The 72,089-nt window shown below is 43.6% G+C and overlaps 1 protein-coding gene and 1 long non-coding RNA gene across 3 annotated transcripts; both read left to right on the top strand.

Annotated features, from left to right (window-relative positions):
- The first annotated feature begins 31,499 nt into the window (after positions 1-31,499).
- Positions 31,500-37,860, top strand: LOC127342433 (vacuolar lysine transporter YPQ1). 2 transcript variants are annotated; one of them, XM_051368391.2, is made up of 14 exons: positions 31,500-31,652; positions 32,533-32,796; positions 32,921-32,963; positions 33,510-33,536; positions 33,623-33,718; positions 34,161-34,348; positions 34,647-34,821; positions 34,898-35,017; positions 35,146-35,244; positions 35,618-35,638; positions 36,254-36,312; positions 36,621-36,711; positions 37,038-37,154; positions 37,547-37,860. In XM_051368391.2, the coding sequence occupies exons 2-13, from the start codon at positions 32,558-32,560 to the stop codon at positions 37,113-37,115; spliced, it is 1,236 nt and encodes a 411-aa protein (XP_051224351.1). In that variant the 5' UTR covers positions 31,500-31,652; positions 32,533-32,557; the 3' UTR covers positions 37,116-37,154; positions 37,547-37,860. The 2 variants fall into 2 exon arrangements, with proteins under 2 accessions (XP_051224351.1, XP_051224352.1); XM_051368392.2 differs by lacking the exon at positions 31,500-31,652 and adding an exon at positions 31,659-31,811.
- An 899-nt stretch (positions 37,861-38,759) lies between these two features.
- LOC127338401 (uncharacterized) lies at positions 38,760-40,990 on the top strand. Its single transcript, XR_007874350.2, has 3 exons — positions 38,760-39,156; positions 40,534-40,636; positions 40,722-40,990. It is a non-coding gene; the product is annotated as an uncharacterized lncRNA (long non-coding RNA).
- Positions 40,991-72,089: the final 31,099 nt, after the last annotated feature.

Raw genomic sequence — 72,089 nt, 5'->3', positions numbered from 1 at the left:
TTGGTTTCAGAAATCCTAGTAAGGAAATATTCTCGGAATTGGACGAAATCAAAGCCCAGGGGCCTATTTTTCCACGGAGCTTCCAGAAGACCGAAGAACACACGAAGTGGGGCCACGAGGTGGCGACACCACGTGGCGGCGCGGCCCAGGGGGGGCCCGCGCCGCCCTATGGTGTGGCCCCCTCGTCTGGCCCCCGACTCTGCCCTTCCGCCTACAAATAGCCTCCGTGACGAAACCCCGCACCGAGAACCACGATACGGAAAACCTTCCAGAGACGCCGCCGCCGCCGATCCCATCTCGGGGGATCCAGGAGATCGCCTCCGGCACCCTGCCGGAGAGGGGAATCATCTCCCGGAGGACTCTACGCCGCCATGGTCGCCTCCGGTGTGATGTGTGAGTAGTCTACCCCTGGACTATGGGTCCATAGCAGTAGCTAGATGGTTGTCTTCTCCCCATTGTGCTATCATTGTCGGATCTTGTGAGCTGCCTAACATGATCAAGATCATCTATCTGTAATTCTATATGTTGCGTTTGTTGGGATCCGATGAATAGAGAATACTTGTTATGTTGATTATCAAAGTTATGCTTATGTGTTGTTTATGATCTTGCATGCTCTCCGTTACTAGTAGATGCTCTGGCCAAGTAGATGCTTGTAACTCCAAGAGGGAGTACTTATGCTCGATAGTGGGTTCATGCCTGCATTGACACCTGGGACAGTGACAGAAAGTTCTAAGGTTGTGTTGTGCCGTTGCCACTAGGGATAAAACATTGATGCTATGTCTAAGGATGTAGTTGTTGATTACATTACGCACCATACTTAATGCAATTGTCTGTTGCTTGCAACTTAATACTGGAGGGGGTTCGGATGATAACCTGAAGGTGGACTTTTTAGGCATAGATGCAGTTGGATGGCGGTCTATGTACTTTGTCGTAATGCCCAATTAAATCTCACTATACTCATCATGATATGTATGTGCATTGTCATGCTCTCTTTATTTGTCAATTGCCCAACTGTAATTTGTTCACCCAACATGCTGTTCGTCTTATGGGAGAGACACCTCTAGTGAACTGTGGACCCCGGTCCAATTCTCTTTACTGAAATACAATCTACTGCAATACTTGTTCTACTGTTTTCTGCAAACAATCATCTTCCACACAATACGGTTAACTCTTTGTTACAGCAAGCCGGTGAGATTGACAACCTCACTGTTTCGTTGGGGCAAAGTACTTTGGTTGTGTTGTGCAGGTTCCACGTTGGCGCCGGAATCCCTGGTGTTGCGCCGCACTACATCTCGCCGCCATCAACCTTCAACGTGCTTCTTGGCTCCTCCTGGTTCGATAAACCTTGGTTTCTTTCTGAGGGAAAACTTGCTGCTGTGCGCATCATACCTTCCTCTTGGGGTTGCCCAACGAACGTGTGAAATACACGCCATCAAGCTCTTTTTCTGGCGCCGTTGCCGGGGAGATCAAGACACGCTGCAAGGGGAGTCTCCACTTCTCAATCTCTTTACTTTGTTTTTGTCTTGCTTAGTTTTATTTACTACTTTGTTTGCTGCACTAAATCAAAATACAAAAAAATTAGTTGCTAGTTTTACTTTATTTGCTATCTTGTTTGCTATATCAAAAACACAAAAAAATTAGTTACTTGTTTTACTTTACTTAATATCATGCATGTTTTTATTTCACTAGTTAAGCATAATGGAAAACAACAAAAATATGAGAGATCTTTATGAACTTTATCTTGAATTAGGACATGATGTGTTTGAAGAGAGAATTAAAAAACCCATGGAACTTTATATGCATGCTAATGGGAATGTTATTACTATGGATGCTTTGAACACCATTGTTGCAAATGCTATGGAAAATTCTAAGCTTGGGGAAGCTGGCTCTGATGAGCATGATCTTTTTAGTCCCCCAAGCATTGAGGAGAAAATTTTCTTTTATGATTACAATATGCCTCCTATATATGATGATAGCCACTTTGTTGAATTTGCTCCCACTACAACTAATAAAATTGATTTTGCTTACGTGGAGAGTAATAATTTTATGCATGAGACTCATGATAAGAATGCTTTATGTGATAGTTACATTGTTAAGTTTGCTCATGATGCTACTGAAAATTATTATGAGAGAGGAAAATATGGTTGTAGAAATTTTCATGTTACTAAAACACCTCTCTATGTGCTGAAGTTTTTGAAGCTACACTTGTTTTATCTTTCTACGGTTGTTGCATTATGCTTCTTGAACTTGTTTATTTACAAGATTCATCTTCATAGGAAGCATGTTAGGTTTAAATTTGTTTTGAATTTGCCTCTTGACGCTCTCTTTTGCTTCAAATACTATTTCTTGCGAGTGCATCATTAAAACTGCTGAGCCCATCTTAATGGCTATAAAGAAAGAACTTCTTGGGAGATAACCCATGTGTTATTTTGCTACAGTACTTTGTTTCTATTTTGTGTCTTGGAAGTTGTTTACTACTGTAGCAACCTCTCCTTATCTTAGTTTTGTGTTTTGTTGTGCCAAGTAAAGTCTTTGATAGAAAAGTAAGTACTAGATTTGGATTACTGCACAGTTCCAGATTTCTTTGCTGTCACGAATCTGGGTCCACCTCCCGGTAGGTAACTCAGAAAATTAAGCCAATTTACGTGCATGATCCTCAGATATGTATGCAACTTTCATTCAATTTGAGCATTTTCATTTGAGCAAGTCTGGTGCCATTTTAAAATTCGTCAATACGAACTGTTCTGTTTTGACAGATTCTGCCTTTTATTTCGCATTGCCTCTTTCGCTATGTTGGATGAATTTCTTTGATCCACTAATGTCCAGTAGCATTATGCAATGTCCAGAAGTGTTAAGAATGATTGTGTCACCTCTGAATATGTCAATTTATAATGTGCACTAACCCTCTAATGAGTTGTTTCGAGTTTGGTGTGGAGGAAGTTTTCAAGGATCAAGAGAGGAGTATGATGCAACATGATCAAGGAGAGTGAAAGCTCTAAGCTTGGGGATGCACCCGGTGGTTCACCCCTGCATATATCAAGAAGACTCAAGCGTCTAAGCTTGGGGATGCCCAAGGCATCCCCTTCTTCATCGACAACATTATCAGGTTCCTCCCCTGAAACTATATTTTTATTCCATCACATCTTATGTGCTTTTTCTTGGAGCGTCGGTTTGTTTTTATTTTTGTTTTGTTTGAATAAAATGGATCCTAGCATTCACTTTATGGGAGAGAGACACGCTCCGCTGTAGCATATGGACAAGTATGTCCTTGGTTTCTACTCATAGTATTCATGGCGAAGTTTCTCCTTCGTTAAATTGTTATATGGTTGGAATTGGAAAATGATACATGTAGTAATTGCTATAAATGTCTTGGGTAATGTGATACTTGGCAATTGTTGTGCTCATGTTTAAGCTCTTGCATCATATGCTTTGCACCCATTAATGAAGAAATACATAGAGCATGCTAAAATTTGGTTTGCATATTTGGTTTCTCTAAGGTCTAGATAATTTCTAGTATTGAGTTTGAACAACAAGGAAGACGGTGTAGAGTCTTATAATGTTTTCAATATGTCTTTTATGTGAGTTTTGCTGCACCGGTTCATCCTTGAGTTTGTTTCAAATAAGCCTTGCTAGCCTAAACCTTGTATCGAGAGGGAATACTTCTCATGCATCCAAAATACTTGAGCCAACCACTATGCCATTTGTGTCCACCATACCTACCTACTACATGGTATTTTCCAGCCATTCCAAAGTAAATTGCTTGAGTGCTACCTTTAAAATTCCATCATTCACCTTTGCAATATATAGCTCATGGGACAAATAGCTTAAAAACTATTGTGGTATTGAATATGTAATTATGCACTTTATCTCTTATTAAGTTGCTTGTTGTGCGATAACCATGTTTACCGGGGAACGCCATCAACTCATTGTTGAATTTCATGTGAGTTGCTATGCATGTTCGTCTTGTCTGAAGTAAGGGCGATCTACTCTGAGTTGAATGGTTTGAGCATGCATATTGTGAGAGAAGAACATTGGGCCGCTAACTAAAGCCATGTTCCATGGTGGAAGTTTCAGTTTTGGACAAACATCCTCAAATCTCTAATGAGAAAAGAATTAATTGTTGTTGAATGCTTTAAGCATTAAAAGAGGAGTCCATTATCTCGTTGTCTATGTTGTCCCGGTATGGATGTCTAAGTTGAGAATAATCAAAAGCGAGAAATCCAAATGCGAGCTTTCTCCTTAGACCTTTGTACAGGCGGCATAGAGGTACCCCTTTGTGATACTTGGTTAAAGCATATGTATTGCGGTGATAATCCAGGTAGTCCAAGCTAATTAGGACAAGGTGCGGGCACTATTAGTACACTATGCATGAGGCTTGCAACTTATAAGATATAATTTACATGATGCATATGCTTTATTACTACCGTTGACAAAATTGTTTCATGTTTTCAAAATCAAAGCTCTAGCACAAATATAGCAATCGATGCTTTTCCTCTATGAGGACCATTCTTTTACTTTCAATGTTGAGTCAGTTCACCTATTTCTCTCCACCTCAAAGAAGCAAACACTTGTGTGAACTGTGCATTGATTCCTACATACTTGCTTATTGCACTTATTATATTACTCTATGTTGACAATATCCATGAGATATACATGTTACAAGTTGAAAGCAACCGCTGAAACTTAATCTTCTTTTGTGTTGCTTCAATGCCTTTACTTTGAATTATTGCTTTATGAGTTAACTCTTATGCAAGACTTATTGATGCTTGTCTTGAAGTGCTATTCATGAAAAGTCTTTGCTATATGATTCACTTGTTTACTCATGTCATACACATTGTTTTGATCGCTGCATTCACTACATATGCTTTACAAATAGTATGATCAAGATTATGATGGCATGTCACTCCGTAAATTATCTCGTGTTATCGTTTTACCTGCTCGGGACGAGCAGAACTAAGCTTGGGGATGCTGATACGTCTCCGACGTATCGATAATTTCTTATGTTCCATGCCACATTATTGATGTTATCTACATGTTTTATGCACACTTTATGTCATATTCGTGCATTTTATGGAACTAACCTATTAACAAGATGCCGAAGTGCCGATTCTTTGTTTTCTGCTGTTTTTGGTTTCAGAAATCCTAGTAAGGAAATATTCTCGGAATTGGACGAAATCAAAGCCCAGGGGCCTATTTTTCCACGGAGCTTCCAGAAGACCGAAGAACACACGAAGTGGGGCCACGAGGTGGCGACACCACGTGGCGGCGCGGCCCAGGGGGGGCCCGCGCCGCCCTATGGTGTGGCCCCCTCGTCTGGCCCCCGACTCTGCCCTTCCGCCTACAAATAGCCTCCGTGACGAAAACCCCAGTACCGAGAACCACGATACGGAAAACCTTCCAGAGACGCCGCCGCCGCCGATCCCATCTCGGGGGATCCAGGAGATCGCCTCCGGCACCCTGCCGGAGAGGGGAATCATCTCCCGGAGGACTCTACGCCGCCATGGTCGCCTCCGGTGTGATGTGTGAGTAGTCTACCCCTGGACTATGGGTCCATAGCAGTAGCTAGATGGTTGTCTTCTCCCCATTGTGCTATCATTGTCGGATCTTGTGAGCTGCCTAACATGATCAAGATCATCTATCTGTAATTCTATATGTTGCGTTTGTTGGGATCCGATGAATAGAGAATACTTGTTATGTTGATTATCAAAGTTATGCTTATGTGTTGTTTATGATCTTGCATGCTCTCCGTTACTAGTAGATGCTCTGGCCAAGTAGATGCTTGTAACTCCAAGAGGGAGTACTTATGCTCGATAGTGGGTTCATGCCTGCATTGACACAGGACGAAGTGATGAAAGTTCTAAGGTTGTGTTGTGCTTTGTTGCCACTAGGGATAAAACATTGATGCTATGTCTAAGGATGTAGTTGTGGATTACATTACGCACCCTACTTAATGCAAGTGTCTGGTGCTTGCAACTTAATACTGGAGGGGGTTCGGATGATAACCTGAAGGTGGACTTTTTAGGCATAGATGCAGTTGGATGGCGGTCTATGTACTTTGTCGTAATGCCCAATTAAATCTCACTATACTCATCATGATATGTATGTGCATTGTCATGCTCTCTTTATTTGTCAATTGCCCAACTGTAATTTGTTCACCCAACATGCTGTTCGTCTTATGGGAGAGACACCTCTAGTGAACTGTGGACCCCGGTCCAATTCTCTTTACTGAAATACAATCTACTGCAATACTTGTTCTCTTGTTTTTTACGCAAACAATCATCTTCCACACAATACGGTTAACTCTTTGTTACAGCAAGCCGGTGAGATTGACAACCTCACTGTTTCGTTGGGGCAAAGTACTTTGGTTGTGTTGTGCAGGTTCCACGTTGGCGCCGGAATCCCTGGTGTTGCGCCGCACTACATCTCGCCGCCATCAACCTTCAACGTGCTTCTTGGCTCCTCCTGGTTCGATAAACCTTGGTTTCTTTCTGAGGGAAAACTTGCTGCTGTGCGCATCATACCTTCCTCTTGGGGTTGCCCAACGAACGTGTGAAATACACGCCATCATCGAGCTATTGCAGCCAAGGTTTTTCGGGCAGGATTTTACTGGTTGACAGCAATCGAGGATGCGAAAGAGATAGTAAGAACCTGCGACGCGTGCCAGAGATTTGCCGCAAAACCTCACTATCCGGCGGCAGAACTGATGCCAATACCATTGTCATGGCCCTTTGCCCAATGGGTACTCGATATGGTGGGCAAATTACACAAAGCCTCGCCAGGAGGTTATGAGTACTTGTTGGTTGCTGTCGACAAATTCACCAAGTGGGTAGAAGCGAAGCCAATAAATTCGCCAGACGCAGCATTGGCAATAAAGTTTGTGAAGGGCCTCGTTTTTCGGTTCGGAGTGCCTCATAGCATTGTCACAGACAACGGTACAAATTTTACATCCAAGGAATTCAAGGAGTACTGCGCAGAAGTAGGCATTAAATTGCACTTTGCATCAGTTGGGCACCCGCAAACCAATGGCCAAGTCGAGAAAGCCAATGGCATCATCTGCAATGGTATCAAAAAGCTCTTGCTAGGACCGCTTGAAAAGGCTCGACATACCTGGCCAGAAGAGTTGCCAAGTGTTTTATGGAGTATCCGAACAACACCAAATATGGCGACACAAGAAACTCCGTTCTTCCTCGTCCACGGAGCTGAGGCAGTACTACCAATTGAGATAGAGCATGATTCTCCAAGAGTAACAGAGTATGACGAGGAAACATCACGAAAAGCTCGGGAGGATGATATGGACGCACTCGATGAAGCTCGAGATGAAGTACTTTCACGAGTCACCAAATACCAGCAGGACCTCAAAAACTACCACAGTCGACGGTTAAGGCCAAGATCTTTCCAGGTCGGAGATTTGGTCTTACGGTTAAATCAAAAAAGTACTGAAAAGCTCGAATCACCATGGCTAGGCCCTTACGTCGTCACGGAAGTCATCGACGGAGGAGCATACAGGATCAAGGACAAGAAGACGGGGGCTCCCGAGAAAAATCCCTGGAACGTGGCGCAGCTCAGACGTTTTTACGCCTAGAGTCGAAATATAGTCCTCCTTTGTAAAAATACAATGTACTGAAACGCCCACGAGTTTTCAGACGCACTCTTTTCCTTTTCGGGGCACCGAGTGGGGCCGGAAAGGTTTTTAATGAGGCGGGCTCGTGGTGCTGCAATATAATAAAGATAGTGGAGATATAGTTCTTATTCTTCGACACGCTCGGGGGCTCAACACCTTCAAGTTACAAAATATATACAATATAGATAAACTAGACTTACCGAAATATTTCGCCTTGGTACAATAATACCTCGCCAAATAAAACATCGGAAGCTAACAACCATAAATACAGTATACTCGTCAAAATCTTATTGCTTTGGTCTGAAAACCTCGCAACAAAAATATAGAACTTCGCCATCAAGACACTCGGGGGCTCGTAACCCATTGATGAAAAAATAAATATATCTTCTTGCAACAAGAAGAAGAATCTTTGAGATAGCAAAACAGTATAAACTCTAGCCAGAGGCTCGGGGGCTCCAACAATATAAGTTGCTTTACAATAAACAAATTCTTCGGAATCAAAGAGATCGATAAGATATAGACATAATTTCTCGCAATATAGTACAGTTCAGTTCAGTCCTAATATACTATCTATGGATAAACCTCTGGTTGTTTTGTGATCAGCATAGGTTCCTTTGATGAAGAATTCTGAATCCATCCGAAGAAGTTCATCCATCATCGCCTCAGCCACAGGAGTAACCATCTCATTGATTGAGTCGATGTTATTTTTCCGCCGCGATTTCTTGGCCAAGCAATCAGCAACAATCTTCGTCAGGTCCAACTTGGGATGGCAAATGTGTATCATAATCATGGCAAACCTTGCGCCAGCAGTCAATTGAGCTCACACAAAGTTATGAATATGAGGAGCATCTCTAAATTTCTCCATCAGTCCAAGAAGAGTTTCGGGAGCCTCATCTCGAGGAAATAAAGTCTTGTAAACAAGGGTTAAGGTTCTCGTGCGGAAATTGAGAAATTCGCGCACCTGACAAGCGCGATCTTGGAACCTGACAATTTGCTGGGTTCGCTCAGGAGTGGCCCAGAAAAGACAGCCATGGTTAAGAGAAAGAATGACGAGGAGATTCGTCCTGACATTCACTCTTTCGTCTTCAGCAGCAGCATCGAGAACCGAGCCTATTAAGCGACAAAGCAAGAAATCTAAGGGGAGGCACAGCAACAAAAAGAAAGAAGCAGTGTGAGGTTGGAAAAACATACCTAGCATATCCGCGCTAGCTTCAATCATTAGCTCGAGCATGCTATTTTCTCGAGTAGTGGCTTTCTCAGCTTCCGACACAGCAGCATCCTTGGCAGCTATGGCCTCTTTGGCTTGTTGAAGAGCGATTTTCTCTTTCTCGGATGCTTTTCGAGATTGTTCCATCATTGCCAGAGTTTGTTTTTTCATGGATTGAAGTTGCTGTCGAAGTTCTTGCAAATCTTGCGACAAATGTCTGCTTGAAGAACCTTCGATGAGATTATCATCGACTAGTGTTTTCTTCGAGAAGGAGGAAGCAGGAGAAGTATCGGCAGCACGAGGACTGGCAGAGTAGTTATCAAAAATCAACTGGAAAAGAAAATTTCAATATCAAATGATCGCGCAAGACAGAATTCCATTGATCTTCAGGAAATTTACATAGATATTACAGAAGAAGTTCTTCAAAAGGACTACTAAGGTAATTGTCGCCAAAGCTAATATGGCGACAATAGCTAAAGAAACAGAAAAATAAAAAGAAGAGGCATTCAACTAGACCTCCGGCCTTGATGAGCTAGGAGTTGCAGATGGCTTGATCCCGAGATAGGCCAAGATTTTCTTCGTGTTGGGCTTGGCTACCTTGATCAAAGATCGCCATTTTGTTTGCTCTATCTGGTCTGTGTCGCCTACTTTCGCCCAGTCGATAGTTTGTTGGCTATCGGCGACCAAGGCAACAGTGCTTTCGACAGCAATCTTCATGTTCTCCTGGCGCATCTTCAGTCCAAGATCTTCTGGTGGATTGAAGTCCTTGGTAAGAGCAGGGAAAGTCTTGGGCTCCTCTTTCTTCGGGAAGAAGTAGGGGAACAACCTTGATAATCCTGTGTCAGCATGCTCCATGCCTTTGCGAACTTCGGTTCCATGAAACTCCAGGAAAGATAGTGCGTCAAGGAGAGGATCATTGTCGGGATCTTCAAGTTCAAATTCTTGGTTTGTTTTACCTGCCGCAGAAAATATATGTTGGTCGACAGCAGGCAAGGAAAAACAAGTCTGAGAAAGATAGAAGGGATCGACAAAATTACCAAGGAAGCGCCAATTCTGCGTGTTCAAGCGCTTGATGATAGCCTGTTCACGAGTAGCCTGTGCGGCCTTGTGCTCGTTCAAAGCAGTTTCGGCATCATCAAGTCTTTTTTGCAGATCTTCGACACCAGCAGCTTTTGCCTTGGCCTTATCAGCCTCTGCTCTAGCTTGGCTAGCGTCAAGTTCAGCTTTCTTGCGAGCCGTTTCACTTTGCTCCAGTTTTTGAGCAAGAGTGTCGACAAGCTTGTTGGCTTCTGCAAGTTTCTCTGCCAAAATAGTAAAGAATCATCAAAATTGCGACAAAACAAGAGCAAGAAGTTGTGAACAAGGGTCATCAAAAAGTTATTACCTTCAGTTTTGCTGGCATATTCACGGTTCCCAATGAATTGGGCACCGATACGAACAAGCTCTTTGATCATAGGCTGTCAAAGAAGAACAAAGAAAGAAAACATCGGTATGGGAAAAATATGAAGGTATAAAGAAGCAAACAGAGGACATAAAGATAGTGACAAGCAAATTAAGAACTTACATCATCCAAGAGAGGATTGGAGGAGCTACCCACTTGGAGGGTAGGCTCCACGATCGTTTCCACCCTTGTCCTTTTTGGTGAAGGGACAAGAGGGCTTGAAGGAGGAGTGGGAGCGCCAACGTTTTGTTGAGGAGGCGAGGATTCCTCTCCTTCAACGGGCGTCTCCGAAACAATTAAAGTATGTGACGTACTCGTTCGAGCAGCCACATCAAGAGTTGGTACTTCTTCCTCATCATCACTGCGATTAAAAGTCGACAACATAAAAAGCAAGATAGACAAAAATCTTCGAGTACAAAAATAAGGGGAAATAAAAGTGACTTACGAGCTGATGAGGGATTCAAGATATGGATCATAAGTTGCCTTCTGACGTGAAGGACCAACTTCTTCGGCTTTGGAGGTGCCGGAATCTTTGGCATCATTCCTCTTCCTCTTGTTCCTTGGAGAAACAGCAGGAGGAGGAGATTGTGCAGATGCAGTGCCTTCAGAGGCAGCCTCCTTTTCAGAAGATCCCGCAGATTTTAGAGAATCCACGGGTTCATTCACAAAAGAGGGAGCATCTTGGTTGTCGTCGGTAACAACGGCCCTTTCCTCGACTTCTCCACCTTCGGGAAGGGGAGGAAGCGAGATAAGATTTGGGTGGTTCTGCAAAAAAAAACAGGGGAAGATGTCAATAAAGGAATTACAACAAACAAGGAGATAACAAAGCAATAACAAATCAAGCGGAAAAGTTTACCTTGGGAAGTGGATTGGTGGCGCTGAATGGTTTTACACGGCAAGAAGAAGGGACAGGATCTTTTTTGCTGAGAGACGAGATTTTTCGGACAAGCTTCTCTAAGTCCTTGACCTCTAAATCCGTCGACAACCGATCTACGTCCTTGTCGCCAGCATACGTCCAGAGAGGGTATTTGCGAGCTTGAAGAGGTTGCACCCTAGTTCTAAGAAAATACGCTGTGATCTGAATACCTGACAGCTCCTTGCCGCGAGTATTTTGCAACTCATGGATGCGAGTCATCAGAGCCTCTGTCAATATCTTTTCTTCTTCCGTAGTTTCTGCGTCCCGGGAGCGGCGGCGAAGGATTTTTTCGGCGCCATCGAAAGGAGGGATGTTGTCTTCAGCACATCCATGGTTCTCCTCCTGAATGTACAACCAATTCTTGCGCCACCCTTGAACTGGGTCAGGGAGTTTGACGTCAAAGTAATCGACGGTGGGGCGAACGGAAATTACAATGCCGCCTATATTATAGGCGACATTGGGAGAGCCATTACGGCGACAGAAGAAAATGTGCTTCCATAGCGCCCAGTTAGGCTGGACGCCAAGGAATTCTTCGCAGAGGGTGATGAAAATGGAGATGTGGAGGATAGAATTTGGCGTGAGGTGGTGAAGTTGCAGACCATAAACGAAAAGCAGTCCGCGGAGGAAAGGATGAATGGGGGCGGAGAGACCGCGGATGAGGTGGTCGACAAAACTTACCCGATACCCCATTGGAGGGGTTGGGTAGCTTTCTTCACTAGGGAAGCACAGCGCCTTGGGCTTCTTGCTGATCCCCAGCTTCTTCAGGAGATTGATGTCCTGGGTGGAAATCTTGGACCTTTCCCACTCCGCGGCTCCCAGATCCACGACAGCCATTGATGATTCCGGCGTGCTGTGCCTGATCAACCGACGCGGTGGCATCAACAATGGCGTGGGAGTGCAGCTTGGAGAAGATGAGCTTAGGGAATTGTGGAGCGCAGGAGGAGATTTTGCAGAGGAGAGCAGGAGAACGGTGCGAGCGGAAGTGCTCGAGGAAGAAGAAGGAGATCTTATATAGAGGTGCGGCGAAGCGGCGGACCGTTGGATTGGAAAAGTGTGCGGCAGATGATAGCCACGTGGAAACAAGGGTAAAAAAGTATTTTAACATTGGAGAAGTTACGGTACGTGCGCCAGAAAAAGCGAAGGACGTGTGTCCCCCACTTGCACGACGTGTCAAGATAGTGGATAAATTGGGCCCGCAAAGCAGCGGGAGAAGATTTGTCGTGATTTTCGGATTTGCAGTCGTGGCTATCGTCAGCAATAGCGTCACCTTGGCGGAAGAAAAAATTCGCCTCAACAGCTTCATAAAAGGCGACATGGAAAATATTTGTGAGCCTTTGATCAAACACAAGTTTTTGATCAAATGCTCGGGGGCTACTTTGAAAAAATGAAAAGATCAAGAAAGACAAAATAGAAATGGTGTGAGCCTATGATCAAATACCAATATTTGTTCATAGCCTCGGGGGCTACTCCCATCGGGAGCGCTGTTTGCGCACCCGAGAAAATTGTAAAACTTCGGGAGAGAAAGAAAATATAGCGGCATAAGACGTGGAGCCTACACCCAAGCACAAATCCTTGGCTGTAGCCTCGGGGGCTACTCCCATCGGGAACGCTGTTCGCGTGCCCGATGAAATTATAAAAAAGAAAGAAAGAAAAAGAAAAAGAAAGATAGCAGAGCAAAAGAGTATATTTCGAGTTATAAATAACTCTGTATATACTCCCATCGGGAGAGCAATATTAGTCATCTTTGACTCAATAAAATGTGCCATTCCAACAGCCGAATAAGCACTCGACAATATATTCTCAGAACGCCAAAGTTGCGATCAATTTCTGAATGCCGCAAAACTTTGCGAAGGTAAGACCCCAGATCCGTTCTGTGAGGCGTGGCGCCGTCTCTGACGTCGGTTTGCTACTTTTATCCGTATCAACAGATGCGAAGAAAAATCCTAACGGACGCGTTAGGTACCCGATAAATTTGACTGGGACTCGACAGGATAGTAAGACCTTAAGCGGCACCTGTCGAAGTTTACACCAGTATCCCGAGATCATGTCCAGGGACGTGATCTTGAAGTAGGTTTTTGCGGATTGCCACTAGAGCAGTTAACTAGTACCTGATCCGTCAGATGAACTAGCCCCAACTACCATTATCCCCGTAAAATATAGAAATTTATGTGAAGAAATATAGAAAAGTTAAAGTTGTCGAGTAAAAATAAACAGTGGAGATTTTCCCTGACTCTACGATTCAAGCAAAATCTCGGGGGCTACTGACATAGGCATCCCAAATGGGCCTGCCGAAGATGGTACCCGGGGTTTACTGAAGGCCCACTACCCGAAGAATAAGAAGATTCGGAAGCCCAAGATATTATTAAGGAAAGCTAGAGTTGTAATAGGAAGCATTATTTGTAATCTTGCGGGATGAATTAGAAACCGTCCCGGACTCTGTAACTTGTACAACACGAATCCCTCGGCTCCGCCTCCTATATAAGGGGGAGTCGAGGGACGAAGAAATGATCGAATCATTGTCTCTCAAACCCTAGTTTTCATAATCGTCGAGTACTTTTCGGCTGAAACCTTCGAGATCTACTTGCCCTCTACTTCCAACTAAACCCTAGTCTACAACCCGTAGGCATTGACAAGTTAATACCTTGTCATATATCCTTGGTTCTTCTTAAGTACTCAAGAATATTCTTACTGTTTTTCAATGATCATCACATGAATCATTCTGGTACATGCTCATAACACTTTTAGAGCATAGGACATTTGATTTTGTACATATTATTCGTGATCTATAATCACTCATGTGTTTTTACTCATTGAGTGTCAATTACACTCAAGTCTTGTTAAACCTTTGCATGAAAAGAACATTTTCTTAATATTTCTATATTGAACTATTTCAATATCCATTCTATGTACTTTGACTTAAACTTATTATGTGTTTCAATCTATCTTCATAGATCTTGATACTAAATTTGTTTCAGTCCATATCCTTTCATTGAAGTTAGTTTCTCAATGAAACCTTTTAATCAAGTATATAATTACATCATTTATAACCAACTATATGTCATCTACATAAGTATTATAAATATGTCTCAGCGCTCCCACTTAATTTCTTGCAAATGCAAGCATCTTCATCGTTTCTGATGAAATCAAAAACTTTTGACTATTTCATCCGGTGAAGATTCCAACTCCGTGATACTCACTTCATCCAATTGAAGTTCGTATACCTATCTAGTATTCCACGGACTAGCAAAACAGTGGGTTGTATCTTGTATACACCTTTAATACACACTTCTGTTAAGTAATGTATTTTGCCATCCTACTAGCATATCTCATAAAAGAAATATGTAGCGATTACTAGAATAATCCACATAGACTATAAGCATAGCTACGGAAGATCTAATCTTATCGTAGTCAACTCTTTGAACTTTGTCGTAAACAACTTTTTGACAAGTCAAGCTTCTTCAAGGATATTCCATCCAAGTCCATCAATTTTATAGATCCATTTACTTTCAAAAATTATTCATCTATCTTGGATTTCATGGCGTATAGCCATTTTAACGGAGTCAGGGCCCATCATAACTTCTTTGTAGTTGGTTTATCATTGTTCAAAATCAATCCTTTGTCCTCAAATCATTTATTTGATTACAAAGTAAACCATACCTACAGGGTTCAATATGTACTTCGATCTACATGGCTAAAACACTTTGTAGTCATGGGAGCCATGATCGTCGTGGCCGCTTCCGGAACCAATTCCAATGCTGCGCTATTATGATCATTTTGCTCAGGTTCATAAACCTTATCAAGTTCTATTGTCCTCCCACTCAAAATACTTCGCTAGAAAACAATTTCTTGGAAATAAGCAAGTAACATTAACAAACACTTTTGTCTTTTACTTCATAGTGGAAAGAATTCCCAATCAATTCTTTGGGATAACCAACAAAGACATTCATCCGATTTTGGTTGTAAACTCTTAGACCAAAATTTTAAAGAAAGGACTATTAGGGTTTATACCCATGCCATAACTCGTATGGTGTCATTTCAACGGATCATGATGATGCTCTATTTAGTGTAAAGGCGGTAGTCACTAAAGCATAATCCACAAAAATATAATGGCATCATAATATTTTATCTCATCATTAATCCAACAAGGTTTGGATACATCTCTCGGATACTATATCATCACTATGATACTCCAAGAAATGTGAGTTGTAGAACAATTCATAACTCTCTTAGATGTTCGCTAAAACTCGTAATTCAAATATTTTCCCAATGATCCAATCATAGATATTTGACTTTTCTATTACGATGATTTCCACTTCATGCTGAAATTTATTTGAATCTATTCAAATGTTTCAAACTTCTTCCTTATCGAATATATCCTCATATATATACTCAAATCATTGTTGGAAGTTTTCATGAAGTAGAAGAATCTCCCGCACACAACTATGCCCAGTGAACCACATACATCATCATGTATTTTTCCACTAAGTTAGTTGCCCGTTCAACTCTTGGCCTATGAACGGTATTTTAGTCATTCTCTTTAGAAAAGATTTGCAAGCGCCAAACGATTCAAAAAATCAAATGACTCCAAAAAATCCATTTACATGGAGTTCCTTCATGCGTTCCTTTCTAACATGACCTAAATGGCGGTTCCACAAATAAGTGGAATTCAAATCATTTGCCTTGTGGCATTTTAGCGTCAGTATTATGTATGTGTGGTTCACCATTAAGATTTATAATAACTTATCCATCGTACATGGAGTAATGTTATAATTTAAACAACTCATTGTTTTCATTTGACCAGAGCAAAAGATAACAATTATTAAGTTCTTTATTATAAATTCTAAGGGCTAGGTAGAATGCCAACGACAAACATGATAACACTTTATTATGTTCCAGATGTGCATTATTACCATATTCCTTATTAGTCACTTAGGCCATTGTATTCTTGTATTGCGTTGTTTTGTATGACACTTCATACCAACCAATATGGTACAAATACCCAAGAATTTCATTGTGTGACCAAACGAGGAATACATCCATAACATGTATACCATTTATATACACATGAGCTAGACTTTCTAGTCTTTTCTTTTATTTCTGCCAAAATATCTTTTGTAATTTCTCTTTTAGCTTTTCTCATTATTTAGAAAACACTTCATCTTTAATAACTTCTAGGTTTGTTGGTCAAGTACCAATAACCTTGAGGTTCTTACTTTGAAGTTGATCATCATATGACAAGTGTTCTAGATTTCACTATTAGTAACTTTGTAATATGATGAACAATTTCACTCATAATTTTATCCATTGTATCATGATGACTTTCCGAGACCATTTATGTACATGCTAGGCTCGTAAAGTTTTAACCTCAGTATTCGCATGTGCAAAACTGGCTTGCACCCGTTGTATGCACACGTAGAATCTATAACACCCGATCATCACGTGATGCTTCGATACGATGAGTCTTAGCAACGGTGCATACTAAGGATGATCACTTCATGGATATGCGAATATTGTTAGTGCCCCAATAGTTGGAGGATTGGGACGCCATGCGTCTTCAACCTTCGTACAATCCCATAAAACTTATGAGTTTATGTAGTCTCACCAAATTATATTCTATCATCTTGCAATAAGGTCTTAGATATCACATATATTTCATACCTTGATTATTTCTGAAAACTAAATTTTCAGCTCCTTACTTTTCAAACAAATTTGAACTTCAAGTTTCACGGAGACAAGATAACTTTAGGTACTAATTGAAACCATAGCTCTTTGAATCAACAATGTGAGGTTTACTAAAAGTTTGCAATAGGACTTAAACAATTCTTGATTTTTTTTAACAATACGGCACCAGTCCGTAAAGTTTCTTGTCAGATTTTAACAGTATTTCTATCTCAATTACAAGACTAGCGCATGGTAGAAAACGGATGCCTATACTACAAAATTAATTCAAAATACTACTCAGACTATATTTATGATAATTAGTTCATGTTTTAATCTAATTACTAATGAACTCCCACTTAATACAACATCCCTCATAGTTGTTAAGTGGTACACGATCCACATCCACTACACCAAAACCGATCATCACGTGAGATGATGTAGCTTCAATGGTGAACATCAACATGTTGATCATATCATCCATATGACTCGTGTTCAACCTTTCGGTTTCCGTTGTCCCGAGGCCATGTCTGTACATGCTAGGCTCGTCAAGCAAACCCAAGTATTCCGCGTGTGCAACATGGCTTACACCCGTTGTATGTGAACGTTGAGTCTATCACATCCGATCATCACGAGATGCTTTGAAATGACGAACTATATCAACGGTGCATACGAGGGGAGAACACTTTATTATCTTGATATTAATGTGAGGGATCATCTTATAATGCTACCGTCGCGTTCTAAGCAAAATAAGATGCATAAAGGATTAACATCACATGCAATTCATATGTGATATGATATGGCCCTTTAGTCTTTGCGCCTTTGATCTTCATCTCCAAAGCACGGACATGATCTCCATCATCAACGGGCATGATCTCCATCATCGTTGGCGTAGCGTCAAGGTCCATGGCGCCGTCTTCATGGTTGTTCACCTCATGTAGCAACTATTACAACTACTTTGAAATACTACTCAACATGAAATTTAAAGACAACCATAAGGCTCCTGCCTGTTGCCACAATACAATAATGATCATCTCATACATATTCATCATCACATTATGGCCATATCACATCACCAAACCCTGCAAAATCAAGTTAGACGTCTCTAATTTGGTTTGCATATTTTACGTGGTTTAGGGTTTTCGAGAGAGAGATCTAATCTACCTACGAACATGAACCACAACGGTGATACTAATGTTATCAATAGAAGAGTAAATTGAATCTTCACTATAGTAGGAGAGACAGACACCCGCAAAGCCTCTTATGCAATACAAGTTGCATGTCGAACGAGGAGCAAGTCTCATGAACGTGGTCATGTAAAGTTAGCCCAAACCGCTTCATCCCACTAGGCCACAAAGATGCAAAGTACTCAAACTAAAGACAACATAAGCATCAACGCCCACAAACCATTGTGTTCTACTCGTGCAACCATCTATGCATAGACACGGCTCTGATACCACTGATGGGATTCGTTGCATAGAAAACAAAAAAATTCCTACCGCGAGAACGCAATCCAAGCCAAGATGCAATATAGAAGACGGGGGCAACGAGGGGATGATCGAGACTCACCCTTGAAGATTTCCAAAGCCTATAAGAGTAGGCTCTTATTGCTACGGTAGACGATCACTTGCCGCTTGCAAAAGCGCGTAGAAGATCTTGATCACAGTGCCACGATCGGGCAGCACCTCCGTACTCGGTCACACGTTCGGTGTTGATGAAGACGACGTCCTTCTCCCCGTTCCAACGGGCAGCGGAAGTAGTAGATCCTCCTCAGAATCCCGGCAGCACGACGGCTTGGTGGCGGTGGTGGTGGAGATCTCCGACAGAGCTTCACCTAAGCTATGTGGGAGAGAGAGGTAGGAGGGAACCCCTAGGGTTTGGGAGAGGGGGCGCCGGCTAGGGCATCCTTGAGGGGGTGCGGCCATGGTGGAGGCTTGAGTGGCCTGCCACCCTCCCCTTGTCCCTCATTATATAGGTGGAATCCCCAAGAGTTGTAGTCCAAGTCTTCGAATAAGACCCCAACACCAAAACTTCCCAAAGGTGGGAAACCTACTCAAGGGGGGAGTCCTACTCAAGGTGGGACTCCCACCTTTCCTTGAGGTGGGGCTGGCCAGCCACCAAGGTGGAGCCCACCTGGGACTCCTTCCCCTTAGGGTTTGGCCGTCCATGCTAGTGGAGTCCCTCCGGGACTCCACCTTCCATAGTGCCTTTCTTCCGGACATTTCTAGAACCTTCTAGAACCTGCCATAAATGCACCGGATCATTTCCAAACTTGGAATATGACTTCCTATATATGAATCTTATTCTTCGGACCATTCCGGAACTCCTCGTGATGTCCTGGATCCCATCCGAGACTCCGAACAAAACTTCGAACTCCATTCTATATTTCATATCTACTTAAACGACATCAAACCTTAAGTGTGTCATGATGACCCACAAGTATAGGGGGTGTATCGTAGTATCTTCGATAAGTAAGAATGTCGATCCCAACGAGGAGCAGAAGGTGTTGACAAGCAGTTTCGATGAAGGATTCACTGTAAATGCTCACAGACAAGTATTCAGGGGGTTTTGATATAGCAGATGAATAAAGTACGAGTAAGTAAAGTGCGAGAGTAACAATTGCAGCGAGTGGCCCAATCCTTTTTAGCACAAAGGACAAGCCGGTTTGTTTACTTATAATGACCAAACGTTCTTGAGGACACACGGGATTTTAGTCTAGTGCTTTCGCTACATACGGCTAATTAATCTTCATTGTTTTGATAAGTGTTGTGTGGGTGAACCTGTGCTAATGTACCGCCCTTCCTAGGACTAATACATACTTGTGATTGTACCCCTTGCAAGCATCCGCAACTACAAGAAAGTAATTAAGATAAATCTAACCACAGCCTTAAACTCTGAGATCCTGCTATCCCTCCTGCATCGATATACCAACGGGGGCTTAGGTTTCTGTCACTCCGGCAACCCCGCAATTGGCAAACGAGTACAAGATGCATTCCCCTAGGCCCATAAAGGTGAAGTGTCATGTAGTCGACGTTCACACGACACCACTAGAAGAATAACACCACAACTTAAATATCATAACATTGAATATTACTCAACCATACTTCACTACTAACATTTAGACTTCACCCATGTCCTCAAGAACTAAACGAACTACTCACGAGACATCATATGGAACATGATCAGAGGTGATATGATGATGAATAACAATCTGAACATAAACCTTGGTTCAACGGTTTCACTCAATAGCATCAATAACAAGTAGAAATCAATACCGGGAGAGTTTCCCCTATCAAACAATCAAGATCAAACCCAAATTGCTACAGCGGTGACGATGTGCAGCGGTGGAGACGGCGGTGATGATGATGAAGATGATGATGATGGTGATGGAGATGATGTCCAAATTAATGGCTGTGACGATGGCGTCGATTTCCCCCTCCGGGAGGGAATTTCCCCGGCGGATCTCAGCCCGCCGGAGAGCTCTTTTCTCTCTGGTGTTCTCCGCCCCGCAGAGGCGGCTGTAACTCTTCGCGAGGTACCCTCTGGAGCTTAGGTTTCCGGGACGAAGGCGTACGCGAAGAAAAAGAGGCGAGAGGGGGCTGTGGGCCCCCTCCTCATAGGGCGGCGCGGCCAGGCCTTGGGCCGCGCCGGCCTATGGGCTGGGCCCACCTCGGGTCCCCTCAGCTCCCCCTTCTGGCTCACTTCATCATCTGGAAAAATAGGATTTTTGATATAATTTCCATCAACTGTTGATCTTCCGAAATATTGCATTCTGACGGCGCCTTTTCCAGCATAATCCTGGCTCCAGTGCTCGATCCTCCAATAATCATGAAACATGCAAAATAGATGAAATAACATAAGTATTGTGTTCAAATATGAAATATATCAATGAATAACAGCAAATTATGATATAAAATAGTGATGCAAATTGGATGTATCAACTCCCCCAAGCTTAGACTTCGCTTGTCCCCAAGCGAAACTGAACTTGGTAAACAGGACCACATGTTTATGGAGTGAAGAGTCGATAAATAAAATACGGACAAGAAGCATCATATTCATTCACACAAGACATTCTAGTAAGCAACTTCCTCATATAACTCAACTTGAAACAAGTATAAGGTAATCACAAATAAAGGTGCATAAGAAATCATAGTTGGTGATGGCAAACTTCGTTCTTGGTCAAAGAACAATTAACAGATTATACTTATCTTATTGAGCAGCACTCTCATGTTAAAGTTTATATGGCACAACTTGCATACTCAATCATAATGGTCTCCTCATGATCATTGATAACTTGCAAAGCTATATTCATTTAGATAAAACTTGTACTAAACAAGGAAGAGTAAAAAACATGATGAAACAAATCACAATATAATGGTTTGATCACAACAACTCGAATGCTTGCTTAAGATGGAGGGAAATAGGTTTACTGACTCAACATAAAGTAAAAGACAGGCCCTTCGCAGAGGGAAGCAGGGATTAAATCATGTGCTAGAGCTTTTTCAGTTTTGAAATCATATAAAGAGAATGAAAGTAACATTTTGAGAGGTGTTTGTTGTTGTCAACGACTGGTAGCGGGCACTCTAACCCCCTTGCCAGACAAACCTTCAAAGAGCGGCTCCCATTTTATTTTTGTGTGGCACTCCTTCCAACCTTTCTTTCACAAACCATGGCTAACCGAATCCTCGGGTGCCTGCCAACAATCTCATACCATGAAGGAGTGCCTTTTTACTTTAGTTTTATTATGATGACACTCCCCCCCAACCTTTGCTTACACAAGCCATGGCTAACCGAATCCTTCGGGTGCCGTCCATCAATCACATACCATGGAGGAGTGTCTATTTAGATTAGTTAATTTGGGACTGGGAATCCCATTGCCAGCTCTTTTTGCAAAATTATTGGATAAGCGAATGAAGCCACTAGTCCATTGGTGAAAGTTGCCCAACAAGATTGAAAGATAAAACACCACATACTTCCTCATGAGCTATAAAACATTGACACAAATAAGAGATAGTAAATTTTGAATTGTTTAAAGGTAGCACACAAAGTATTTACTTGGAATGGCAGAAAATACCATGTAGTAGGTAGATATGGTGGACACAACTGACATAGGTTTGGGTTTAGGTTTGGATGCACGAGAAGTATTCCCTCTCAGTACAGGTCTTTGGCTAGCAAGGTTAATTAGCAAGCATAAGAGTCGAGGGAAACAAACAAATATACATGTGATAGAAACAATCATGCATCTTCCTTATAAGCACAAACAGTTTTAATTTCAGAATAATAAGCTATGAGCTAACAAGAAAGAAAGATAATGAAACAACTACATGTACTTCTCTTTTCTACTTAAACCTCAAAGTGTTGTTGCTATTGACCAATGCTAAGTTTGCCAAAACCAAATAGATTTATTCAATGCTCCCAAAGTGGTACCAATACTAATAACAAGATCAATCATATAATAAGGATTGCAAACTAAAATAAGATGTGCAACATGTAAATGATAAGACTTCTCATTAATATTCCATAACGATAACTCACACCAAGGGATACATAGACAATCAACTAAAGGAGAGATACTTCTACACTGCAACCCATCTTATATGATAACTTCCCTACTCATGATATGACACTACTTGACAGTAAAAAGTAAAAGGTAGTGATGATGTGATACCGCGGCACTCCCCCAAGCTTGGAACAAACCAAGGGGATGCCAATACTGATGATGAATTACTCCTTCGGCGATGGTGGTGATGAATTCCCGTCATCAGACTTCCAAGGAAGAGGCTCTCCATTCAACAAACGACATCTTGGTCTCGGGAATCCTGAAACTAGCAGCATGGCTTATGTGTTTAAACCTGTTTTCATACTCACAGTTCTGATTCTGAACGTCATAGAGTTGAGCCTGGAGTTTGTTGGTGGTGTCGTGAAGTGAGAGGATGTCGCCCCATAGCTTTGTAGTTTCCTTCTCGTGTTCAGCAATGAGTTCAGACACAATCTTGTGGAAGATATCCACCTGACGCTCAGCCATCTTCTTGTATTTGAAGACCCCCTGTTCTAGCTTCTCCATCCTGTCCTCCAAGCTTCCTTCTCCTTTAGGACCCTGGACATCCTTGATCTGCAGTTCTCCCTCAACGAGCAGCAACTCCTTGGGGTGCATCCTCAACTCCTCCATGTACAAGTTGTCAACGTCCTTGCAGGAGCTGTCCTTTGGAGTTTCCGACGAAGACATGATGGCTCTAGATCCGAAGCAAATCCTGGCAGAAACAGCTCGAAACAAAACACGTCGAGAAAACGATATACGGACCTCCAGGGGTCCGGGGGATTATATAGCAAAAATTTTCACGACAAAAGGAAAGTACCAGGTCGAACCAGAGTCGGAAAGAGGCGACGAGGCGGCCAGCTCATAGGGCGGCGCGGGCCAAGGCCAGGCCGCGCCGGCCTATGGGGGCACGCCCTCGTGCGTCTCCTCCACTCCGTTTCGATCTCGTAATTTTTCATATTTTCCAAAAACAGCGAAAACATTGTTCGTAAAGTAAATTGCGAACTTTTTATTACCAGTACTGTTACCTATTCAAAGTCGAGTTCTGGCGGACTGTCAATTTGTCCTTTGATGAAAGCCTCCGGTGTTTCCACTCGAATAACATCAACATCTACATTGTAAGAATCACCTGAGATATAATGCTTGAGTCTTTGTCCATTCACCACTTGCGTGGCATTGCCTTGGAGAGAGCTAATTTTAATTGCTCCTGAACGATACACCTCCTCAACAACATATGGTCCTTCCCACTTCGAGAGTAATTTCCCTGCAAAGAATCTGAGACGAGACCGATACAATAGGACTTTATCCCCAATATTAAATTCTCTTTTGATAATCCTTCTATCATGCCATTTTTTAACTTTCTCTTTAAAGAGTTTAGCATTTTCATAAGCTTCACTTCTCCATTCATATAGAGAACTCAATTGTAGCAACCTCTTATTACCGGCAAGTTTAGGATCTTTATTTAATTCTCTAACTGCCCAATAAGCTTTGTGCTCTAGTTCTAAAGGTAAATGACAAGCTTTCCCATAAACCATTTTATAAGGTGACATTCCCATGGGGTTTTTATAAGCAGTTCTATAAGCCCATAGTGCATCCTTCAATTTACTAGCCCAATTCTTTCTAGTTTTATTAACAGTCTTTTGCAAGATAGATTTAATTTCTCTATTTGATAGTTCTACTTGCCCACTAGTTTGAGGATGATAAGCGGAAGCAATTCTATGATTAATACCATATTTAGCAAGAGTTTTTCTAAAACCACCATGAATAAAATGAGAACCTCCATCAGTCATAATATATCTAGGAACTCCAAATCTAGGAAAAATAATATCTAAAAGCATTCTTAAAGAGGTCTCACCATCAGCACTTTTTGTAGGTATGGCTTCCACCCATTTAGTAACATAATCAACAGCAACAAGTATATGAGTGTTACCTTCTGAAGAGGGAAAAGGTCCCATGAAGTCAAATCCCCAACAATCGAACGGTTCAATAACAAGAGTATAATTCATAGGCATTTCATTGCGTCTAGAGATATTACCAACCCTTTGACATTCATCACAAGATAAAATAAACTTCCTTGCATCTTTGAAGAGAGTTGGCCAATAAAAACCTGATTGTAGAACCTTTTGCGCGGTTCTATCTCCGGCGTGATGTCCTCCATAAGCACTACCATGACATTTACTCAATATCTCTTGTTGTTCATATTCGGGAACACATCTTCGCAGAATACCATCCACTCCTTCTTTATATAAGTGTGGGTCATCCCAGAAATAATGCCTCAAGTCATAAAAGAATTTCCTCCTCTGCTGAGATGAAAAGGTTGGAGGCAAGTACTTGGAAACAATAAAGTTAGCATAATCAACATACCAAGGACTGTCTCGCGAACTCACCTTTATTACAGCCAATTGTTCATTTGGAAAACTATCATTAACAGGAACAGGATCATAAGCAATATTTTCCAATCTAGACAAATTATCAGCAACAGGATTATCAGCACCTTTCCTGTCTACAATATGTAAATCAAATTCTTGCAACAGAAGTACCCATCTAATAAGCCTTGGCTTAGCATCTTTCTTTTGCATAAGGTATCTGATTGCAGCATGATCAGTATGTATAGTAACTTTTGAATCAACAATATAAGATCTAAACTTATCACAAGCAAAGACTACAGCTAACAATTCCTTTTCAGTAGTAGCATAATTTCTTTGAGCAGTATCAAGAGTTTTACTAGCATAATGAATAACATTCAATTTCTTATTTACTCGCTGTCCAAGAACAGCGCCTACAACAAAATCACTAGCATCACACATAATTTCAAATGGTAAGTTCCAATCAGGAGGTTCAACTATAGGAGCAGTTGTTAAGGCTTTCTTTAGAGTTTCAAAAGCTTCCTTACAATCATCATCAAAAACAAAAGGTACATCTTTTTGAAGAAGATTAGTAAGAGGCTTTGAAATCTTGGAGAAATCTTTAATAAACCTCCTATAAAACCCAGCATGACCAAGAACACTACGAATACCTTTAACATCCCTAGGATAGGGCATCTTCTCAATTGTTTCAACTTTAGCTCTATCAACTTCAATACCTCTCTCGGAGATTTTATGTCCCAGTACAATTCCTTCATTAACCATAAAGTGGCATTTCTCCCAATTAAGAACAAGGTTAGTTTCTTCACATCTCTGCAAAACTTTATCGAGGTTCCGCAAGCAATTATCAAAAGAGTTCCCATAGACAGAAAAATCGTCCATGAATACCTCTACAATACTCTCGCAAAAGCCATGAAAAATAGCAGACATGCATCTTTGAAAAGTAGCAGGAGCATTACATAAACCAAAAGGCATACGTCTATAAGCATAAGTTCCATAGGGACAAGTGAAAGTGGTTTTCTCTTGATCCTTAGTTTTAACAGCAATTTGTGAAAACCCAGAATAACCATCAAGAAAGCAAAAATGAGTATTTTTAGATAACCTTTCTAACATTTGATCAATAAAAAGCAAAGGGTAATGATCTTTTTTAGTAACCTTATTAACTTTACGATAATCAATGCACATTCTATACCCTACAACTACTCTTTGAGGTATGAGCTCATCATTATCATTAGGCACAACAGTCATTCCTCCTTTCTTAGGAACACAATGCACAGGACTAACCCATCTACTATCAGCAATAGGATATATAATACCAGCTTCAAGAAGTCTTAATACCTCATTTCTTACCACATCCTTCATCTTAGGAATTAGACGACGCTGAGGTTCAACAACAGGCTTCGCATCATCTTCCATATTAATGGCGTGTTGGCAAATAGAGGGAGAAATCCCCTTCAAGTCATCAAGAGTGTAGCCAATAGCTCCTCGGTGTTTCTTCAATATTTCCAATAGCCTTTCTTCTTCAAACTCTGAAAGCTTAGAACTAATAATAACAGGATATATTTTCTTATCATCAATATGAGCATATTTAAGATTATCAGGCAATGGTTTTAAATCAAAGACAGGATCTTCCTTTGGTGGCGGTGTTGTACCCAGATCTTCCACCGGTAAATCATGCTTAAGAATAGGTTGACGAAGGAAAATTTCATCAAGCTCATCTCTTTCTTCCCTAAAAACTTCACTCTCGCTATTCTCCAAATGTTGCTGCAAGGGATTATTAGGAGCAAGAACAATAGATGCACATTGTTCAACTTTAAAATCATTATTAGGCAAATCAGCTTTATAAGGAGTTTTGGTAAATTTAGAGAAGTTAAACTCATAAGATTCACCAGCAAATTTAGTCAAAATTTTCTATTTCTTGCAATCTATAATAGCTCCACATGTATTTAGAAAAGGTCTACCAAAAATGATAGGACAATATTTACTAGCAGCAGAACCAAGTACCAAAAAGTCAGCAGGATATTTAATCTTACCGCATAGAACTTCCACATCTCGAACAATACCAATTGGAGAAATAGTTTCTCTATTAGCCAGCCGAATAACCACATCAATATCTTCAAGTTCACAAGAACCAATTTCGTGCATAATCTCCGTGTAAAGCTCATAAGGAATAGCACTAATACTTGCACCAATATCACATAAACCATAATAACAATGATCTCCAATTCGAACAGATAGCATAGGAACACTAGCTTTCTTAGACTTATTAGGATGTGAAACAATATTAGAAGCATCTTCACAGAAAATAATATGACCATCCTCCACATTTTCAGTCACAAGATCTTTAACTATTGCAACAGCAGGTTCAACTTTTATTTGTTCTTCAGGTTCTATAGGTTTCTTTTCACTTTTATGAACCGCACTATTTATAACAGAGTACTCCTTCATTTTAGCAGGGAAAGGAGTTTTTTCAATATAAGCTTCAGGAATAACATGGTCAACAGTTTCAACTACAATACATTTATTAATAGATGAATCAATTTTATCTTTATACGGTTCATGATACTTATCAAAATTCTTCTTAGGCAATTCATAATGAGAGGCAAAAGCTTTATAAAGATTTGCAGCAACTTGAGGATCAAGACCATAAGTAGCACTCATATTACGAAATTTATCAGTATCCATAAAAGCTTCAATGCATTTATAATCATAATTTATACCTGATTCTCTATCTTTGTCGTTCTCCCATCCTTCAGTATTTTCCTGGATCCGATTGAGAAGGTCCCTTTTAAACTCTTCTTTGTTGCGCGTGAATGATCCAAAACAAGAAGTATCCAGCAAGGTCTTGTCTTCAAAAGAAAGTCTTGCATAGAAATTATCAATAATAATATTACCAGGAAGCTCATGAATGGGGCATTTGAGCATTAAAGACTTCAATCTCCCCCAAGCTTGGGCAATACTCTCTCCATCATGAGGCCAAAAATTATATATGCGGTTCCGATCCTTGTGAATTTCACTTGGAGGATAGAACTTAGAATAAAACCGGGGCACAATATCATTCCATTCAAGAGAATTCCCATTATCCAGTAATTTATACCAATGCGCCGCTTTAGCAGACATCGATATAGAGAATAATTTCTTCCTCACTTCATCCATATCAATACCCGCACACTTGAATAAACCGCATAATTCATGTAAGAACAGTAAATGATCTCCAGGGTGGACAGTTCCATCCCCTGTATAACGGTTATCCACTACACGTTCAATAATTTTCATAGGTATTTTGTATGGTATCTCTTCCTCATCTGGCGCCTCATCCACTACCTTTGCAGTAGTAGCAGATTTCCCAAATAAACATTCAAAAGGAGATCTCTCCATAATGAATTATGGCGACGAGCGAGAAATAAAATCAGCACAAACAGTAGAAGTTTCCCTTACCAATTCCACTTACCAATAGCGCTTCACTCCCCGGCAACGGCGCCAGAAAATAGTCTTGATGACCCACAAATATAGGGGGTGTATCGTAGTATCTTCGATAAGTAAGAATGTCGATCCCAACGAGGAGCAGAAGGTGTTGACAAGCAGTTTCGATGAAGGATTCACTGTAAATGCTCACAGACAAGTATTCAGGGGGTTTTGATATAGCAGATGAATAAAGTACGAGTAAGTAAAGTGCGAGAGTAACAATTGCAGCGAGTGGCCCAATCCTTTTTAGCACAAAGGACAAGCCGGTTTGTTTACTTATAATGACCAAACGTTCTTGAGGACACACGGGATTTTAGTCTAGTGCTTTCGCTACATACGGCTAATTAATCTTCATTGTTTTGATAAGTGTTGTGTGGGTGAACCTGTGCTAATGTACCGCCCTTCCTAGGACTAATACATACTTGTGATTATACCCCTTGCAAGCATCCGCAACTACAAGAAAGTAATTAAGATAAATCTAACCACAGCCTTAAACTCTGAGATCCTGCTATCCCTCCTGCATCGATATACCAACGGGGACTTAGGTTTCTGTCACTCCGGCAACCCCGCAATTGGCAAACGAGTACAAGATGCATTCCCCTAGGCCCATAAAGGTGAAGTGTCGTGTAGTCGACGTTCACACGACACCACTAGAAGAATAACACCACAACTTAAATATCATAACATTGAATATTACTCAACCATACTTCACTACTAACATTTAGACTTCACCCATGTCCTCAAGAACTAAACGAACTACTCACGAGACATCATATGGAACATGATCAGAGGTGATATGATGATGAATAACAATCTGAACATAAACCTTGGTTCAACGGTTTCACTCAATAGCATCAATAACAAGTAGAAATCAATACCGGGAGAGTTTCCCCTATCAAACAATCAAGATCAAACCCAAATTGCTACAGCGGTGACGATGTGCAGCGGTGGAGACGGCGGTGATGATGATGAAGATGATGATGATGGTGATGGAGATGATGTCCAACTTGATGGCGGTGACGATGGCGTCGATTTCCCCCTCGGGAGGAATTTCCGGCGGATCTCAGCCTGCCGGAGAGCTCTTTTCTCTCTGGTGTTCTCCGCCCCGCGAGAGGCGGTCAGAACTCTTCGCGAGGTACCCTCTGGAGCTTAGGTTTTCGGGACGAAGGCGTACGCGAAGAAAAAGAGGCGAGAGGGGGCTGTGGGCCCCCTCCTCATAGGGCGGCGCGGCCAGGCCTTGGGCCGCGCCGGCCTATGGGCTGGGCCCACCTCGGGTCCCCTCAGCTCCCCCTTCTGGCTCAGTTCGTCATCTGGAAAAATAGGATTTTTGATATAATTTCCATCAACTGTTGATCTTCCGAAATATTGCATTCTGACGACGCCTTTTCCAGCAGAATCCTGGCTCCGGTGCTCGATCCTCCAATAATCATGAAACATGCAAAATAGATGAAATAACATAAGTATTGTGTTCAAATATGAAATATATCAATGAATAACAGCAAATTATGATATAAAATAGTGATGCAAATTGGACGTATCATGTCACCCTACGGTTCGCGAACTATGTAGACATGGTTGAGACTTCTCTCCGACCAATAACCAATAGCGGGATCTGGAGATCCATAATGGCTCCCACATATTCAACGATGACTTAGTGATCGAATGAACCATTCACATACAATACCAATTCCCTTTGTCACGCGATATTTTACCTGTCCGAGGTTTGATCATCGGTATCACTATATACCTTGTTCAACCTCATCTCCTGACAATGATCTGGTTGGCATGGTGTTTAATAAAATGCCCAGGAGAGAACGCGGTTGCAAGAGGATGAGCGGGGCGGCACTGCTTGGACGTGAGGTTCGGCTATGGGACGCAAGGGCACGCTCCTCGCCCTCCTAGAGAGGCCAGCTTTGCGGCGGCGGAAATCACGACGCTGCAACTACAACACATGTGTCTTGCTTTTTTCCTGGAGAAGATATGAGGCACACGGCTTGCTGCAGACGGTGTTCATGGGAGCTGCACATGGGCCAATACAAAGACATCTATCAAAATACGGGAATAATGGAGTTTTGGACCTTACGTGTACGTGCACATATAGAGTGAGTTTAGAGATCATATTGGTGCATTTTCTGAGTTTAAGGATGGTTTTGGACATGCCCAACAAGTTGGAGGACCATGGATGCATTTCACTCGTAGAAAGTTTAAAAAAATATCTTGTCTCAGCGGCTCTCTTTACAAAATTGGGTAAAACATGGTGGATGCTTGGCCAATGCATGGTAGATGTTTCTTTATTGCAGATGTGAATTTTACTTTGATCGGTACCTCGAGATCTTTTGAACCTTGTGGAGACATGATGGCAGTGCCTCTAGTGGACAATTTTTTCGGCCGCACCTGTAGTATTGACCTAGTAGATGTTACTCGATGCAGCTGTTTATGGTCTAGCTGATGGGTCCCTGATGTCAGCCTCTCTGGACAAGAAATTTGTGTTATGTTGGATTGTTTGTTACTCATGATTGCGGGCTATTTTGATTTTTTATTTTCCAATCTGATCGTTAAATTCTATGTTGTTAACATGGAGGGGGCAGTGTAGACGAGTGGGTTCTCGATGTCATCCTCATTGTACAAGAAAGGTTTGCTATGTTGGACTATTTGTTACGGAGTACCATCATTGCATGCTACTTGATCTTAAAATTTACCTTGACCTCGGTTGCACACTTGACAGTTGGAAAAGTTTCTAAGAAGATACTCCCTCCATTCCAAATATTTTGAATATTTTAATGCAGATGATATAGGCATTGAAATGAGTGGAATATTTACAATTTAGAATGGATTAATAGTATGGAACACATTGAAATATTCACCTTTTGTCCATAACATTGGTCAAATTAAAAGAGATTGACTTTTAACTAAATTTGTACGGCTTATTTTTTTAGAACAAAGGAAATATGAGAGACATAATACTTCATCCGATTCATATATTTGTTGCTACAGTAGTATAAATATATGTAGATACATTTATATTAGAGATAATTAATACGTATAACTTTGTGTAGTAACTAATTTTGGAGAAACAGCGTACACATGTTATTCTACGGTTCATAGGTGTGGACGTACCGGTCACGAAACCGAAAAATAGGTGCGGACGTACGGCTGACGAGTCACGGACTCACGGGCTCCCCCGTCCAGGTACGCCCGCGCGTCCACGTCCAGGGTACCAGGGCAGGAGCAGCTAGCGGCACACGAGCCGGAGCGAGCGGTGCCACGTGGCCGACGCCAAAAGAGGCAATCTGGTCTCGCCACCCACACCACAGCTAACAAGTAGCGGCGCCGGCGAGGTCCCAGGCCGATAAAATCGCGACCGGACTCTCCCGGTTTCGATTCCAATCCTCCCCTCACCTCCGCCCACCTTCCTCTCTCCAACACTTCCACAAGACCAACTCCGGTACGAACTCCCTTCCCACCCCCCGGCCCCCGCGGCCGGCGCTTTTCTTTCTCTCTTGCCGCCTCGTGAACGAACGCCCCACATTGCCGGGTTCCAGCTCGTGGCGGCGCGTCCATTGCCATCGATTTAACCCGTCGCCGTTCGATCCTTTCTTTTAAGGTTCGTTTTAAAGGTTTCTTTTGATTGAGGGATTGTTTTTTAGATTCACCTTTTGAGGGATTCTTGTTCTTGGGGGTGGCTCGTTGCCGCCTTTAGCCTGCAAGATTAGAAAGACGGGATTCGCTGGGCAGTCGATTCAAATACCAGACGCGAGCTGTAACGGTGTCTCGATTTAGGCAGGTAGGTCTTTACTCCTCCTTCGCCGATTTAGGTAGGTCTTCACTCGACGCGCGCGGTGGCTGGAATCCGTGCCGATGGATCCGTATCGTGTTTTTGTGGAGCGCAAGGGAAGGGAACAACACATGAACTGAGGGGTGGAAAACGAAAGAACGGAGAGGTCGATTGTGTTCCGTGTTAGGCGGCTACTTTAGTAGGTGGTTCGTATGAGAAGAGAATATCGGCCACTTGCATATTCAGTCCTTATCAATACGAGTTTCTAAACTCTGTCCAATTTTGTAGTATTAAAAAAAATCGAGTCAGGTCTGTACAGTAATGTTGCGTTTTTTCTTTCGCACAACAATCTGCATCTCGCGAGTCTTCTCCCCGATCTTTTCATACACCCTGTTCCTTTTTTCTCTCGAGTAATCTTTTCATACACTTTTCGTCTACCTGGTATATTCTGTGTTGATCCTGTTTATTATTCCTTACTCACCCCCACCCACCAATGTTTTAGCTGAAAACCCCAGATAGCTATTCAATTTTGCCATAATTTGATCCCCAGGTCTGGAGCACACACGCATATTCAAATGGGTATCTTCAGAGGAACGCCGCCTCCGAGCTGCCCCTCGTCCCGGCATTGCGCGGAATGGGCTCGGACCTACCTCAAGTACTGCCTGTGCAGCACCAAGGATGGTGTTGCCCTGGGTCTTGGACTGGCCAGTGTCCTCAGCTGGGGCGTCGCCGAGGTGCCGCAGATCATAACAAATTACAAACAGAAGTCAACAGAAGGGCTTTCCATTGCCTTTCTAATGACTTGGATAGTTGGGTATGTTGCCTCATATTTCCCACCTCCCTCTTAAGTTGATGGTATCACCGTTATTGTACTTGCAGGTTCATATCGCACAATGCTCTAATTAATGTTCTGCTATGTTTCTTCTGCAATCATGCAGGGATTTGTTTAACCTTGCCGGCTGCTTCCTGGAGCCTGCTACTGTAAGATTCAACCCTCTCTTTTTATTTAACTCAAATTCTTGAACCTAATCTTAGGCAACATACTTTTGCGAGGCACATGCACCGGTTACTCAGTTAGGCATGTTCGTATGCTAGGACACTAGTAGTTTTCTTTCTGATTTAGCGAATTTTCTGGCTGATATTATCTGGACAGTGTGAGGACGTGTTATTTGCCAAATCTTTTCTGTCAGCCTGCATTCTTTCCTCACCAGCGAAAGCTAGTATAATTATGTGGGATTCACACAAATTATCTGCAGGCGGAAAATAATTGAACATGGACATTTATATGTTATTTCCAACATAGTATTTCAAAAAGGGAGAAATCCAGATAGATCTAGATAAGTTATGTAATGATCTACATCTGGGGCAGATAAATCTGAATATGCTTAACCAATATATTACACTTACATTTTTGCATATAACTTCATCATGATCAAGTGTGACATAGGATGTACGCATGGGACTAAGTGAGCACCTTTTATTCTATATATTTCAAATCTAACATTTTCCGTTCTGTTTGTAATGCAGTTGCCGACACAGTTTTACATGGCATTGGTAAGAACATCATTTCCTGGACTTTTGCTGTTTCAACCCATTTCAGCAGTTTCTGTCATCTCAGAACTTAGTTTTTTGCAATGCAGCTATATACCATCACAACTATGATTCTCACTGGACAGACAATATACTATAGCCACATCTACCGTCTTAAAGTAAAGAAAACCGGGACAATTATCAAGGTGATTGCTTGAAAACATTGCAGATTGTAATCATGTTTGCATGAAGTGTTTTTGCACGATCATAGCTATGTGAACACTTGTAGGCAAACACTGTCTACGAATATTACTTGCTCCAGATTAATGAACTTATGAACTATATTGTTCACTTCTTTGCCAAGTATAGTATTCATTCATTCAGTGTGAACACTTGGTAAACTAACACTGTATATACTAAAAATACTTGTTCTGGATTCATGAACTTAAGAAGTATATTGCTATATTCTTTGCTAAGTAGTTTGGTATTCTTCATACGATGTGCATAGTGTTATGATACTATTTATCATAAGTCATGGTTTGACCACTGACCACAAGCAAGATACACTTAAATTTTTTCACCTTTAACTCCTACCATCTTCCTAAAGTATTCTCTTACTTCTGTTGGGACAATAATGTACGTTTTCAGCCTCAGAAGCATCAGCGTGGGGATGCTTCGTTGCGTCAAAAGCTTTTGGGGCACAGGGATGATGCATACAAAAACAACATTCAGTCAGGTGTGACAATTCCTGTTCCAAGCTCACCAATCCAGCTGAACACAGAAGTATTATGGCAACGTCATGGTTCAAACAGCCCCAGCTCAGACTACTACTATGTGTAATGTTCTTGAGCTTGTTATTGTTTCCACATATTTCATTCCTTAAAGTTGGTCTAAAAAAAATTCATTCCTTAAAGTTGATCTATTTTTTTATTCCTTAAAGCATATATTTGTCCTTGGTTCGGATAAAGCATTAAATATTGTGAATTGGCTTTATTTAAATGGACTGATACTGCAAATTGGAGTGCACTCTTGACAATTACTTCTGGATGTTGTAGTTTTATTCTTACCTGCTGACAGCACTGTTGCAATCACATAGAAGTTCAGGAGCATCTAACTCACTGTTTGACTTTACAGGTCAGCAAGATCTCTATCAAGTAGCCCAGTGCCTATTGCAGGTACATGGTTGGGCAATAATCGCCAGGCAACAAGAGCGTCTCCACAAATGAACGGCCAAGATGGATCTTTAGTTGGTGAGTTTGCTCCAGCACAGTCTGCACCAGCTGCTATAACAAAAAATTCCCTCTCAGTGGTATGTTACCCTTAACCCCGTTGCTACTTTGTATACTGAGGTTGGGACTACAAAAGCATTTATTGATTGAATTCAGGTACCATGGGTTTCTGTTCTCTTGGGTATGTGTGTATTGCATATATTGGTTGGATCCGCACACAGGGATGCTCCCAATGAAATTATCATACCTGTTGGAAGAAAGCTTTTAGCATTAGCGGTAAGCTGTAGTTGCTTTCAATTTTTATATCTTCGCCAGGGCATCGGTTTGCTATGGAATTTGCATGAACAAGAATAGACTATGTTTCTTCTTGCGTAGTGATCTAATTAGTTTCTTCTCCACCATAGGATGGCTATGGAGAAAGTGGAAGTGAAATTGGAAGCTTTCTTGGTTGGGCGATGGCAGTAATCTATATGGGCGGTCGTCTTCCCCAGATTTACTTAAATGTAAGGCTGAGAACAAATGGATTTTTTTTCTTACCTTGTGCTACCAAAAACACTTCTCCGATACTAAATTTTGGTGCTGGGTATAGTACAAATATCATTTAATGGAATGTGTCATGATTTGTGGAATCTAGAAGTGGTGTTCTTAAGATGCAGGGCAGAAAAAGAAATACCCATAAGATTTTTACTGCTTTTCCTACTCTTCTTCAAGTTACTGGCTTACTGCTGTTCCTACTCTGCTAGTTTCTACTGTAAATGCTTATCTGATAATGCTGAATAATATGATCCTTGTTAACCTCGAGAAACTCTTTACAGCACTATATTGCAAAATACATCATATTTTTGGTATATCTAACATCTCTCTACCACTCTGCAGATGCAAAGAGGCCATGCCGAGGCAAGTTTATCTTTCTCCGGTCTTCTTTTACAGCAGGAAGCATTTTCATAGTTTTGTCAACATTTTTTGAATTATTTGAGAAGATAGATGAATGGGCAACTTGGCCCTAAGAGGAATCAGTAGCCGGCAACATCTACATGTCAATAGTCACAAAAGCGTTTGCATGCAATACACATGGATACAGTTGGGTAAAAAGCGTGCCTTAGTTGTTGATTGGGATATATTACTTGTTATTATGGTGCAGAAGTGGCAAGTCAAACTTAATTCTGCAGGAAAAAGGTTGTGTTAGTATTGGTGTTTAGTTTAGGCCTTCTGTTAGTACATATATATGGTGTTTCCACTGCACAATGTTGTTGTACCTCTTATGATAAAAGTTAGAACTCCTATCCATTTTTTACGGCCATTTTTTCATCAATCAAAAACATTTTAAAGCATCGTGTCCTATTTTCATACTATGTCAATTTTTTCACTACACAAAAGCATTTCCTTTATATAGGAAGTCAATTGTATTCACATGTTTGTTGTATCACATTATTGCATTAAATGCATGGATTGTTGTTATTTTGGGTCATTATCTGATGCTAGCTAACTTACTTGACCTGTAATTTTATTCAGGGACTCAATCCACTTATGTTTACCTTTGCTTTAGTGGGAAATACGACATATGTAGGAAGGTAACCATTAACCGAACTTCATCTGTTTACTAGCATTCAAGTTACTTTAGATACATTTGTAAAAGTATTGTTTAGTAAAAAAGTTTTCTTCGGGGCTATAACTGTGTAATCTCGAAAGTTGGACTTTCTCGGATTGCAATACAAACCTGTGCTGGCATGTTCAGTGCCAAACAGGTGCATCCCATGCCAATTTCTCTTTAACATTCCACAACTGATACAAGGGCACCATTTATATTCTTTATTAAATCTTGAAACCAGCTTTAGTTGGCTGCTTTTACGGTTCTCATGTCGCTTCTTTTTCAATGCAGTATACTTGTTAATAGTATGGACTGGGCAAGATTGAGACCAAATCTCCCGTGGCTTGTGGATGCTGGAGGATGTGTTTTACTTGATTCTTTAGTATCCTTGAGGCTCATTAGTTCCCACTTTTAATAATATTCTACTTTACAACTCAAAATAGTGGTTTTTGTTTAGACCATGGGGTCAGAAGAGAGGTTTGAACTGATTTTATTTTCAGGTGGCTTTGTTGTTAGATACATATTTCCAGATGCCTTTCTATCCAGCATCTCGAATAAGCTTAACTATATAGTCGAGGGTGCTTTGTGTTAGGTTCATATGTTACTTGAGAACTGAGTGCTAGCTCAGTGGCAAGGCTAACCATATCAGAATTTATATTAGTTTCAATCAGTTGTAACATTGGAAGAATCCTTAACCATCTTTTACAGATTATTCTTCAGTTCCTTTATTTCCATTATCGGAAGCGAAGTAAGTGTGATGAAATTGACAATGTGGATAAAGCCTAATGAATACAACAGAGTTAAAATTTTCTTCTCCAACGAAAGGTTTGTTTTGTTGCTCTCTTCTTGTTTTTGTTCATTATTTTTTGAATGGTTATCCATCATCTTGCAGCGCCTGTTTTATGTGGTAAGATAACAAACCCTGCGAACTAAGGACACATCCTACAAGTTCAGTTCTGCCCTCTGAATGCGTCCCTGTATGAGAAAATCTGTCACCTAGTTGTTAGATTCTCTTAGGACTTGAAACACCTTAGAAAATCTGTCACCTAGTTGTTAGATTCTCTTAGGTATTTGAAACACCTTACTGGGGATTCCTGTCTAACTTAACTGAGTTCTTGGTTTGGACATGTGCTGGTATCGGTTTCTTTATATCTTCTACAAACAGGAGATAAAACATTGCCTGCTGAATGTTTATGTTAATATTTCTGTACTTTCAGACCTGAAGCTTCCTGCGTCGTTGGAAATGATCGTGCATGTTGATTGGAAGGCTGGCTTGCGCAAGAGCCACATCCCGTGCGGAACTCAGTTCAAATGTTTGGTTGCGGTGAACGAGCAGCGGCGCCACATGAGCCTCGTCGCTGGTAGAATACCAGCAGGGTCGCGTACTTGCGTCATACTATATCTGTATATCATACGGTGATTTGTTTTTGTTTTCTGTGGTATCTATGTTTTGAAGTGGGCGTGTACAACCTGGTCGTTATCATCGGATGCTAAGCTTTGAACGTGCGTTAATTGGTTCTTGTCTTGGTAACTTTCTCTGGGCTCTTCCTGACTCTGAATATAATATAGATGTGTTCAATTCGGTTTGGATTGAAATGCTCATCGCAGTATGCTATATGTGTGAGGGATTTTCCCTGTTGTTCTGGCTACAGATCATGTACATTCAGAATAACAGCGTTGTATTTTGATCCGTCTGGGCGGAGCTACACCCCGGGCAACCAGGGCCATGGCGGATTTGTTATCTGGCCTGGGGCGCAGCCCAGCTCTGGCCATTTGTTCTAGCCCAATATTTGCATTATGATCGTAACCAGGTGGACATCGTCCGATCGGGGAAACGCTGGAACCCTGTCTTTGTTGGGTTTTCATTCCCTCAGCTCGCTGTGGTTGGAAACGTGCGCCGCCACGCGCCTAGGGCACTTCATCCTTTCCGGATTGGCGTATTGCCATCCCCATCGCGCAAGCTCCTAGCCGTGTGACTCGGCATTTTCCTTCTGCTCGGCCTTGCTTGGTCGCGTCCTACCCTCCTCCATGTGACTGCTGGCCAAGGCAGATCAAGAGTACTGGCAGGTGCAGATGTGTGGCGCTGGAGAGATGTAGCACTATCTCTCGCCCGCTCCTAGTCCAGGCGCCACTCCGGATTCAGCTACCCCTCCACTGAGCTAGGTAGTTTCTGTTCATATCAATGTTCTCAAATTTCAGCTGATTTGATTTAATTAAGTCTGTCCAGAATGGAACGGATTCATTCAGCTATTACATGAGTTCTTTTAGAAAAAAATGCACTGAGGTTTTGGCCCGGGGTTTGGTCCAATCCTAGCTCCGCCACTATTTCCGTCAAATGGATGAAAATTGAATATCAATGCAATGCGTCATATGGTTAGTGACGTCGGCATGGGAGTACTGGCCGACTGACCAGTACGTGCTAGTGTCACGAACATTTCATTTTGTTTAGCCGTTGCCGCATCTCAAAATTATTAGGTTTAAAGTTTAGTTAAAGTTAAGCCGTACCAGCTTTGACTAAATATTTAAGAAAAAATACAGTATCAACATCTACATATTAAATTGACACATGGAGAAAATATATTTTATGGTGAATCTATTAATATGTATTGATTTCATATTGTAGATGTTTATATTTTTATGTATAAACCTTGTTAAATTTAGAAGATATTGATTTTTAACTAAACTTATATGCCTTATAATTTAGGATAGAGGGATTATAGAGGGAATTTTCTAGACCGAAAGGCTCCTGGACTTGGCACGAAAGCAAATGGGAAAGCTTCAATGCGAGTTGGGTTGGGGTGCACTAACACCCACGATTCTGCAGGAAGTAAGTTACATAAAATTACATTAAGCTACATTTTCTTTAGAATTTACCTGACAAATCTACGCATTTTTATCCTTTTTATACTTCCTTCGGTGCATATTAATTAACTATAATATAAATGGTCTAGACATATTTTAGTTCTAAATGCATCCATACTAGAGTCAAGTAATATAAGAGTACAATTCACAAACAAGCATTTCTATGTTTCCATTTCAGTACACACCTACTTGCATCCATTACCTACATCTACATGTAATTTCTTTTTCAAAAGGCTAGAAATACGATTTTGCAAAATATGTTGATTTTTTTCTACAAGCCCCACTTCACATGGGTGGCTTCCTATTGGCTACAATATCAAGTTCACGTGTCTTTCTATCCAAGAAATTCTTGGAATAGAGAATAGAAACGAACATGACCACATACACAATGTTTGATAAGATAATCTTATTATCTTAAGTATTTCTGATCTAGATTCTTATTCTTTTGGTAATGAGATAGCGAGTAGAAAAAATATTGACATGCTAAATTGAATATAGTGTGCCATCCTAAAGATCAAGGAGGACTTGGGATTCATAACATCGAGGTCAAGAATAGAGCCCTTCTAGGTAAATGACTTTTTAAGCTTGTTGCCAAACAAGGGGTGTGGCAAACTCTCCTTTGGAAAAAGTACTTAGTCTCATGTGCGTTGTCTCAGGTTTATTGAAAACCAGGTGACTCACACTTAAATGACTTTTTAAACATGTTGCTGAACATGGGGTGTGGCAAGCTCTCCTTAGGAAAAAGTACTTAGGCTCATGTGCTTTGTCTCAGGTTTATTGAAAACCAGGTGACTCACACTTTTAGGTTGGCCTAATAGCGATGAAGAAGTTCTTCTTATCACATGGTTCGTCATCTATCAAGGATGGCTTGGAAATAAGGTTCTAGTAGGATAAATGGCTAGGTAACGTCACACTTCGAGAATAATATCCAGCTTTGTAAAATATTGTACGTCACAAAAGCGGTCCGCTCGCCAAGGTGGTGGAAACTTCGCCACCAAATATGGCGTTCAAAAGAGATCTCGCCAGTCCTAGCATTTTGACTTTGGTCCATTTGACACATGAGGCAGACGCGTTACGGTGAAATTTGCAGGAGAATGCTAAATTCTCAGTGGATTCCATGTGCAAAGCGTTAATCCAATCATAGTGCTAGTGGATAATAACAAAATATATGGAAGATAAAGATCCTGCTAAAAATTAATTTATTTGTGTGGTATATTTGTCGAGGTGTAATCTTAACTAAGGATAATCTTGCGAAACATAATTGACATGGATGTAGAAAGTGTGTCTTTTGCTATCAGGATGAGACTATTAAATACTTATTCTTCGAATGCAAATTTGCTAGATCGATATGGTGAGTCATCGAGACAAACCCACCAAGCAGCGTTGTGAATATATTTGGGACTCGGCTAAGTGACGTGGATCATAGATTTAAACTACTTATCAAGGTGAGAGAACTTGCGTTATTTGATCGCTATATCTATGTAGACATATCAAGGTTTTTAATGATAAGAATTGTTCGCTCGTGTGTAGGTTATCGATGCACAGCTACACCGCTTTCATGGTTGCCTCTAGAGTGTGTGGAGCATCGCGACCTATATATAGAGTTGTCTACACTATTGGAGAACACGGCGAGGGATATTTTTATCCAAAATGGATGGCAGTGCAATTTACGGATTGGCCCTCGGTCTCCTTAGGCGCCTCTGCCATTTTTGATGAATAGTTGTATTTTGTTTTTTATATTTTTTTGATTGATGTATTTTTTTTTTTTTTGGATTTGAGCGGCTGTATGCATCCTAGCTATCCAGAGATCATCTGCAATGCTTAAACCTTTTAAGCAATAAAGCGCTCTTTATAAAAAACTAGATAATGTAGGGTCATCTTGCATATGGAAGATATTTTCATATTTTCAAATAATTTTTCATCATTAGACTACATGATTGTCGTGACATGCATAGCGGGTACCTCGACTTTCACTATTACTCACTACTATGTAAAACATAGGCTACAAATACGCAATCCATGGCTCTGTTCACAACCTAACTTTTACAAGAATTGGCACATTGAATTTCTCCAAGCAACTCCAAGTACGTAAGTAAGAAAATGTTAGCCTTTTCTTCAGGACACAACACATAATATAGTCTCCCCACCATGCTATGGAAAGACCCGTTGTGCCCAACAGGCCAACAGTGCATTAATCAAGTTTGTTTTTTTAAACTAAATTAGGAAGCGTGCGGTTATTTCTTTCAGCAACCTCATTTGGCTGCGATTAACATGTGCCGTGTTTGTTGCCAGGTTTTTGTCAATACGCATTGGAGGGGTCATTTTTGTCAATTGTTGTGAGTAGAGAGGCAGATTTGCAACAAAAAAAAGTGATATTCCAGTGGTGAAACGTGATAGGGAGAGAGAAAGCATGCGATGATTTGCACCATTCTTGATATATTCACTACGGGAACAACCTTCTACGCCGACGGCCCCGCACCGTCGGCACAGTATACTTCACCATCGGTATAGGCTCTGCCGACGGTGACCGTCGGCGTATCGTCGTCGGCGCAGATGGCGTCGGGGTTCGCGCAGGCACCGTCGGTGTAGCAGCACACCGTACGCCGACGGCTGGACGGTGGCCGTCGGCCGCTCCATCATCGGCACACCCGACTCGCCGTCACGCCGGCTGCCGTCAACGTGCCCACCTGTGCCGACGGTAACTGTCGGCACAGTTTCACCTTTTTTTTTTCCCAGAACCGGCGGGAAACCGTGGTGATTTGATCTGGAAAAAACGCGCGAAGCGGCACAGCTGTGCCGACGGTGTCACCGTCGGCATAGACCCTGCCATTTGGCACAGCTATGGGTCTGTGCCGACGGTGACACCGTCGGCACAGCTGTGCCCAGTTTTTTCAGTTTTTTGCCATTTTGGCTCAATTGGCTCAGAAAATCGCACAAAATGCAAATATTATAACATTAAATGTCCAGTAACATATATAGCACCATAGAGCACAAAGATATCACCGTATAGCACCAAATCTCACAAATATAGCATCAAATCCCACAAATAGCACAAATATAGCATACAAGACCATCGTACATACACGGGATCCACTACAAAGATGGAATGTGTCATCATGTGCTAGTACAATGTAGCAACTATGGTGGTGTACGACCCGGAGGGTAGTACTGATCTAGCTCCGAGTGGGTGAAGCGAGGCCGCACTACTTCGACGGTGCTCGGGGAGGTAGAACCACGACGAGAGCCACCGGAAGTAGAACCATGCCGAGGTTCGGCAGAAGCACCAGGAGAACAACGACCGGGGTGCATCGGCGTACCATCAGGAGCGTCGTTCCCGGATTCTCCCAATCCCTACATGTTGGAGGGAGTTAGCAACTTAGCCATGTAACACCAAGTTAGCAACTTAGCCAAGTTAGCAACTTACCGGGGTCAACTGACGCTGACGCTTGTACATGCAATAGAACTCCTCCTTGGACGGGAACACTGGCGTTGGCCCCGGATGAGGTGGCTCTGGGAGTGGTTCCTCTCGCACTCCAGTCATCATGAACCGAGTGAAACTCTGCAAGAAACAGGAGAGATAGCTCAGATTCAAACATGGGGACTTATGATGTTTTGCAACCATAGAGATTGAAACTTACCGCCATCTGGTTGCTCGTCCACTGGACGTAGGCATCTTTCACAAGGTCATGCTCCTTAATCTTCTCGAGATACTCCTCGTAAGCTACTGCATAGGCCTCCTCGAGCTGAGTCTACAATTTCAGAAATAATGCGTCTCATCAACATAGCCATTCAGGAACAAGAGTCAAAACAGAGGATGAAAATGTGGATGACTTACATCTACCTCTGCCCGAGAACGGCATGTAGTCCGCGAGGAGGTAGCGTAGCTGCCGGAGGGGAGGGTAGCCTTGATCTGCGTGAAGTTCCTCTCAGGCTTGAAACCCCCAGCAAGGCAGGCAGGACGTCCATGCGGCTGACCGCACCCCGCCAGCATCATCGCCACCTCGTCGACCGGCTCAGTCATAGGGTCCTCCACCTCTGGATGGAGCTTGGCGTACTCCTCGCAGTATTTTTCCTTGCTCTCTTTGGCCTTGCCGTAGTACATCTCAGGCGCGGGCCGAGGCTCGTTCGGACCGGGCGTCACCAGCTTCATGTGCGTCCAAGCTTCCAACTCACCAAGTTCCCTCCCGAGCTTCTTCCCCTGCATCACAAAACAAATGTTATGCATATCATCGAAAATCAAAAATGCAGCTTGTTCCATTTTTATATGTACCAAACGGTCCCGATAGCGATCGGTGCTGCTGTTCCCCGCACTGTGTGTTCCCTGACGCCCGCGGTTGACCTTGTTCCGGTCGCTCACGGCCTTGAAATCGGGGTTTTCGCCGATCCAATTCTTGACCAACTCCATGAAGGTGACCCTCTTATTATTATCAGCCCAATGTGGTACAACCTGCAAAATCAAAACTCATTTGAAGAACAAACAATATAATTGCAAGTTAGTCGCAGTACATAGAATCACATTGACAATTACTTACCGACATGAAGTCCTCTATCTTCATAGCCGGGGCGAGTCCCTGCACAATCTCAGGCTTTGTGTACCTTACGCCCTGCTCAGCATAGAAGTGGCCGATGCACATGATCCTCTGGTTGTACCACTGCTGCCGTGTCAACTTCCGACACATGTTACGGAGGATCACGTCCGCCCTCTCCTTATGCTCAGTCGCCACCCTATAATTGCGCTGCAATCAAGCATAACAGAAAGTGTGAGAGGCATGAGTTATCACGGTGGGGTTATCAACTACATATGAATGAAACCCAAAGAGTATGCATTACGTACCCAAAACTTCTTGATCACGGCGTCGGCGGCGGAAGTAAAGCCAGGGTAAGGCGCTATCTCAAAGTCTTCCCAACTGTAGGCTAGCTTGGACTCGCCCACAAGGACCGGAGTGTAGATCCCCGGCCAGTACTTCCTAATAGCAGCTCCAATCAGACTCCCTGGCACGCGGACATTCTTCCCCGTATATGTGAAATTGCTGCACAATTATCAAACATTAGAAAATGCTAAGTGTCATAACGAAAATGAAATCACCTTACTACTTACTCTATCTTTCCTGGGACAAGGAGCCACTTGTCATCCTCCGTAGAAGGTTCCTTACTCTCATCGGGAACCTGCGCTTCCCCACGAATCCGCAACTTCTTCGGAGCCATCTCCGTCGAAGCCTCCTCGTCCCTAGACTCCTCCTCTGTCTCCTCCTCCTCCCTAGTCTCCTCCTCCTCCTCCCTACTGTCCTCCTCCTCGTCCATAGACTGTGAAGCCACTGAGCCAGAAGCAGAGGGAATGTCAGCTAGAAGGAGCTGTGCATCCCCCCTCGTCCTCCAGCTCGTCCACCCCCTCGTCCTCCCCGTCCTCCGTCTGCGTCTTCGTAACGCCGGGTGGGAACAATGGGTCTTCCACTCCGTCTGGAAGCACCCGGCCCTGGCTTCCGCTGATGCATCTGATCAAGCAAGGAGCTCGATGATGCCTTCCATTGGCTCATATTGGGCAATTACCTGCATAAGAAAAGAGAAAATAATTAATAAGCATGTTGAAAATGAGTAAACACTAAGCATAATGACAATGTAGGTACTAAGCATAATGACAAATGTAGGTATTAAGCATAATGATAATGTAGGTACTAAGCATAATGACAATGTAGGTACTAAGCATAAAAGACCCTCACCATTCATCACCACTCTCATCTCTAGGCATTGGGTTCTCAGCCTCACTATCAATATCAGTATCATATGAGTATTCATGGTCGACATTGGGTTCCGGTTGAGTCTCGATAATGTTGTCTTTGTTCGCATGGCGCTTGGTGAGCATAGCTATGTCCTTCAGGTCCACCACGGTCTCACCACGCATTTGTACATCGTTGTGGAGATCCTGAAGACCTATGTCTATTTGAAGGTCCCCGAACTGCTCTTCCTCTTGATAGAAAATTCCCCCATATGTTACCGGGTCAATGTTGTTGTAATCGTCCTCGGAGGGGACGGGTAGTGTGGGGACCCCGGACTAGCCGTCCGAAATACCCTGTTATGCATTCAACTCACGATCCCATGATCAGTGCACCGTGAGCACATAACCGAACTGAATATCCAGAATTACATCATCCATTACAGTACCGAATAAATAAGTCTTACAAAGCGGGGTCGCATGACCCAGGCTTACATAAATGCCTCAACGGGCAAGTTCTCAAAACATAGCAGCGGATACTCATCAACGTCATCGGGCCCAAGTCATGCCTTAGACCTACAGGCGTCTGACTTGGAGAGCGTCCTAGGTCGCATAGTCGTCATGATATCCTCCATCGTCTTCATAGTCCTCCTCATAGTCTGGCCAAGTTAATAGCCAGGGACAAAGCCGTAAGTACATTTGGAATTGTACTTGCAAACCATCATAAGAGGGGTGCAACACAATCTAACTAAAGGAGACAAGAGAGTAAGACTAGTTTCTCTTGTGGATACAGCATGTTCCAACCATAGTTGTTTACATAGCATCCCGACTCCGCAAGTGAAGGGAACACTATGATTTTCCTATGACATCTCTATATCTTTGTTAAAGAAGAGTTGCATTCTTTCATCTCAAGTGATGAATATGCGAGGGAAATCCTATGACATCTCTATATCTTTGTTAAACAAGAGTTGCATTCTTTCATCTCAAGTGATGAATAGGCGAGGGAAATCCTATGACATCTCTATATCTTTGTTAAAGAAGAGTTGCATTCTTTCATCTCAAGTGATGAATATGCGAGGGAAATCCTATGACATCTCTATATCTTTGTTAAAGAAGAGTTGCATTCTTTCATCTCAAGTGATGAATAGGCGAGGGAAATCCTATGACATCTCTATATCTTTGTTAAAGAAGAGTTCCTCTCAAGAACCATCTAGGAAAGGGTTCCCCGATTAGTCTCCATTTCCCACGACCATCTCCATATGGTCAACACACGCCCTTTTTCCGTACCTCATCGGTACACATCCACACAACACTTTCTTTCAAGATATTTGCTCAAATCAAAATGCAAGCCCTGGTAAAGGTAGACCATTTCAACCCGTCCATGACCGCGGACGCGGCTATTCGAATAGATTTGACTCTGCAGAGTTTGCGCACTTTCCCCACAAGAACTGATAAATCCGCCGGGATCATCCCCGGATCGTCATACGAAAGTATGCGAGACTCGGATAACCAGTCATAGTCTTTCGCCCATATCCCTTGGCACAAGTCCTTCCCTGCGGGCTTACCCCTTCCCGGCACCCCGGCAGCATACCTCCTTTTGAGCGTATCTCCGGCGCCACGACAGAAGACCCTCAGTAATCGTCCGGCTATAGACAACTACAGTGTATTGCCTCCTTCAGAGCGCAACCCGGCGTCGGAGGTCCTCGTGACCCTCCCTAGAGAGTTGTGAAGGGTGCTCATGCCAATTTCAACGAACTACGGACTAAGCCCGTGCCCACCTTGGATAATGTGGTTGCGCGAATAAGAGTTGGTCCGGTGTACACATGTACGCACTGCCCCTTTTTAGAAAACACTTCTTTTTCCCCAACACCTTGGTTGCTCAACCAACCTTCATACACCACTTTCCCACACATCTTTACCAAGATTCTTTTTTTTCTTCAGAAACCGTACACTTGGGTTAACTCACCCAAGGTTTTCATAAACATTTACAACAAGGTAAACCTTGAGGGGTTCCCAACCTATAGTTTCATGAGAAGGAACTACTATGGTACCATGGCCGAGATGCAGACCATCATGCCATGAGGGTATATGTGAGTGTCAAAAGAAAAGGATCTCACTTGCTTAAGGTAAGCATGTAAGATGATAATATAGGGTGGGTCAACTTTCAGGTTTGGTGGTGTTATTATACATCTTGGGTGGGGTAGGTGTATCACTCTTTCAACCACCAAGAGGGTACACGACATACTTCTCTCATTGTGAGAATTACACCAAACGTCACGACTTTAATACCTCTATTCAACAAAGTGGGGGTGGTGTGAACATCTAATTCGGAATGGTTCATGCTCACGTTGAGCACTCAAGAGGACCCAAGGGAGTAGCACGGCAGTGACCATGCATCCCTCATGTGTGAACCAAGATGAAGAACCACCACATGGAACTATTCCTATTACAACCATACATGGACCAACATAGAGAGATCATCACATAAAATAGATAAGATGCTTAGGGACATCAAAAAATGACATCCAACCCACATCATTCAGAGTTCAAAGATGGCTTGCCTTGGTTGGCTTGTCCCTGGTCCTCCTCAAGTTCTTCACCAAAGTCCTCCCCTTCCACTTCTCCCTCGTTTGTATCTAGCGTCGCAAAAGTAAACGATGCATACAATCAACACATAGTTCAAGAAACAAGAATAGATAAATGAAAAGGGAAAATATGCAGGGGAGTTGTTTGACAGTAACAAAACATGATTTGGCCATTTTTATAAACAAGAAGTATCAAGGTTTAATTATAAACATCAAACAATAACCCTATCATTTCATGTGTCACACATGCACATATAACCAGAGATGAAAATTGCTAACAGAGGCTATTGGTATTTTTCCTGGATGCCCAGTAACAAAATAAGACTAACCCAATTGGAATCATTCAAAAATATTTATTTTTCAAATTTTAAGGTCCAATTTACTAACCAGAAACAGAGATCATGTTTCATTTATTAAAAATCGCACAAAAATCCTAAAAATACAAGGCCAGTGGCATCTGAAAGGTAATTTCATACTGGTTCTAATGCAATTGGAATCACCTTAATCCGAGCTACCAATTTATTTTTATAAGCAAAACAGTACACTGGTCAGTTTGCAAATTTTAATTTCTATTTAACAAATTTTCAAATTAATGAAATGGGCGGGAACGCCCTGGGCCGTGCAGTGCTGCGCAGATGGGCCGGCCCAGTGGGGCTCTCCGGTGGCCAGTGAAAAAAAAGAAAAAGAGAAAAAAGGCCGGGGGCCCGTGGCGGGCCAGGCAGGCCGACGTGGCCATGCACGCCGACGTGGCCGTGCATGCGCCATGCGCTCGTCAGATCTGGATCCGACGGCCCAGATCTGGCGCAGGCGATCGACGTCCGTGGCGCTCGCCGGCGCAGAGGGAGAAAGGGGTGGCGCGATGGCTTACCAGAGGCTGGCGATGGCGAGGCTCGACGCAGGTGGGTTGGCGGCGTGGGTGTGCGGCTCGGGGATGTACTGGCGAAGCTCGGACGCGTCGACGTCGCCTGGCTTGGCGGCTTCGGCGTCATGGGCGTCGCCGGTGCGTCGTCGGTGTCGTCGCTCCGCTGCGGATCTGTGAGGCAGGGGCAACGGAGAGGGGTCAGGAGAGGCAGGAGGTGGTGCTGATGACGAGAGAGAGGAGAGGGAGGCGTCGACGGCGTCGTGGCGGTGACCACCTTCACGTCACCCACGCGGTGACCGTGGTGCGCGCCTCGGCGCGTCTCAGCAAGGGCTCGGCTGCCACTCGAGCAGCCAGGGGCATAGCGGGGCAGCCTAACGGCGTAGTGGGAGAGGGAGCTGAAGGGAGAGGAGTGGCGCTCGGGGGGTTTTATAGGCAGGGGAGGGAGCGGTAGTGGCGTGGGCGGTGGCGTCGGCCAACGGGCGCGCGAGGGCTGGCATCACTGGCCGGGCCCAGTGTGACGTCGCCCTGGGCCGTCAGCGAGGGGAGGGAAACGAGGAGGCGCGCGGCAGGCGAGGCTGATGGCGTTTCGATCGAGGGGCGCCATCATGCCTTCTGACCCATCGTGTCGCACGCGTGCGTATTAGGGGTAGGGTTTGGCGCGGGAGAGGGGTGCTGGTGAGGTTTTGGGCCAAAAGAGAGGGGGTGGTGCGAGGTAGGGTTGGGCCAGAGTGAGAGAGGGAGAGGTGGTGGTGTCCACGGCCCAAAAACAGAGAAGAAAAGAGAGGGAAGAGAGAAAGAAAAAGAGAGGGGGAGGTTTCCCCTCTTGTCTCTCGGCCAAAACCCAAGAGAGAAAAGAGAGAAAAGAGAAAGGGGCAGGGGTGAAAAAGAGAGAGGCCATGCCCTGTGCAATGTGCCCAAGTGTGACAAGAAATCATGTGCACAAATGTGAACACACAAAATGACAATATAAAGGTGATGATGGTGTTGATGGTGCAACCCTAGGTGAAATGGTGGTGGGGTAGAGAAGGGGGTAGAGTGTTCCTCCCATCCAAGGTGATGCTTACCACTCTAGGGTTAGGGTTTTTGAGGGGCATAGTGCATTAGGGGTGGTGCCATTTAAATAAGTGGATCAAACCCTAAAAATTAGAGAGGGGTGTGTAAATTTACCTAAGGGTGGGTGACACACATAACATACCAAGAAAAAAAATATTTGAGTTAACCCAAGCAAGGATTCTAACCTACACTCAATCACAAGTGTTAAATAAAAAAAATTGTTGGCTCAAATTTTTAACTTGGAGAAATATGCAGGTTTTGAAAAATGGGGTGTTACAGACCTTCCCCCCTTAAAAGAATCTCGTCCCGAGATTCCACGGCTAAGAGCTTGAACAGGTGTGGAAATTCTTGTCTCAGATAATCCTCCCTTTCCCATGTGGCTTCATCTTCTGAGTGGTTGCTCCACTGGACCTTGAAGAATTTAATCTTCCTCCGGCGGGTGACCCTAACGGCTTCATCCAGAATACGGATAGGGTTCTCTCTGTAGGTTAAGTCGTGATTGAGGTCGATGGCACGGTAATCGATATCCTTAAAAACTTCAGCCTTGTTTGGTGCTTGGAGGCATCTTTGAAGTTGTGAGACATGAAAGACGTCATGGAACTCTGACAACTCCGGAGGTAATTCAAGCTGGTAAGATACTTCTCCTCTTCGTCCTAGCACCTTGAAAGGACCAATGTACCTAGGCGCAAGCTTGCCTTTAACATGGAAACGTTTCATCCCTTTGAGAGGAGTTACCCGGAGATAGGCGAAATCTCCGGCGCCGAAAGTTAATTCTCGACGCTTGGAGTCAGCGTAGCTCTTCTGGCGGGACTGTGCAGCTTTCAGCCGGTCACGAATGAACTGGACTTGCTCCTCTACTTCCTGAAGTATGTCTGGTCCGAACACTTGACTTTCTCCGGTCTCGGTCCAATTGAGAGGGGTTCTGCATCTTCTCCCATAGAGGGCTTCAAAAGGGGCCATCCGAAGACTGGCTTGATAACTCTTGTTATAGGAAAACTCTGCGAAGGGCAGGCAATCTTCCCACTTGGTTCCGTAAGCAAGAGCGCAAGCTCGAAGCATGTCCTCGAGGATTTGATTTACCCTTTCGGTCTGTCCTCCGGTTTGGGGATGATAGGCGGTACTGAACGATAACTTGGTGCCCATAGCCTCGTGAAGCTTGTGCCAGAAACGAGAAGTGAACTGGGTGCCTCGATCCGACACGATAACCTTGGGAACGCCGTGAAGGCTAACTATACGGGAGATGTAGAGATCGGCTAACGCGCTTCCGCGATCGGTGGTCTTGACAGGCAGAAAATGAGCGACTTTAGTGAGACGATCAACTATCACCCAGATAGAATCATGTCCCCTGTTAGATCTAGGAAGTCCGGTGATAAAGTCCATACCCACTTCTTCCCATTTCCATACGAGTATCTTCAAAGGTTGCAATAATCCGGCAGGGCGTTGGTGCTCAGCTTTAACTTTCTGGCAGACATCACATCGGGCGATAAAGAAGGCAATATCCCGCTTCATTCCATGCCACCAAAAGGTGTCTTTTAGATCTTGGTACATCTTAGATCCTCCAGGGTGAATAGAGTAGGGGGTATTATGGGCCTCCTCCATTATAAGATTCTTCAAATCAGGGATATTGGGTACGCAGAGGCGTCCATTGTACCACAGTACTCCGTTGGGGTCTATCGAAAATCCTTCTAGCTTTTCCCTGCCCATGCGGCGTTTGATCCCTTCAATACTCTTATGTCCAACTTGGGCTTCCTTGATCTGATCCCGAAGAGTGGGTTTGGCTTCCATGGCAGCAAGGAACCCATGGCTAACCAATTCTAATCCGAATTCCTCGAATTCTTGATAAAGCATGGGTTGCTCGACTTTCAAACGAAAGTTAAGGGAACATGGTTCTCTGCTGAGGGCGTCGGCAACTACATTAGCTTTTCCGGGGTGGTAATGGATACTAAGGTCATAATCCTTGATGAGCTCTATCCATCTCCTCTATCGCATGTTCAGCTCTCTCTGGGTGAAGATATACTTAAGGCTTTTGTGATCGGTGTAAATATCACACCTATTTCCTATAAGATAGTGGCGCCAAGTCTTGAGAGCATGAACCACGGCTGCTAATTCCAGGTCATGGGTGGGGTAATTGGCTTCGTGTGGTTTCAGCTGCCGAGAGAGATAAGAGATTACTTTTCCTTCTTGCATTAAGACACTTCCAAGACCAATTTTGGAAGCATCACAATAGATCACAAAGTCCTTGGTGATGTCGGGCATGGTCAAGATGGGGGCTGTTACAAGTCTCCTTTTCAGTTCCTGAAAACTCTCTTCACATTTTTCCGTCCATTCAAACTTCTTACCCTTTTTAAGCAGAAGAGTCATTGGCTTGGCGATGCTTGAGAATCCTTCAACGAACTTGCGGTAGTATCCCGCCAATCCGAGGAAAGACCTCACTTCCGTAACATTCTTAGGGGGTTGTCGGTCCACAATAGACTTGATCAAAGAGGGATCGACAGAGAGTCCTCCAGCAGACAAGACGTGGCCAAGAAATCCAACTTCCTTGAGCCAAAACTGACACTTGCTAAACTTTGCATAAAGTTGGTGTTGCCGGAGGGTACCCAAGACCAGTCGCAGATGCTCTTCATGTTCTTCCTCAGTTTTAGAGTAGACCAGGATGTCATCGATGAACACTACCACAAATTTGTCTAGGTATTCCATGAAGACCTTGTTCATGAGGTTCATGAAGTAGGCAGGGGCATTGGTGAGTCCAAACGACATTACGGTGTACTCATACAGTCCGTAACGGGTGGTGAAAGCAGTCTTGGGAATGTCGGATTCTCTTACTTTGAGTTGGTGGTACCCGGTGCGAAGGTCGATTTTAGAGAAAACTTTTGCTCCCTTCATCTGATCGAATAAATCATCAATCTTGGGCAGAGGGTACTTATTTTTAATGGTTACTTCATTAAGTCTTCGATAGTCCACACACAAGCGAATGGTCCCGTCTCTTTTGTCCACGAAGATCACAGGCGATCCCCATGGTGATGCACTTGGCCTGATCAAACCTTTGGCCAACAGTTCATCCAACTGCCGCTTTAACTCGATCAATTCTTGGGGATTCATACGGTAAGGTCTCTGGGCTATTGGGGCAGTTCCTGGGAGTAGTTCTATAATGAACTCAATGTCTCGGTCAGGGGGCATACCGGGCAATTCTTCCGGAAAAACATCGGGGTACTCGCAGACAACAGGAACTTGTTCGAGGTTGGGTCCAGAGATGCTTTTCTTGCAGAAGGCTTTGGATGAGTGTATGGTGGCGGTGTATTTTACTGGTAGGCCTTGATCATTGGTTAAGGTAATAGATTTTTGGACGCAGTCAATGTGTCCCTTATACTTGGTCATCCAGTTCATTCCAAGAATTACCTCTAAACCTTGTGCTCCTAAAACAATAAGATCAGATTGGAAGGGTACTCCTTGTATGACTATAGGAACGTTTAGACAAGACATCCGGGCTTTAGCAGTGGATCCCGGGATTTGAACTAACATGAGGCGTCTCATGGCAGTCGGTTTCATCCCACTTTTCTTAACGAACGGTTCGGTAACGAAAGAATGAGATGCGCCGGAATCAAAAAGGACTCGGGCGGGAGTGGAGTTGACTAGAAACGTACCCATCACGATATCCGGAGCTTCCTCCGCTTCTTCAGCGCTAGCATGGTTCAGATGTCCATGGGCGGCGTTGGCCTGCTTCTTGACCACGGGCTTCTTTCCTGATGCAGTCCTAGCTTGAGCTTGAGGGGGTCTTGGGGCATTGGCGCGTTGAGGTGTCCTCATCTTGGTAGGACACTCACGAGAGAAGTGTCCAGGCTTCCCACAAGCGAAACACCCATCGCCTTGAGGGCGAGCTGGCGGATTGGGGCGGGGGTTGGTATTGAATCCTCCAGAACGGGGCTGCGGAGCTGAACGATTGGGGGCGTAGTTGTTGGAGCGATAAGTTGGTGCTGGCGAAGGGTTCCTCTGGGGTGGGTTGGCGGGTCTTGATGGGGGCGGACTGCGGTACTTGGGGTTGCTGGGCCCACCCTGTTGCTGCAGCATCTTGCGCTTTCTGGTCTCAATGGCAGCTTTGCGCTTAGACTCCACCATAATGGCGGCATCCACTAGTGCCTCCAGATCTGGGTAGGGTACAGCCACAAGGATACTCTGGATCTCCTCATGCAGGCCATTCATGAAACGGTCGCGCTTCTTCTCATCGGTGTCTGTGTCTTGAGGGGCGTACCTTGCTAAGGTGTTAAACTTGTCAAGGTAGTCCACCACATTGGAGTTGTTCTGCTTCAGATTGAAGAATTCATCCCTCTTCATCTTGATTAACCCTGTTGGAATGTGAGCCTTGCGGAACTTGGCGGTGAACTCTTCCCAGTTAATGACATGATCAGGAGCTTGCATGGCCTTGACGTTCTCCCACCATGCTCGTGCAGGTCCAGCGAGGAAGTGAGTGGCGAGGAGAACTTTCTCATTGTCTCCCACAGCAGCGACTTCCAAGTTGTTTTCAATGGTGCGGAGCCAATCGTCTGTGTCGAGGGGAGCGGTACACTTGGAGAACACGGGTGGGTTGGTGTTCTGGAAATCCCGAAGGCGTGATCTTGGCGCTTCTTCGCCGTGTCCTTCTCCTTCTTCATTGTTGCGGTTTCCCGCGGCGGCTTGAGCGATTTGCCGAAGCGCGGAGATGTTAGCTTCACTCTCCTGGCGGGCACGCTGGCGATCCTCCATCAAGAGGTGTAGGATCTGAGCCATGTTGGGATCCGGAGGTGGTGGTGGTGGGTTTCCGGAAGTGGAACCTCCATGGCGAGTCTCAACCATCTGAGGAGGTAAAGAGGATAGCCATGGTCATGAGATGACGGGAAAGAGGGATGTTCGAAGTTCAAGTACTTTGCCAAGGGGAAGGAACATGCATGCATAAGAAAAGAAATTTGGAAAAAGAGTAGCCAATCATAGCAACACGAATAGCAACAATCAAACATCATCGTTGGTCCTACCCAAAAGCATAAAGTTCCCATCCATAAAGGTCACACATGGACCAAACCAAAGTACGCCATACATAAGGGACATCCTAACATAAAACAAGTCGCGGGTGCACGTCTAGAAATCATCAAGTGGTGCAGAAGGGCCATCAAACGGAGGCTCCTCGGGATCCTCCTCCTCCTCCGTAGTGGCCTCCACGGTGCGAAGGGGTGCGGGTTCCTCGGCCGCGTCGTTGATGAAGGCGCGGTCATCTTCATCTTCATCGTCAAGCCCATCAAGTCCTTCCTCCTCCATGTAGTCCTCATCGTCGCTAATAAGGGCGGTGTGCTCCTTGCGGAGATCCTCGCCGTCGTCCTGAGTGTTCTCGAGCTTCTCCTCGGCGTCGCGGAGGGCAGCCTTGAGGTGCATAACCTTGACCTTCAGCATGTAGTTGGACTCGCGAGTACGGAGGGTCTTCTTCTGTTGGCGGCGATGCTTGAGCTTGGCCAACTTCAGATCCATCTTGAGCCCCTCCATCTCATGCTTCAACACCTCATTCTCCATCCTGTTGGAGTCAAGGCTGAGTTGAGTCTTGAACAACAAGTTCTCCAACTGGCACACTTGGCGCCCAAGGGGACAATAGTAGGGGATCATAGTAGGAATCCCCTCCTCATTGCGGCGTCCCAAGAAGGCGTGAGGAAGTCCCATGGCCTCCAACTCGACACGGTGGTGGAAGACAAGGCGGGAGAGGGCTGCTTGGAGCACCCTCACAAGTCCATCCTCCCATGTGCGGTCAAAGACCTGGACCTCAATCTCCTCAAGCTGCTTCACGTGAGAGCCGCGAAGTGTGCAAACCACCATCCAGGACATCTCGCCGTCCTTGGTGCTCTCCATCTGTCCACCCTTCACTTCGGGTGCCAGGCGTCCAACGGCCTGTGACACCTCGACGAGGACGGTCTCAAACAGGTAGGGAGGCTTCTTGAAGCCAAGCTGGATGCTCTCAGTGAACATCGGTGGATCCATCTACACAAAATTTTTAAGTTCATAATTAGTATCATGATCAAAGTGTGCAAAATTTTAAGTACATAATGTAAAACATTTAAGGTTAATGCAAGTAATTTTTAATCTAAAAGAAATTAGGGGAGAGACTAGGCATTATTTCAGCAAATAGTCATCTCGTTTTTGATATAGAAAATAGTTTGGTACTAACTTTGCGTCCATGCTAACTAGGGCTTCCTAAGGTCAGGATGGCTCTGATACCAGCTCTGTGGGGACCCCGGACTAGCCGTCCGAAATACCCTGTTATGCATTCAACTCACGATCCCATGATCAGTGCACCATGAGCACATAACCGAACTGAATATCCAGAATTACATCATCCATTACAGTACCGAATAAATAAGTCTTACAAAGCGGGGTCGCATGACCCAGGCTTACATAAATGCCTCAACGGGCAAGTTCTCAAAACACAGCAGCGGATACTCATCAACGTCGTCGGGCCCAAGTCATGCCTTAGACCTACAGGCGTCTGACTTGGAGAGCGTCCTAGGTCGCATAGTCGTCATGATATCCTCCATCGTCTTCATAGTCCTCCTCATAGTCTGGCCAAGTTAATAGCCAGGGACAAAGCCGTAAGTACATTTGGAATTGTACTTGCAAACCATCATAAGAGGGGTGCAACACAATCTAACTAAAGGAGACAAGAGAGTAAGACTAGTTTCTCTTGTGGATACAGCATGTTCCAACCATAGTTGTTTACATAGCATCCCGACTCCGCAAGTGAAGGGAACACTATGATTTTCCTATGACATCTCTATATCTTTGTTAAAGAAGAGTTGCATTCTTTCATCTCAAGTGATGAATATGCGAGGGAAATCCTATGACATCTCTATATCTTTGTTAAAGAAGAGTTGCATTCTTTCATCTCAAGTGATGAATAGGCGAGGGAAATCCTATGACATCTCTATATCTTTGTTAAAGAAGAGTTGCATTCTTTCATCTCAAGTGATGAATATGCGAGGGAAATCCTATGACATCTCTATATCTTTGTTAAAGAAGAGTTGCATTCTTTCATCTCAAGTGATGAATAGGCGAGGGAAATCCTATGACATCTCTATATCTTTGTTAAACAAGAGTTGCATTCTTTCATCTCAAGTGATGAATAGGCGAGGGAAATCCTATGACATCTCTATATCTTTGTTAAAGAAGAGTTGCATTCTTTCATCTCAAGTGATGAATATGCGAGGGAAATCCTATGACATCTCTATATCTTTGTTAAAGAAGAGTTGCATTCTTTCATCTCAAGTGATGAATATGCGAGGGAAATCCTATGACATCTCTATATCTTTGTTAAAGAAGAGTTGCATTCTTTCATCTCAAGTGATGAATAGGCGAGGGAAATCCTATGACATCTCTATATCTTTGTTAAAGAAGAGTTCCTCTCAAGAACCATCTAGGAAAGGGTTCCCCGATTAGTCTCCATTTCCCACGACCATCTCCATATGGTCAACACACGCCCTTTTTCCGTACCTCATCGGTACACATCCACACAACACTTTCTTTCAAGATATTTGCTCAAATCAAAATGCAAGCCCCGGTAAAGGTAGACCATTTCAACCCGTCCATGACCGCGGACGCGGCTATTCGAATAGATTTGACTCTGCAGAGTTTGCGCACTTTCCCCACAAGAACTGATAAATCCGCCGGGATCATCCCCGGATCGTCATACGAAAGTATGCGAGACTCGGATAACCAGTCATAGTCTTTCGGCCATATCCCTTGGCACAAGTCCTTCCCTGCGGGCTTACCCCTTCCCGGCACCCCGGCAGCATACCTCCTTTTGAGCGTATCTCCGGCGCCACGACAGAAGACCCTCAGTAATCGTCCGGCTATAGACAACTACAGTGTATTGCCTCCTTCAGAGCGCAACCCGGCGTCGGAGGTCCTCGTGACCCTCCCTAGAGAGTTGTGAAGGGTGCTCATGCCAATTTCAACGAAGTACGGACTAAGCCCGTGCCCACCTTGGATAATGTGGTTGCGCGAATAAGAGTTGGTCCGGTGTACACATGTACGCACTGCCCCTTTTTAGGAAACACTTCTTTTTCCCCAACACCTTGGTTGCTCAACCAACCTTCATACACCACTTTCCCACACATCTTTACCAAGATTCTTTTTTTTTCAGAAACCATACACTTGGGTTAACTCACCTAAGGTTTTCATAAACATTTACAACAAGGTAAACCTTTAGGGGTTCCCAACCTATAGTTTCATGAGAAGGAACTACTATGGTACCATGGCCGAGATGCAGACCATCATGCCATGAGGGTATATGTGAGTGTCAAAAGAAAAGGATCTCACTTGCTTAAGGTAAGCATGTAAGATGATAATATAGGGTGGGTCAACTTTCAGGTTTGGTGGTGTTATTATACATCTTGGGTGGGGTAGGTGTATCACTCTTTCAACCACCAAGAGGGTACACGGCATACTTCTCTCATTGTGAGAATTACACCAAACGTCACGACTTTAATACCTCTATTCAACAAAGTGGGGGTGGTGTGAACATCTAATTCGGAATGGTTCATGCTCACGTTGAGCACTCAAGAGGACCCAAGGGAGTAGCACGGCAGTGACCATGCATCCCTCATGTGTGAACCAAGATGAAGAACCACCACATGGAACTATTCCTATTACAACCATACATGGACCAACATAGAGAGATCATCACATAAAATAGATAAGATGCTTAGGGACATCAACAAATGACATCCAACCCACATCATTCAGAGTTCAAAGATGGCTTGCCTTGGTTGGCTTGTCCCTGGTCCTCCTCAAGTTCTTCACCAAAGTCCTCCCCTTCCACTTCTCCCTCGTTTGTATCTAGCGTCGCAAAAGTAAACGATGCATACAATCAACACATAGTTCAAGAAACAAGAATAGATAAATGAAAAGGGAAAATATGCAAGGGAGTTGTTTGACAGTAACAAAACATGATTTGGTCATTTTTATAAACAAGAAGTATCATGGTTTAATTATAAACATCAAACAATAACCCTATCATTTCATGTGTCACACATGCACATATAACCAGAGATGAAAAATTGCTAACAGAGGCTATTGGTATTTGTCCTGGATGCACAGTAACAAAATAAGACTAACCCAATTGGAATCATTCAAAAATATTTATTTTTCAAATTTTAAGGTCCAATTTACTAACCAGAAACAGAGATCATGTTTCATTTATTAAAAATCGCACAAAAATCCTAAAAATACAAGGCCAGTGGCATCTGAAAGGTAATTTCATACTGGTTCTAATGCAATTGGAATCACCTTAATCCGAGCTACCAATTTATTTTTATAAGCAAAACAGTACACTGGTCAGTTTGCAAATTTTAATTTCTATTTAAAAAAATTTCAAATTAATGAAATGGGTGGGAACGCCCTGGGCCGTGCAGTGCTGCGCAGATAAGCCGGCCCAGTGGGGCTCTCCGGTGGCCAGTGAAAAAAAAGAAAAAGAGAAAAAAGGCCGGGGGCCCGTGGCGGGCCAGGCAGGCCGACGTGGCCATGCACGCCGACGTGGCCGTGCATGCGCCATGCGCTCGTTAGATCTGGATCCGACGGCCCAGATCTGGCGCAGGCGATCGACGTCCGTGGCGATCACCGGCGCAGAGGGAGAAAGGGGCGGTGCGATGGCTTACCAGAGGCTGGCGATGGCGAGGCTCGACGCAGGTGGGTTGGCGGCGTGGGCGTGCGGCTCGGGGATGTCCTGGCGAAGCTCGGACGCGTCGACGTCGCCTGGCTTGGCGGCTTCGGCGTCACGGGCGTCGCCGGTGCGTCGTCGGTGTCGTCGCTCCGCTGCGGATCTGTGAGGCAGGGCAACGGAGAGGGGTCAGGAGAGGCAGGAGGTGGTGCTGATGACGAGAGAGAGGAGAGGGAGGCGTCAACGGCGTCGTGGCGGTGACCACCTTCATGTCACCCACGCGGTGACCGTGGTGCGCGCCTCGGCGCGTCTCAGCAAGGGCTCGGCTGCCGCTCGAGCAGCCAGGGGCGTAGCGGGGCAGCCTAACGGCGTAGTGGGAGAGGGAGCTGAAGGGAGAGGAGTGGCGATCGGGGGGTTTTATAGGCAGGGGAGGGAGCGGTAGTGGCGTGGGCGGTGGCGTCGGCCAACGGGCGCGCGAGGGCTGGCGTCACTAGCCGGGCCCAGTGTGACGTTGCCCTGGGCCGTCAGCGAGGGGAGGGAAACGAGGAGGCGCGTGGCAGCCGAGGCTGATGGCGTTTCGATCGAGGGGCGCCATCATGCCTTCTGACCCGTCGTGTCGCGCGCGTGCGTATTAGGGGTAGGGTTTGGCGCGGGAGAGGGGTGCTGGTGAGGTTTTGGGCCAAAAGAGAGGGGGTGGTGCGAGGTAGGGTTGGGCCAGAGTGAGAGAGGGAGAGGTGGTGGTGTCCACGGCCCAAAAACAGAGAAGAAAAGAGAGGGAAGAGAGAAAGAAAAAGAGAGGGGGAGGTTTCCCCTCTTGTCTCTCGGCCAAAACCCAAGAGAGAAAAGAGAGAAAAGAGAAAGGGGCAGGGGTGAAAAAGAGAGAGGCCATGCCCTGTGCAATGTGCCCAAGTGTGACAAGAAATCATGTGCACAAATGTGAACACACAAAATGACAATATAAAGGTGATGATGGTGTTGATGGTGCAACCCTAGGTGAAATGGTGGTGGGGTAGAGAAGGGGGTAGAGTGTTCCTCCCATCCAAGGTGATGCTTACCACTCTAGGGTTAGGGTTTTTGAGGGGCATAGTGCATTAGGGGTGGTGCCATTTAAATAAGTGGATCAAACCCTAAAAATTAGAGAGGGGTGTGTAAATTTACCTAAGGGTGGGTGACACACATAACATACCAAGAAAAAAAATATTTGAGTTAACCGAAGCAAGGATTCTAACCTACACTCAATCACAAGTGTTAAATAAATTTTTTTGTTGGCTCAAATTTTTAACTTGGAGAAATATGCAGGTTTTGAAAAATGGGGTGTTACAGGTAGCTTACCATGTGGCGATACCTGGAACACGACTTCCCAGCCGATGAGTTCCTCATTCTGACATGGGTAGGACAAATAATAAACTTGCTTGGTTTGGTGAGCCACAATATAAACTTGCAAAGTAAGAGGAACATTTGAGAAATTACTTTTTCAAGGAACCAGTTCACGAAGCTTTTATTTAAGGGCGGGGCATCCTCTTTCAGAAGAGTGTACCACTGCGTGGGAGTGGGACCATTTCTTCCTGACCACATTTCATCATGGAATTGGCTGAAAGGAGAAAATACGTATTAGACCAAAACCAAGTTACTGGTTGCAAAGTAATTGGTTCATCATTTTACCTCATGAAATCGACCACTTCCTCCATGTTCATAAGCACGTAAAGCATTATGCAATCCTTCTCTTCTGGCGAAATGTTCTCCACTTTTGAGGCACCGGCCTTTCCACCGGGATATTGAAAGAGCAAGAGCTTTGGGTCACGCTTGGGCTCGTCGGAATTGTACCGAGCGACCGGGTTATGCTTAGTGGGCACATCATTGGCATAGTACAATGTCGTGGCGTCTGCCATCTCATGGAGGAGAGTTGCCTCAGCTATGCATGCTTCAATCTTATTTTTGTTTCCACATTTGTACCGAATATACTTGAACTCCCTCTCAATACAAAACTGCCAACGATACTGCACCGGTCCCCCCAAGAGTGCCTCGTTGGAGAGATGCACGATGAGATGTAACATCGGAGTGAAGAATCCTGGGGGGGAATATCATCTCTAACTTGCATAGCATGTCCGGCACTTGCTCCTGCAGCTTCTCAATCACGTCGGTACATATCTTCTTAGCACAGACCGTGCGGAAAAAAATGGCTCACCTCCGCAAGTACTCGCCAGTCATGATCGGGGAGATACCCTCGAAGCATCACCGACATCAACCGCTCAATCCATATATGATAGTCGTGACTCTTGAGCCCGTTTATTTTTCCTGTAGCAAGATTGACTCCCTTACTCATATTCGAACAATAACCATCAGGGAACATCACGTCATATTTGAGCCACTTAAATGCCTCCTTGTTGTCGACGCTATCAAGACAGTACTTGGCATGCGGCTTTAACCAACCTTTTCGATTGCCCTCAGGAGGCTGCATGTGTAGAGCCACCTTGTCACATATCTCCTCAATATCGACTCTAGCTGAAACATTATCCCTTGACTTGCCTGGTATGTTGCAGCAGGTGTTAAGGAATGCCTCCCCGCAATTCTTTTCGGTGTGCATCATATCGATATTATGGGGAAGTTCAAGGTCCTTGTAATACTCGAGCTCTGTTATGCCTGCTTTGTGAGTCCAGTTCTGCGTTATACCATATCCCTCAAATTGGTGGCCGGGTTCCTTACTAGGCTGGAGAGCACGTAGCTCAGCATCAACAGTTGCACCATCGAACTTTGGTATTTGTTTATGTTCAAGCACAACTACACCTTTCGTGAAGTTCTTCTTGTCAGATCTGAACCGATGCCCTGGTCTGAGGAACTTGCGGTGTTTGTCAAAGGCAACATATTTGTGTCCAACTTTTAGGTGCCCGAATTCTAGTTCGTGCCTGCACACTGGGCATGGAAACTTACCAGCTGTACTATGCCCACAGAATAGGGCGTACCCGGGTAGGTCATGCATCGAATAGTGGAACCAAACTTTCATGATGAAGTTTCTCTTTGATGCTCGGTCGTATGTCAATGTACCGTGATGCCACGAGTGGTGCAAATCATCCACAAGTTGTTGCATTAAGACACTCAATTTCTTCCCTGGATATTCATGCCCTGGAAGGATCATCGACAAGAAAATGTTCTTCCTTTGCATTACGACTCCAGGAGGGAGATTGAGCGGAATAACAAACACGGGCCAGCAGCTGTACGAGGCAGTCGACATACCATATGGGTTGAATCCATCGGTTGCTATCACAATTCTAACATTCCGAGCCTCACTTGCCTCATTTGGGTGCTTTTCATCGAAGTGCTTCCATGATTGATCATCAGATGGATGTACCATGGGTACCCGTTTGAACTCGTCCTCCAATCTTTTCCCGGTCTTATGCCATGTCATCTGTTTGGCAGTCTCCTCGAACATGTAAAGCCGCTGGATTCTTTTGATGAATGGGAGATAACGAAGAATCTTTATGGCTACTTTTGTCTGCCTCTTCTGACCATTGCCTACATCTACCTCATGATACCTAGAGTGACCACACTTGGCACAGTACTTGTCATCCGCATAGTCTTTCCAAAACAAAAGGCAAAGTTTTGGACAGACATCATATGTTACATAATCCATTTTCAATGCTTTCAAGATTTTCTTCATTTCGTACATGGTCTTGGGCAAGCAATGATCTTCAGGCAACATGTTACCTATTGTGTTCAGAGTCTTTTCAAAGGATGCTCGAGTACTCTCAAACATGCACTTGTCGGCTAGCAACTGCGTGATGCCATCAAGTTGAGACATTTTTGCACCCGGGTATAGAGGCCTCCTAGCTGAGGCCATCATATCAATGAAGGCCCTCGCGGTTGGCTCAGGTTCCTCCTCTGGAAGTTCCTCCGGTTGTGGCGGTCCCTCCGGTTCAGGCGGTTCCTCCTGTTCAGGCGGTTCCTCCGGTTCAGACTGTTCGTCCCATGGTAAATCTGGCATGTCAGCATCCCGAAGATCATCTAGCAAGTTTAAGATGCCATCGTTCTCATTGCCATCGATCCGTTGCCGCATCACCTCACCTCTATCACATTCGTGCCGAGAAAAGTCGACCGGCGGGTCGTAGTCACGCATATACCCATTCCACCAAAGGTGTTTAGTCATCTCTAGAATATCCTTAGGATGACGCCTCCTGCAGACACTGCAAGGGCAACGGGGACGAACGACCCCCTTCGAACCACGAGCTAACTCCTTCACTAAGAAATCGATCTTCCATTTCCATTCATCTGTCACTTGAGTCGAACTAACACGGACACTGTACATCCACTCATTATCAGCCATCCTGCTTTATTGCGTGACAAACAACAAATAGTAGCATGAAATTGAATGCATCATATTTTTATTTTTCTACCGGCGAAAACGCGTGCATCAACCTACATCTCTACTAGGTGGGCTCCTAGCAGCCCCCGGACCCGTAGTTGGGTACGTTCTCCACGTTCTGCTCGGGTGTGAGACAGAATTTCGGCAGCACCTCCCCGCTGCTCTCCCGATACACGTCTCGGCAAAAAGCCGAGAGGATGTGCATCCGGAGAACAACAGGGAGGCGCTGACGAAATTCTGTCTCGCACCCGAGCAGAACATGGAAAACGTACCCAACTACGGGTCCGGCGACTGTCCCGTAAATGCCACAAGCGTTACGGTTCAAAATATGCTGACCACTAATGCATATTTATCCGCGTAACGCTTGCGGACGGGAATTGACACCTAGGTTACGCGACTTGACGGAGAAATTAAATCTAGTGACATAAAAAATGCAGAGGGGGAGTCGGCAATTCAGCTCACCCTCGGCTGTAGAGGAAGTAGTCGAACAACCAGCGATGTCGACGGTCGTAGAGATGCGCCGCAAGATCCGGAGTCGTCACGCGGGGTGCTCACTACGGGGCCTAGTTAGAATAATAAAAATTTGTCAATGCAAATTCATCAATTGATAAAACAAATGCATTTCTATAAAATTCTAATTTATTTCATTCAATTTCCATTTCAAATTTCATTTCAATTTCTATTTACATTATTCATGTTTCTTTCAAATTATTTCCTATTTCTATTCTATTTCAATTTCATTTCAATATTTTGCCAATTCCTATACCTTTTCCATTTATATTTCACACATATACCTAATTGATGTTCCATTTTTATGCCTTTTCTCTTCCATTTTAATTTCATCTATATACCTAGCTAATTCCTACTACTAAAAAGCTAAAAAAAGAAACAAAATGTAAGAGGGGCCTTACCATGGCTGGCCGTTGAGGGGGAAGCGGCTGCTGCGGGCGAGGGGCCGGTGAGGCGGCGGGGGGCTGGGGCTTCTGCGGGCTGCTGCGGTGGCGGGATGCTGCGGGGAGGCGCGGCGGCGGGGGGCGGGCTAGGCTGCTGCAGGGGGGTGGGCCAGGTTGCTGCGGGGATGGCGCGGCGGTGGGTGGTGGCGCGGCCGGGAAGGGTCGACGGGGGCGGGATCTGGAGCGGCGGCGGCGGAGCAGCTCGGTGTGGCGGTGGCGGTGGGTGGTTGAGCAGCAACGTGTTGGGGATCTGTGTGGATGTGGCGCGTGTGTGTGGGTCTGACCATTATGTTCGACCCACCTGTGCCGACCGTCGGCACAGGTAGTTTTTTTTTTTATTTTTTAAAATAAATATTGTCACTATTTACTACAAATAATAAGAATAGAATAGATCATCTCAAATCATAAACCCTAACCCTAACCCTAAACAATAAGTGTAGGAACCAACGAAGAAAATAGCGCGCTATTTCACGCTAATAGCGGCGCTATAGCGTATTTACGAGTTGAACGCTACGTTATGCATTCTAGGCGCGCTATGACGCTACGCGCGCTAAAGTCGCTCTATTTCACGCTATTTGGCGCTATTCGCTATTCCGCATAGCACGCTATTCCCCAACTCCTTGTCACCTGCTCTGCTCGGCAGGCGACAACATGAAGGCGCAGCTCCGCCCTCCTTTCTCCTCTGTCAATTGGTGGTAAGCGATCACGCCTAGCTTCACTTTCACGCCTTCACCCCGTGCCTCCGTTCCCCTCCTCCGGTTTTGGGGCCATTCCCTAGATCCGATGCTCGATTTCTGACGAAACCCTAGTTCTGTTGACCGCGCCGTCGACCCCTTTGACTACATCCCATCGGGGGTCCCCCGGTGTGCGTATGCCTCCATTTGAGCTTGGTTAGGTCATAGGTACATGTGGAAACAAGGATCATCCCATATGATCCCAAGGTTCTCTCCGGTTCACCTCCGAGGGAGTTCCCCCCTATGCATGCAGAATCTGCCTAAGTGTAGAACCCCCTCTCCGAGAAGCCGGACACACCCGGAGGGGGTAGCATTGGATATAGAACCATCTCAAATCACTTTTGTGCATGCCATGTGGACACACACAAGTTTTGGGGCCATTCCCTAGATCCGATGCTCGATTTCTGACGAAACCCTAGTTCTGTTGACCGCGCCGTCTACCCCTTTGACTGCATCCCATCGGGGGTCCCCCGGTGGGCGTATGCCTACGTTTGAGCTTGGTTAGGTCATAGGTACATGTGGAAACAAGGATCATCCCATATGATCCCAAGGTTCTCTCCGGCTCACCTCCGAGGGAGTTCCCCCCTATACATGCAGAATCTGCCTAAGTGTAGGAACCCCATGTCCGAGAAGCCGGACACACCCGGAGGGGGTAGCATTGGATATAGAAACATCTCAAATCACTTTTGTGCATGCCATGTGTAATATCCCAGGTAATGGGGTTACAAAAATAGAGGAAACAGATGTGTGCATTGCATTCATGCATAGAAAATCTGGGGAATTTTCGCGCTTTAAAGTAAAACTGTCACAGTAACTGAAGTTTCACTTGACCTTGGTGGAATTGAAGTAGCTCATCAAGTCAAGCGCTATAAACCTCAATGTGACTTTGCTAAAACCTTATTTTGGGTAGAGGTGATTTGATCTAAAGGGTTAGATCAAATAGAACTAATAATCAACACAACACCACTTTACTTAATGATCAACTACTTGATCTTATTAAAGATCACCACAAGATATTCCTTGCCATAACATATGAACATCCATTTAATTGGAAATCAAGTAACATTAATTGGAGAAACTATTCTTCACTTATCTTTTCCCTGTCTTAAACTAATCCATGATCCTACCATGAACCTCATGGTATTCATTTTACTTCAGTCTTGGAAACATGACAGGGAGATCAACTCTAGAAGTATATATGTTCTTCTCTATTCCATATTAGTATACATAAAACCTAGAGAAGTGAGAGTTCTATGTTACTTATTAGAGAAGCAATAACAAACCTGGAACTAAACCTTGGATATACATCCAAGTATTCAAATCATCATCTTTAAGAGGAACCCTAGAGTATTATTAAAGACATTCCTTAGAGAGAGACAACATTTATGAGGAACATAGATAAAGGTGATCATATCAATTTCTATGGAGCCTAAACTTAGGTTAGTATTAAAGTCCTTCCCCAAATAAGAGAGAGACCACTCATACCAATCTTAGTTTTACCTATTTAAGAATAAAGGATAATCATTGAACTAAAGTATTAGGAGATTAACCATTTCATCTTGGAGTGGTGAGACAACCTAATATCACATGAAATAATACCATATCCAGGAATTGATAAGGTGAGGAAGAGACTAACCCAATTAAGCTAGACAAATGGAACCTTAGCCTAGATACCTAAGGAGATATTAGGAGTACACCATAAACCCTAGAATAACTGTTCTTGAATGAGAGAGCTCAACCTATGGTGTTATACTCAAGATAATTGAGACAACCATAACCATGCCCATTCAAGAAACTATAAAAAGAAAGTCTATATTTAGTTGATCAAGACAACACTTGATCTTGGGAGTGAGAAACCAAATTCATCAGAGATACCTTAGCAAGCCAAACCTTGATCATTATAAATTGAGTAATGATCATAAACCCTAAGAACTTGAGGTAAGGATATTAAGAACAAGTGGATCATGCCTAATCCATGATCATACTTTGGAGAAATAGGAGAATAATCCAAGTGCTAACACTTATATGATTAGAAGATATTATTCACCACATGAAATCATAGGGAGATCACTAATAAGCAACCCTAGGCTTATATCTCAATTCCAACTTGTGAATCACTTGGTGATCATAAGTAGAACCCTATCACATCTATATTCCATTTATTCCTCAAATAAAGTACCTAAGAAAACTTCAGAGTGAAACTCCATACTTTACATGGTGAGAAACCATTAATCCATATGACCAAAGTTAACTATAAAAAGAACTTTAACCAATGTAGTTACTTAAATGATAAATTGAGGTTAATAATAGAAGCCAATTGGTAGAAGATAAATCTAATTCTCAAACCTTAGTAATAAGAGAAGCACATGAAATATTAAGCAAGTAACCATCTTGTCTTGGTTAGGGGAGATTAAACCCTAGCACATGCAATATGTTGTCATCTCATCTCTACAACCTAGAATTATATCTCAAATCTAGTTTATCTATCACTATGGTGATCATAATATAAAGCTAGGCCCTAATTGAGAATTCAAACCAATTGCCATTAGGAGAATGTGGTGTGAACCCTAGAATTGCTCATTAGCTAAATCCTATGCTTCACTAATCAAACCCAAGAAATATCTAGTGCTTAAACTCCCAATTAAATCCATGTGTGGTGATCAACCACTCATATCTGTAAACAAAGCCTAACCTTGAATAGAGTAATATCTACTCTAGTATCTTTTGGGTGTCATTAAAAATACAATAATAGTGCTAACCTTGAAATAGGGCTATAATTAAACCTAACTATCAATAGGTACTTAAAAGGGCCTATTTGAAAATAGTTTGGACCACCCTAAATTGATATTGAAAATTATAACTATATAGATGCTCATTTCCAATCCCTAATAACATTTATTAAACAAAGGTGTCATTATACATATAAAATATTTTTAAGATCTTATGGGAAGTTATGTTATTATCTTTATAAACTCCCAAAAGGATCCATACATTTAAAATCCTGCAAAACAGATTCGAAATTAAAAACAGAATTCAAATATAGCAAATACAAAATAGAAAAACAGAAAACAGTAAAGAAAATAAGAAAAAGAGAGGCATACCTATTGGGCTACCACAGCCCAGCAGCAGCCTGCAGAGGAGCCCAGCACCACGGCCCAAGCCACAGCCCAAACCAGCCCACGTAACCCTTCGCGTGGATAAAGACGAGGATACGTCGTCGTCTTCGTCTCCTCCACTGGAGACGCAGGAGCTCGCCACCGCGATGGCTAGAGCCACGTCCCGCGGTCGCCACCGCCGTTGCGGACCGCCAGCACACTTCGGAGACTCTATAAAGCACCGCGGTAGCCTCAATTTCTTCTCGTTTCGTCTCTATCTCCAGAATCACCGAATGCCGCCACCAGCACATCTCCGGCTAGCCGCCGATATAAACCACCCCGGAGGCCAGGGTTTGGCCTAGAAGGTGCGCCTCGATGCCCTCTTTCTTCTGGCCAAGCCACGCATCGAGGGGGGCACGGGATACCGCGAATCGAACGCCGCCCTTCTGCGGCCATCGCCGGATTTCGCGACCTCACCACCATCTCCGACTACCCCAGGCTTCACCGAGCTCGCCAACAGCCTCAGGTTGATCTTGCGCATCTTATGCACCTGTTTACGCATCTTAGGATCAAACGTAGCCCAATCCCGATAGTTGGCCGGAGTTTGCCGCCGCAGAGATGCTCGCCGGAGTTGTCTCCGGTGACCATTTCCTGGTGGCGAGACCACCATCGTCCTCAGCGCGCCAAGACGCGTCTAAGGGAACCATTTGGCCATCCTCCCGTGGCCTAGATCGCCGTCGCCGCCGTTCGCTGACCCGACCGGCAATGTTTGACCGGCGAGGTGACGTGGCCAGGGACCCCACCGCGATTATTGACTTGGTCAAGCCATCGTGGCAGCTGACCTGGCAGCGGACCCATCAGTCATAGACTGTGGGTAAGATCGGCCCGGGTGTGTTTAGTTCTTTTTAGTTTTTATTTTAAATTCAATAATTGCTGCAACTTTACAAATTTATATAAAATAAATAATAACTCAGAAAAATGAAAATAAGATATCAAAATTCTTAGAAAAGAAAACTCTATCCAATAAAAATATGAAATGAAATTTTTATTTTTAATAAAAATTCACTTATTTAATACTTGTTATTTAAGCCTTTAATTTTAAATTCTAAATACCATTAAAAATTCAGAAATTAAGAAACCATTTATAAATCAAATAAAACCAGTAAGCAAATAAAGAAAACATGAAAACTAATTTTATTTATTTGCAATCCTATTAAATCATTATTAGGGAAATTTAAACCCTAATTAATAATTACCCTAATTAGTAAATTATTTAAAAATAATAAAAAGCCAAAATGAATATTAATTTTATTTCAAAGTTATTAATAACTTCAACTTTAACATGAAGTTATTAATCATAGAATTAAATTGTTAATAGCAAACCCTAAATTCCACATGGAATGATATTATAACCCTATCATTTCATGTGACTCCTAAAACCCTAAATTAATTAGGAACCCTAGTTCCATTATTACATGTGAACCCTAATTTGCTTCTAACCTAAACCCAAGGTTAGAACAGGTGATCATGGTACTTTATTTCAAATCATAGAGCCAACATTAGCAACTAAAAGACATACCTATGTCCACATAAAATGTAGAACCCTATCACTAGCAATTTAGTATTCCATGTATGCATACCACTAAACCTAGTTGATCAAGTAGGAGTAACCAAGTTTAAACCCTAGCTTCTACTGTCAAAACCATCATCCTTATTCATCCATGCTTAGCATCACACCATTATGATGAACCCCAATAGCATCTAGGCCCAATATTTATCATTACATAACCATAGTCCACTGAACCCTACAAATACTTCATAATTATGAACCATCCTATTTAGGAGTCAATCATTCCTTACTTAGTGGATCCAGTAGCAAAACCTAGACAACCTCAACCCTAATTGATATACTTCTTATTAATTAAGAAGTATGTTCTTCAAAAGTTATTCTTTTGAAGAAAATAAAGAATCATCATCAACCCTGCTTATAAGGACCTATAAACCCTGGTTAGCCATCACCAATAAGATGAAACAGTCCTGATAGCAACCTTGTATGAATAATTGCTTAGGATGCCTAGGCTTAACTCAACCTTACCAACCCTAGGTGTTGATGAATCCAACATTGTTGGGATACATCTAATACTTACTCCAGAAACTAAATGAAACCATAGTCAACCATAGAACCCCGTCAACCTAATTATCATACTTGTTCTTTACTAAAGAACATATTCTTCAAAAGTTATTCTTTTAAAAGTATATGATAATTAATCATTAACCATGCCATATAGTACTAAAACTGACCACTGTTCTTTACTTGTTAACATTATGCCAATTATCATTCTTTGTGTGCTCAATTGATTATTATGCTTTATTATCTACCTGTTTATAATACCAAGTAATCACACCTGAATAAGAACCTTGTATGTGAATCACTCTAAAAGTGCAACACACCCTAAACCAATCATTACCACTCACTAATCCTAAATCATCGGGATTAGGACACGCTTATAACGATTGCATCTCATACTTATGCATTATTGCATCCTTGCCAATCTTTTAAACATCGTCCTTACCGGACGATGATGCTATTTCAGAATTTGGAGTTACTACGTATCGAAGACCTTGCCTGCATAATCTTGCAGTCAAGAAAGGCAAGTTCATCACTTGCTCATGTCATTTGAGTATTTCTATCAAATTACTTGCAAAGTATTATGGTTATCACTATTGCATAAAAACCAAAACCACTATTTTCATAACTATGAATATGACTATGTGGTGGGCAATGGAACCATGGATTGTGTTGATATGGTGGAGGTTCCATTGCAAGGGTTTATATCCATCTAGGATTAAGCAACAAATGTCGCCAGTGATTCTTGTGCCGTAATATCTGTGTTAACCATAAGATCCGGAGTGGGACGGAGTAGTCAAAAGTGTTTCCACCTCTCGTTCATCAACGGATGCTCATTACCGGGTGCTCATGATCTTGCGAGACTTGATGCAGGGGTGGGAACCCGTAGAAGTCCCAATGGTAATGAGGTCTATGATGGGTTGCATCTGCCGGCGTAGGAATGTATGGTAGAGCCCTGCATTGACGTCGTGGTCGGAGTCCACCCTGAAATCTATGGGAATAATGGGGCCGGCGTGGACCCAGGGTCGGAGGATGCAACAAAGGGTGGGTGTTCGAGGTAGCGGAGGAACATGATTGGCTAGACCTTATACCGGGCCTCACACCGAAGGAAGTGTGGACGGGAAAGCTGCCCGGTTGGCACCAAGGTTAAGATATCTTATGGGTAAAGCAACACACATCTGCAGAGTGTAATGAATCGTGACCTGTCACTCCCTGTTCCGGGATATGGAACTGCGAACGCGGCCGGAAAGGAGCTCCATGAAGTTCTAGTAAACCGGTGAAGGCTGACGGACATAGTTCTTCTGAATAAAAGCAACATTTTGAAGAAATGGTTATGAAAACCTGCATTGGTATTAGACTTTCTGGTCTAATGCCGTAGCTAGTGCATTAAACACCTCTTTCCTATAATGAACTTGTTGAGTACGCTCGTACTCATCCCACTCTTAAATCCCCTGCTTAGATATGGAGGCATCAACGGAGGATCTACAGTGCAACTCGAAGGCCGAGGAGTCAACAACTACTTCAAGAGACAGGACCCTGTCAGAGGAGTCAGATACCCCATCCAACAAGGAGAAAACCTAGTTTAGTCATAGAAGGGAACTAGCTTCCTAAACCTAGCTCCTATTTAGCTAGAATCTATTCACAGCCCCTATAGCTAGTCAAATACTCTACAAATAGAGTTCGTGATAGGATTAGACTACGAGTCGTTCTTCTGGAGTTTATTTGCAGATTTACCTCAATGTAAAGTAGGAGGCTGT

This window comes from Lolium perenne, chromosome 3 (assembly GCF_019359855.2).
Source record: "Lolium perenne isolate Kyuss_39 chromosome 3, Kyuss_2.0, whole genome shotgun sequence".
NCBI lineage: Eukaryota > Viridiplantae > Streptophyta > Magnoliopsida > Poales > Poaceae > Lolium > Lolium perenne.
This window is presented reverse-complemented; position numbering and strand designations above follow the sequence as displayed.

Coding starts and splice junctions, on each gene's coding strand:
- LOC127342433 (XM_051368391.2), top strand. CDS start 32,558: ATGGGTATCTTCAGAGGAACGCCGCCTCCGAGCTGCCCCTCGTCCCGG. Junction 35,245..35,617: donor TTCCCCAGATTTACTTAAAT/GTAAGGCTGAGA, acceptor ACCACTCTGCAG/ATGCAAAGAGGCCATGCCGA. Junction 35,639..36,253: donor TGCAAAGAGGCCATGCCGAG/GCAAGTTTATCT, acceptor AATTTTATTCAG/GGACTCAATCCACTTATGTT.